The sequence below is a fragment of the Pezoporus flaviventris genome, unplaced genomic scaffold (genome assembly GCF_033815535.1).
Source record: "Pezoporus flaviventris isolate CSIRO_AGI_PZ_B2104156 unplaced genomic scaffold, CSIRO_AGI_Pfla_v1 ptg000031l, whole genome shotgun sequence".
In the NCBI taxonomy this organism is placed as follows: Eukaryota; Metazoa; Chordata; class Aves; order Psittaciformes; family Psittacidae; genus Pezoporus; species Pezoporus flaviventris.
This window is the reverse complement of record NW_026892579.1, coordinates 10,321,116-10,393,204: the sequence shown is the minus strand read 5'-3', so window position 1 is coordinate 10,393,204 and position 72,089 is coordinate 10,321,116.

Genomic DNA, 72,089 nt, shown 5'->3' with positions numbered 1-72,089 from the left:
CAGGTATTCCATACCACAGCACGTCATGCCCAGGATGTAACTGGGAGTTAGCCGGAAGGGCTGGGAGACTGCAGGGTTGGAGGAGGTATGGGTCGGTGCTTGGTCGGGCTGGGGGGTGAGTTATCGGTTGGCTGGTGGTGAGGTGTTGTATTCTCTTCCCTTGTTATTTCCTTTATCATTATTATCATTGGTGGTAGCAGTAGTGATCTGTGTTATACCTTAGTTACTAAACTGTTCTTATCTCAACCTGTGGGAGTTGCATTCTTTTTGATTCTCCTCTCCATCCCTCCGGGAGTAGAAGGAGGGAAAGAAGGGGGGGAGTGAGTGAACAAGTTACCTGACTGGGTTTAAACCACAACACCCCAAACATGCAAATGAACTCTGAGGACACTGCTCCTGTGCACAGAGTTAAAGCCATGCATATGTTTTTTTTTTCCTTTTGCAGAAAGGAGACTTGGGGCGTTTATAAACGGGCTTATTCTTGTCCGTCTGATGTAACTAATTCTCCAGCATTTTATTATCTAAATTTCCGTAATAAAATTTATTGGTTTCTGAAGCTAGATAAAGAAACTGATGTGAATGTATCCATGTACATACATGAATTTATACGAGGAGAGGAAAAGAGGCAGTGTAGGATAAGAAAAAAGGCCAACAGATTTAATTTAGAAGCATATAATTTAAAATTATTTGTGTAATTCTAACATGTTTACATAGCAGTGAATGTTATTATTCCACATAGGAAGTTACACAGAAGAAATGAAAAGAATAATCCCTTAGAGATACAGTTAACTGATGAATGATAGCTAAGTTAGAAAGAAAAAATATACATAGAACAGCAAGGTATCAGACAGTTAATAATTTTATTCTATAACATACTGGACCCTGAGAAAAGGTGGTCTACAAATCTACAGATAATTTCATCATTTGGCAGAAGAAAGACCCATCAGTTATTACTAATCAAAACACTATGGATACAACAGATTGATGGGAGTTGAAAAGGCTCTCAAAGGGAAGCTTCAGTAAATACCCTCTTTAGGAACCTTTTCGTTACACTTGTGGTACCAGCTTCTCTCTCATGGGAGACGCTAGACTCAGCAGAATTTTAGTGTAATCCAGTACAGCTATGACTTTAAACATTATTAGATGTGGAATTTCAGCAGTGTATTTCAAAGACTCCTTTAACTTTTTTTCCAGTAGCAGTGTGTGCAAAAAAGAGTATGTCACTTTCCCACATCAGCTCTTTGGGGCTGTTCTGTATGGCCTGTGGCTGTGTCTTCCAGCTCTCTCTGCAAAAAGCAGTCACTGGTGGGAACATTCTCTGATGCATCTACTGCTCATTTGAAGACATTTTAAAACACCCAGAACCCAGAACATCAGAGCTTGAGTCAAGTTTTACAAATCAGAATTTGTTTTCCATTAAAAAGTTTCCCACAAGACTTCTTCAGCAGATGGTGGAAAAGTTATACATTATTAATGCTATCCAATTCCATTAGAAATTGTGGGTTTGCTATCTAGGACAAAGAGATAATTCACAATCTCCATCTGTATAGAATGTTTGATTCTGAAGAAGTTTTACATAAGCACTGACAACAGGCAAGTCTACTCAATAGTTACTGCAGAATCAGAGTGCTATATAGCAGACATCTACTTTTAAACCCATTAAAAGTTATTTCTTCTTCTTTATTTTTAAACCCCAAAATGTAGACAGGTGATGGAAAATAACCAATCAAGCTGATTTGTTGAACTGAGTCTAAAATCATACCACTATTTACAAAATAGATTTTTCCCTAAGAAATCTGCTTGTTTTGTAATGTGTAAAATGTCACAGCTGCAAAATATTGGTCTTTTTCATCCACGATGAAAAATATTAATATTAAAACTGTCTGAGATAAGGCTCTTTCATCTATATTTCATTTCACATTTAGATTCACAGCTTCCTGTTTTACTGAACCTCTCTGCATCTCTGTCTTTTTAAAATGCTCAGTGGGCAGAATTCTCCTCTCACCTTTGCACCTTGATCAAGCTGAGTGGAACAAACATACGTTTTGGAGACCAACTACATGTACTGAGTCTATGGTAAATGCTGAGAAGGCTCCCAGCTCCTATCAACTCTATTGTTGCATCCATTTTGCTCTCTGTATTGCACCAATTTAAGAAGATGGGCTAACTGAGGCACAAAAAAATTAAGAGCTGTTAGAATTAGAGTCTGAAGGAAAAAACAACTTCATCTTCCAACACTGCATAAAGGATCTTTGTCAAACATGGATGTTAATTAATATTTTTAGAAGATAGAAAACACATTTTCCAGGATTTTGGAGCCATAAAACCAAATTAAATTTATTGAAGGCTATCTTCCCACACACTTCCCACACAAAAATCAGTAGCTCACATTTAGCCAGTCCATAGGTAATTCTGGTTCTTTCCATTTCTGGAAATCTAAAGGTAAAATATTCAGGCTACCTACCAAAATATAGATTTAAATCTCTACCTAGACACCTAAATAACTGGCTTTTAGACTGCATAAAATCTCTCTCTTGCAATAACATAACAATTCAAATGAGACTTTTCAAAGTCACTGCAGTGTCCGCTAACGATAAGACTACCACCATTAAAGAGGGACTGCATTATTGTTGGTCAGCCCCCATTGGGGTATCACAGCTTCCCACCTTCCCGACCATAACTATGTCAACACATGAGCTGATGGCTGCCCAGCACTTCCTGTGAGCAGTGGATTCCTGTATACCTCGATGGTCTTCAGAGGCAAATAGAAATGAGACTCAGCTACCTTTGAGAAACATTCACATAACAGTTCACATACAGTTTACCAAAACATGATTTTTCCACTACTATTCTGAAAGGCAATGACTGGAGCAATGTGACAGGGGTGTCTCAGGAATCTCAACTTCCATGTCTGAGGATTCTGAGTGCACAGAGCTGACTTTACACTGTCAAGTCTTTGGGGATCAAGTGTCTTTCTCTTTATGCCTGCGTACTAATTTTCCTGTCATAAATAGAGTATGTAGGCATATTAATAAAAATAATCACTAACAAAACAATAGCACTGCACTAAAATATGAAACCATAATTCTGCTCAGGATTTTTACTTTATTGTTATTGTATTGATATATTGGTGTACTGTACTCTGATACCTATGAACAAATATATTTAAATCATGCTTACTATGGCACAACTATTCTACTTATGCATCCTGGCAAATCTCTCTTTGGGCTTTTCAGCACTAGATTGATTTCAGTGAAAAACAATTCCTTTAGTCTTTCCGAAAAGGAATACTCCTTAGTGAAATAACAACTCAGTATATCAGCCTCTGCAATTTTGAAACTTATATATCCTATAGCATATGGCTTTCCCTGCTAGTATGAAGTGTATAGATGGCTCCTCATAACATGAAAACATGAGACATACAAGAGGTGACACAGGCTCTTGAGGAACAGTGAAAGGCCTGGTTATCCAAAGTTGATGTAGCAGACTAGAAACAAGGGAAGCACTTTGACTTCCCAAACCACTGTATTATGACACTCACACCTCACATCCAAATTGATTGGGTTGCTGAATCAGCGCCTGAATAGATGGAGAGCACCTCTCTAAAACAGTGCATGTTGTGTTTTCCACAGTTGTGTTTTCCACAGTATAGTTTTGATTGTAAAGAAGGGTTAGGGTAACCTTAGTCTGAGCAGAGCTCTGCTCTACAAACACTACAGCTTGGTGGAGCATCTCGTTTGTGAAGTACTACACAAGGCAAATGAAGTCAGCCAAAGCTTACCCTTATTTTCATGTACAAATAAGCCCAAGAGCATGCTTTTATCTGGCTTGAGAATACTGAGTAAATTCACAGAAAATGTTAAGGCATCACCTTCACAAAATTGTTATGCAAAATGTTCTGAGGGACTCCAGTTTCAGAACAGCTCTGAAGCAAGAGACAGTGACAAGGAAAAAAGGTGCTGTTTGCCTACTAGAGTTCCCAAGCTGTTTCACATTACCCATTCTAATTCCTTCTTTTCATATACACTTATCAAATAGAAAAAATCATGCGATGTATACAGAGAGTTAATTTTTCCACTGTTCAAAAGAAATTATTATCGAGTTGCAGTGGAAAAAAGAAGACACATGCCTCCCATGTATTCACATTATGAGCTATACTGGCCAGTCAATAAAAGTATTTGTCTGTTTAGTAGTAAGTAGTTAACAAGGGAATTGAGTTCATACTAATCTGACTTTTTTGTAGTTAACAGTGAGCTAAGACTAAGAGATGACAATGACTGTGACAACAAAAAGACCAAAAAACAAAAAATCAAATTTGGCACAGAAAGGTCACTGAAGTTGTGTCATGCCGAACAAAAGCTTTCCTTCTCCAGATGAGAATGTTTGACTCTCTAATATTCAGAAATAAAGAGAATGTAATAAAGATCATGAGATGCTTTAACTTCATACAAGATTATGTTTAATTCATCTTTCCAAGCTTCTTTGATTACTATAAGACACCTAAACTTGCAATTTTTGAAATGAATGTTGAAATTCTAGTGTAATCACTGAACTTATGGCAGTCCTTCAGGTGCAGACACTTGCTGCATTAAAACCACAAGAGCTGGCAACAAGTCTGATTCTGACAGAAGCTTTAACACTTTCTAACTTTAGCATTGCTAATTAATGATTAGTAAGTTTGTTTCACACAACAATCCAATTTTTTCTATACTTTTATTTTTTTTGTATACATACACTAGCAACACATACATCCAGAAGGAGGCAAGTATAACATGGGCACTTATGAGACCAAAAAAAAAAATAAAAATCTGTGACCCTGAACAAGTTTTTTGTTGCTTATTGTACTTTGACATGCTTTTTGTCTTTCCTGAGAAAACAGCTTGCATAAATGTTATTTCTCTGAGCATATGGTAGTTGGGTAATTTAGAGAGGAGATTTACAGAGCTTTTTATGTTAATATAAACTACCAGTTAAAAAAAAACAAACAACAGTGTATGACTGAAGCCCTAAATCAATTCATGCTAATTGATATTATTAAACCATATTTTCTGCATGTGTCAGGTGCAAATTAAAAAATTCCAATCTCTTCTGTATCTAAATTGGGTGAACCAGGAGTTAAACAAGCAGAAAAGGTTTTAAAGAAATATCTGGTCTACTTTCCAACATTTAAAAACATTTCTTGGCACAGTTCTGAGACCTAATTTAGAGACTCCTTGCTTCCCAGAGGAAGCAGAGAGTTCTGGGGAACTTTATAGAAATTTAATACAAAACTTTTCAAGGCTTCAGAAAGGTTAGGAGTGTTTCAGCTAAGCAGCCTGTACTCACAAAAGCAGTACTCCGCGCCTACCTGCAGCAGTAACTGTGTTAGGTATATTTTGGCTTCCAGCTTCACCTCATTCTGTCTTTATTTATTCAAGTTTGTGTGCTTCATCATTATCATCATCATCGTCATCATCACTTCTTTGGAGCATGTCTTAGTCCTCACTTGCCCTACTCACCAGCACATATCCTGAGCTGCCTTCTACTGCATTCAGCCCAGGTAATGTGTCTTCTTTCTTTCTGCTGCTCTGTAAACTTGCAACATGCACTGGAAAGTTGTGCATGGCAGAGGCTCCGACTGAAGGCAAAGGCAGCAAAACAGGTGGGGACAGTCAGTCACATGCATAGCAAGTGTCCCTACTTCCTCAGCTTCTCCCTTAGGTCCCTGGGGCCACAAAGAAATTACTCATACCAACAGAGCAAAGACACAGCCAGGACATCTGTTCCCGGAGAGACTATATATTCTTGGGAATATTTAAGCACAACCAAACAGCATGAGTGCCATTAGGTTGGTAAGGACAATCTGTATTTTCCAAAGAAAATAGAAGCTTTGAGCAAAGTAGGAAAAGGTATTACAAGTATTAAGGTGTGCACAGCAGCACACCTGTTTATTCTACTAATTCTCCTTAATTTCCACAAATAGACTAGCCCTAGTAATAGAAGCCCCTAATATTAGATCCATGGATCTAATGATCACTTCCAAATTTGCAGTTCTGTAGACATTTTATATGAATTATCATCATAACACAGGAAAGGATCATACACTAGGTCTTTTTACAAAATTTCTAACACAATGAGATTATCCTGGATTCCTTGGGTCATACAAGATTTGGCATATTAGATAAGCAAGGAGACTAACACAGTAATGACTAATTTTTCATAATGCATGATATTTTCTGTTGACCTTATTTGTCCTAATGGGCAGATGTACTTGACCGGCTCCCAGCTCCAACTTTCCTTCTTCAAATGTAGATGGCGCGGTGATCAGGCCATGCTGGAGGCTTGTCGTGTTGTAGCTGGGTCTTCTCCTAATCCTTAAACTCTGTTAGGGATGGCAGGTAAGCCTTCAAAAGAAAAGCCTTGCCCATGTGTTGAGCTGCTTGGTGGCTGGCTCTGGGGGGTCCTTCCTGAGCTGCTCAGTGCTAAAGTTTTCTTCTGTATCAACGCAGAGGGAGAAAGTAACATTGGAAAGAGCAGATTTTGTCTTAGATGTTCCAGATATGATGGCCATGACTTGCACAAATAATAGCTGAGTGGGTGTGCCTTTAAATAAACTTTTGGTTTTTTTCCAAAATGCAAATCCATAATTGAGTTCTGTAATTAGGCTTATGCTCATGCACTTTCTAGGCGTTGCTTTGAGGGTGGAGGTTGGAAAAAACTAATTAAAATGTCTGTTGATCTGTGCTTAAAGTTTCTCAAGTTTCTAGTACTTGAGAGCGTGGTTTTTAAATAACTTGACTATGTAATGTATCTTTTCTCTGTTACTTCTTAATACAAAAAAGGCTGTAAAACTTCAGGCGTGTGTGCAGCTGTAAAAGCTTCTTGTCTTACAAAAAAATCCTGACTTCTGAACCTTTGGATCAGGTTAACTGCCGGCAAGAAAAGGCTGTTTTATTAGAAGACGGGAAAACTCACCTGTGATTTATCTTGCTACCAGGTTTGGTGAAGTCATAATGTAGGTTAGGCTCCTCCAACTTGCACCCTTCCTTCTCAGTTCCTTGGAGTCTCTGAAGTTTCGGCAATAACACATCTCCTATGCATTTGTAACCTTGCTATCTTTGTGTATTATAGATATTTTTCCTGGGGAAAAAAAAAGTAAAAGAAGGAAAAGCAGGTATTCAGAAATCTATTTCAGTAAGAACTGAGCTAATTCGTGAGCTCTTGTGAGACCTCACTTGGAGTATTGTGTGCAGTTCTAGTGTCCTCAACATGAAAAGGACATGGAACTGTTGGAACAAATCCAGAGAAGGGCCACAAGGATGATCAGGGGGCTGGAGCACCTCCTGTATGAAGACAGGCTGAGAAAGTTGGGGCTGTTCAGCCTGGAGAAGAGAAGGCTGCGTGGAGACCTCATAGCAACCTTCCAGTATCTGAAGGGAACCTATAGGGATGCTGGAGAGGTACTCTTCATTAGGGACTGTAGTGATAGGACAAGGGGTAATGGGTTAAAACTTAAACAGGGGAAGTTTAGATTGGGTATAAGAAGGAGGCACTGGAATGGGTTGCCTAGGCAGGTTGTGAATGCTCCATCCCTGACAGTGCTCAAGATCAGGTTGGATGAGGCCTTGGGTGATATGATTTAGCGTAAGGTGTCCCTGCCCACGGCAGGGGGGTTGGAACTAGATGATCTTAAGGTCTTTTTCAACCGTAATTATTCTATGATTCTGTGATTCTATAAAATGCCACAGCACATCAACTTATCCAGAAAGGACAGCAGGTATTTTTAATGTATAAGAAAAATCGTGTATTCCTTTCAAAAAAACCCAAAAGAAAACAAAACCAAAAAAAATCCCAACCCATGTGATCTTTACTAAATGTGGGAAAAGAAGAGAAGGAATTGGAAGAAGCAGAGCATAAAATGTTGCAAATTAAATTTTATGAAAGTTACGTATGCTGCACAGTGAGGCACAGCAAAGCATTATTTAGAATTCAAACTGTTTACCCCAAGCATTAAGTTATCTGAATAATTAGAAATTTAATATAATTTAATTAAATTTAGTTTAATTTAATTTAATTTACCTAACTTTTTTGCCATGTTTGACATCAGCCAAAAAGTTCGTGATCAACAACTCAAGAACGTAATCAATAATTTCTTTTTGATACAAGTATATTTTTTAAAAAGTTCTCTTTAAGAGCCCTCTAGCAAGAGGAACATCATCCATACTGGCAGTATCTGAATGCAAGCATGAAAATCTACTTAGTAGACCCTTGCGGTTTTCTGCTTTATTTGTGTTACCGTAGAGTGCAACACACAACCGTTTGAACAGCAATGTCTCCCTCTTAAGGAATAAAGAAGAGCCCTTTGAGGTGAGTCCTCACAATTTGGGAAAAAGTCTCTAAGCTTCTCTAGGACTTGCTATTTCAAATAAATCTGAAGTTCCTGTAAATGTATATGAATTTTCCTACAAGCATCATCTTGCAAAATTTCTCAGTTGCATCACTGGTTGTTCCCAGGTTCCAAACACAAGTAAAGCCACCTTCTCTATAGAAGTACATCTGTGTTTTCATTTTTCACTGGCTTTTTAACACTGAAATTCTCATGGGCATGAATGGTACCTGCATATCATGAGGGATGGTGACTTGGAAGGGTAGGAATGTGGTTAACAGGCAAAAGCTTTTGGTGTAAGAATATCAATTAATGGGCAAACAGATATGCTTTCCTTTATACCATGAGCAAATAAGCATGAGCAAATACTGATCTGAAACAAGAAGGTTTATTTGAGTAAGGAGTAACAAGTAAGCACCATACCACATTCTGCTTCTCCCTCTCCTAACTTGTTGCTTTTTTTTTTTCTGGCTTTAAAATATAAAAAGACTCCTTCTTACCATAGGAAGGCTTTATGCACTCACAGGACAATGAAAGGAAGGGGAAATTTTATGTTTATATTCCTTCTCATATTTCTATGTGATTCCTAACACTGAAGCTTACTTACTATGCTCAGGGGAATCTGTCTCTTAATTAATACCAGGATTTTCCAATTATACATTAAAATACTACACAAAAGTATACTGATAGTTAATTTCTGTACAGCCAATTGGCAAAAAGCAATTCTTTGCTTCATCAGTTTGACAAAAAAAAAGAAGAAAAAAGAATCAGAGTGGAGCAACTGCTGTTTCAAGAGAAATGCTGCTGAAGCTTTCAGATTGTTTCCATTGACTTTAGGTAGATGTTTATGTGTGTGTCTGCATGACCAGGCAGGAAAAGTTTTTCTCTATCTCTGCCCAATAAATTAGAGTAAATTGAAGTTAAAAGGAGAGAGGAAAAAAGTCTTATGCAAAAATTTCCATTTTGTTTTCAATTTCTAGTAGGAAATTTTTCAATACCGGTTAAAAGCTTCTATTAGGAAAAACTTTTACAATGGTACACCAAAAATGGGAAGCATTACTTATAAGGTTATCATTTTCCTCTAAGGTGCATAATTCAGTTCATCATGCCATTTATTTAATAAAATATTTCTACCAACTTGTTAGTTTTACTCTGTTAAAATTATAAGAATCCCTTCAACTGAACCAGTGTTTATTTTTATAAACAGAGGAACTTATTCTTTAAGTGATAAGTATAATTTATATTATTGAAGAATTATAAAATTAAATATCTTCAAGTATTCCTCCTATTCCTCAAAACAGATTAATCTTTAGATTAAGAAAGCATCAGTAGAAGCAGTAAAAGTCACACTGTGCATATTTTAGACTAGAAGGTACACAACCACTCTATGCATAAGCAGGTAATCTGCACTATTCTGAACTCTTTACTTCCATACATGCCTTCTTTTGCAAGATGATATGAATTTAATTATCGCATCTTGAATTTACTAATTCTCAGTACTCAAATAGACATATCAAAGAAAAGTGAGTACTCGATGCTAAAAAAATCTATATTTAGTGGGGGTTTTATCAGCAAAACCCCAAAATGAAGACAGAGACCTTGAGAAAGGTCACTAATATCACTTAAGCCTTCCTGTAATCATAGAATCATAGAATAGTTAGGGTTGGAAAGGACCTTAAGAACATTAAGTTCCAACCCCCCTGCCATGGGCGGGGACACCTCACATTAAATCATATCACCCAAGGCTCGGTCCAACCTGGCCTAGAGCACTGACAGGGATGGAGCATTCACAGCTTCCTTGGGCAACCCATTCCAGTGCCTCACCACCCTTACAGTAAAGAACTTCTTCCTTATATCCAATCTAAACTTCCCCTGTTGAAGTTTTAACCCATTACCCCTTGTCCTATCACTACAGTCTCTAATGAAGAGTCCCTCCCCAGCATTCCTATAGGCCCCCTTCAGATACTGGAAGGCTGCTATGAGGTCTCCACGCAGCCTTCTCTTCTCCAGGCTGAACAGCCCCAACTTCCTCAGCCTGTCTTCATACAGGAGGTGCTCCAGCCCCCTGATCATCCTCGTGGCCCTCCTCTGGACTTGTTCCAACAGTTCCATGTCCTTTTCATGTTGAGGACACCAGAACTGTACACAATACTCCAAGAGAGGTCTCACAAGAGCAGAGTAGAGAGGCAGGATCACCTCCTACTACATGTGGCAAACAAATACTAATTCCGGGAAGCAAAGGAGTTAGTTCTATTTCTAACAAGGACAAAATCCTTACGAACAAATTCCATGTCATTCTCTTTATTATTTAGAGTCATCTGAACACAAAGAAAACTGAGCTGATAGATGGCAAATGACAAAATTAGAAAGTTTTTTGATAGCGGAAGGCCTGGCCACACATACATGAGCTCCCGAACAAAGTCCTTCAATTTCCTACATCTCTGTAATATAGAAGCCTTATCTTCAAAATAAGAGATTTTTTCAAAGGAAAACTTATTTATCTACATGTCTTTTGTACCTATATGCACCAAAAGCCCTTTGTAAACCAGCAATATACTCAAGAGCAGTTGAAGCAAGAAAATCCACAGCTTGATTTCAATTTTTCCAGGGACTGTGGACATAATGCTTGTTAGGAGAATTGTATAGGTCAGGGACAGGTTACACAGATGCAGAATTGTACAGGTTCAAGACTTCTGGATCAGATAGCAGTTTGTTCACAGGTTTCTGCTGTGAGCGGAATCTCAGAAAAGAGGCCCATATAGTGACCATGATAAGTGGAGGTTAGTAACAGGGTCCTGAACAGAGTGAGGTGGTGAAGCAGGTCCCAGGTCCACCCAGGAGCAGCAGGAGATAGGGCTGGAGATTGGCACACCTGCAGCACAGCTCAGGCAAAACTTAGGGCTAGGGCCAGGAGTGGGGAATCTATGTGAGGCTGGGCAGGGCTGTTAAAGCCTGTTAGTGCCCTCAGGACTCTGTCAGAGCTAGGTAACAAAGGGAAAGTCAATGGTCCTGCAAGTAAATGTATACAAGTATCATTATAGTTGGATATTATAAACTACAACATAAAGATATGTCTGTAGTGTTAAGACTTCATTTTGAATACTACACTTTTCCTATCTCAGTTACCTCAAAAGTTTCTGAGAAATGAGTCCTCTGAAACATAAATGAAACATTTTGGACCTGTGGAGAGGCTAAACATTAAAGGAGAGCAAATATATATGCATGAAGAAGATGAAAAGTGGGTCCACTTTGTAACAGCTAGCAGGTGCTTACTTTCTTTTAGAACATATTCATAACAGAACAATTTATTAATGTGTTTCACTAAACTTAAAATGTCATTGAATAATTTGAATACAGAATCAATTCAGTTAATTCACAGAAAGATAACGTTTGAGAATAAATCTAATCTAATCACTTGACAACTCCGATACAGTTTTATCGGAGGACTTCTGACTGAGTCAGAAGTCTCCTGTGGTATCTTATTAGGTACCATTTTCAGATGCAAAACCATTTCTTAAGTCCCAGACGACTCCTGTCAAACATAGGCTACAAGTTATACTTACTACTGGAGCTCCTTGAAGAGAAACTACATCTGAAATAACCTCTACTAGATGAATAGTGTAAATCAAAATCAGCAGTAGAATAATGTAAAGTAAACAAAAATAAAAAAGAATACAAGTAAAATGGCCTGTGATTCTCAAAGGTTTAAAATAAATGCCTTGTGAAACTGTAAGGATCAATGCAACTCTCTACATAACTACCCAAAACCATCTGTGACTGGGAGGAAAGGTTGGTCCTGAACCCTGGGGAAGATGGTTCCTCCCTGTTCCATGCAAGCATCCGGTGTCTTCAGCCACAGTGTCTCAGCCTGCACAAATGGGTAGGAAGCAGAAAGCAAAATTAGCACCATTTGACCTCCACTTACCTTTTTCTCTGAAGAGCAAGGACTGAACAGTGCAGTCTCCTGCCAGGCTCAATTCCACAGTGCATGCTACCAGTTCAGATTCAGGTGGTAGAAACTGGACAAGTAACAACCTGCCAGCCACCTTCTGCATAACAGATCCATGAAAGTTTCATTTAGAAAATTCTTGATGAGGGAATTCTCCACTGTCCCTTGATGCAGTTCATTAAGTTCTAGAAATATTGGCTGGAAAACTTCAGTCATCTTTTCAGCCCACTTGCAATAAAGCTCATGACCGTCTCAGAGATTCTATTTGAAACTGTGCCTTTGTATGAAAAGCAGTGATGTTTAAGCTTACAAAGATTTTCTTTATTCCCCTGTAAGCCCAGGAAAACCTTTGCCCAAGCTGTTGGGATTTTCCAGATGTCTTTTACAGCAATATTTCATGAAAAATATGCATTCATTTCATCTTTTCATGTATGTATATATGTATGTGCATTTAAAGATTGATTTTACAAAATTTTAAACTCACACAAGTCCATAAAGTAGTTACATTCACTGACATGTTCAATAAATGTGGGAAGAGTTCTGAAAAATAATATATCTGATGTTCCTGGCAGTCACAAAATCACAGAGTAAAGCAACCTCACTGGGCAGACCGGTCCTGTCTTTGACCGTCTTCCTAGTAAAAAACAAACACATATGTTGTTTAATATCTGATCAGGATTTCACATATTCTAACTTGTGACATTACTGCTTAGCCTGTCCTTGGGCACTTTCAATGACAGTCTGGCTTTGTCTTCCATATCCTCTGGTTATATGGCTGTAGACAGCAACAAGGTCCTATCTGAGCCTTCTGTTTTCTAGCAAAACTTACTTTCTTAGCCTTTGTCCATAATGTGCTTCAGTCCCCATCAGCACCTGCCATCCAAGAAAGGCTTTCCCATCCAGTGCCTTCTCCTAAGACGAGTCCACCAGGATGCTTCTTAATCACCATGCCCTGATATGGTGAGCATTGTCACCACATGCTCCACGCTGTCCTGGCATCCAGTGGTTATTGACCCTACAGGAGAGTGTATGGTAGTTTCCAAAAAACTCTAGGAAAAATGGTGGGTTTTTTCTTCTTCATATTAGAAATTTTAAGTAAGAAACAACTATAATATACATTACAATTAGTTTGTATTTTTCATATACAAAAAGAAAGTGTAAAATATTTTTTCTCCTTGACTTGTAGGATCATGTTTTAAGGCCAATATGAATATGATTGTTCAAAAGAGGAAAGGCATTTTTCCAGTTCTATTTTGCTTGATAGATTAAATTTGTAAGTATACATATAGACCAACAGTTAACTTAAAGATAAGTAAGTTTTTTAAAGACATTCATCAATCTGAAATGGGCAAATGTGAAATAAATTGTATTACTTCATACTGGAAATGAACATGGTACATAGTGAATATTTGCAGAACATGAATATACTTTGGATATATATTTTCAAGGAGAAGAGATTCTTCTATTACTTCTTCTTCGGGTCCCTTAGGTTTTTACAAAGCCTTGGAGCTAGATGCAAAGTGCTTTAGTCTGAAGAATAACGGAAATACTGTGTGAACAGCAGACACATGAGCCATGTGTCATCTGGTTGCTATGCGTGGACTGTAGGAATGGGACTATATGGACTAAGTCAGTCAGCCTTGACACAGCCCTCACACCACCTTCCACATATCCCTGTGTTATTCTAAAACAATGAACACAATGTGCACCCACATTATCCTTTTTCTTTATTCCTGCAGTGTACTTCATAAATTGATTCTTGTATGTCAAATTCAAGAGAATAGAAAACCAGGATGCAAGCAAGTCTTTCAATGTTTTTTCATGGTTACACCATGAAAACTCATAGTCTCAGTCTATTAATAAAAATAATTTGACAGAGAATCTCAGGAAGAGAGAAACTGGGAAAGCCTTAAAAGGATACAACCAAAACATCTTCTTATATTGATTTTTAGTCTCTTTTTTATTACTTGTGAGCTGACATGTTGTGATTACATTTTAATGGGTCATCAGACTGGCCATAGAACAAAACTGTTAAACTGCTATGGGAAAATCTTTATAACCTTCAACAGATATCTGTCCAGTTCTACAAAGTTCTCTGTAGGCAGAGAAGCTTTAATTTGTGGGTAACATAACACTGCTGCCTTTGACAAATTCTTGCACCTTTTTTTTGGCAATGTTATATTTTATTATTTTTTATTTTTAATTGTACTGTCTGTATGACAGTGGCTATATAAAAATGGAAATGCACTTAAACTGAAGACCTGGTTTAAGCAGTGGAAAAGCAAATAAGACATAATATTGAGACTAGAGAAATTTAAAATTGAAGGGTTTTTTATTTAAATCAGTTGCATTTTAATTATACCAAATTACTATTCATCTCAGGGTTTAGGGTTTTTTTTTAATTTTTCTTTTTATTTCTATGAAATCCTGTGTTAATCTACCACAATGTTATTAAAATTGAGTAACAATACAAGCACCAGCCTTGGAAGGGAATTGGAAAGTAGTGTACATAGTGATTTCTATTTTCTACCACCAGACACAGAATGTCTAAAGTATAAGAGAGACAGAGTTCAATAGGAAAAGCGGCATCTTCAGATCACCTTAGATCATTTAACCCATTACTGACAAAAACATGTAGGGTTTGAGAAGACAGTGCTCTGTGTTAATAAAAAATATTATTATTGGGTATTCTGAGTCTTCATTTCTGCTGTGTTCAGGGAAAAGGTATAGGAAAGCTATTAGAGAAACAGACATCACTTATTTGTCAAAGACAACATATTTGGTTCCCTTTTTACCTGCTCTGAGTGGTGGTCATCTCCCATAGATGACCAACAGTGAGCTCCATACCAGAGTACCCTCCTTGAGAAATATATGCTTAAGCTTACCTGTACCAGTATTACTTGTAGTTTGAAAAAGTACTGATTTTAGAAAAAGAATTATATGAACCATTATGCAGTCTCAGATGTAAATTGGCTTTTCTACAGTGTATTCCTACATAGATCAATCCACCTGTACTGTGTCATTATTCTCCCTTGTGCTGGAAAAGGGATTCTGTGGACAAATTAAATGTGTAAGGTCAGGGTGTTCTTAACACATATTTCATAAACACCTACCACAGAACAAGTTCCCTAAAAAATTGTCTTTCTTACTGGAAAAGTCATGTAACTCACTATTCCAATAGTGAGTTTAATTTCCAATTTAGCTTCACAAACTGAAATAGGGAGATTTTAAAATACTGTAATAAACGTAAAAGCTTATAACAAAGTTTTACTACCAATAACATTGACAGGCCTTAGTCTTGTTCTGTTAGATAATAACAAGACCTCTTTTTTCTATGTGTCTTTTTTCTTTTTCTCTTTTTTTTTTTTTTCTGGATTTACCAACACCTTCCCATTGAACTTTGGGCATCCTACTGAAGAGCACACATTTTAATATAAGAGCAATATATGATATTTATATTTGAAGCAAGATAACTTTATTAAAGATACCAGGATGTAAAAACATCCTGTTAGACTCTACTAAGAGTCTTTTCTGTGGCTTGGAGGAAGAACTCCAAGATTATAGCAGAAAGCACAATTTTCTTACTCCATTTTCTGGAGTTGAAAACCAAGTTCCCTGTAGATATATACATATGCCCTTCCTTTTCCTTCTGTTCCCATCCATTTGCTTCTCGATGTCCACAGAAAGAAAAGAAGCAAACTGACTACAAAGGAGATGTAACATATTCAGTATGTCCATGTTAAGCTGGCAGGCAAAAGAATAGGCAGTTGGCAAGACTCTGTCCTGAGGTGAAGCTAGCTGAGCAGGATGTGAAAAACTACTGGATATGACATGAGAAATATGCTGGACATGTCAGAGATCAACATAAGAATCTGATAAAAGTTCCAGACAGTGACAAGTGGGATATCTGGGTTTGGCAGAAGTTTCAGGGTGGATTATGTGAAAAAAGGTGGAACTTCACAGATAGTGGAGGGGAGCATTAGGATCTTTGGAGGAGCAGATTCTTGCAAGGCCAGCCATGCTTAGATGACCATATCAACAATAACATATGAGACCAAAATTATTTTGGTTTCAGTATCTGAAATGCAAAATCTATGTGTAAATGTATCATAACTGGGACCAATATGGAAAAAATGAGTAATTACAGTTGACCAGATTGTTTATTGTTATTTTCTGTTTTAGTTCAAGACCCTGAGGAACCAGTTTATACAGTAAGTTATTGACTCATATTAAGACAAAGAAGCAGGTACCCCCATCAAGAAATGTCACTTTTATCTGAGGTTGAACAGAGATTACTCCTGCTCCAAAGGGCATTGTAGAGAAGAATCAACCACAGTGGAGTCCTTCTCCGATTATCCACTTCGTCCCTTGCCAGTGGTCCATGCTTCCTTCACTTTTCTGAACACCACAGCAGGAGTGTAACACTGGAGATGGCAAAGCTACCTCTGTAACATGTCTCTTGTAAGTTCACAACATGTCCAAAGGCACAAAATTGTTGAGGTGATTGAAAAATCTAACCATCTGGCCAGATAAAGACCACTGTGTTTTGATGATGTCATCTGGCTTGCAACAACCTCATGAGACAATGTTGAATTGGAGATTTCTGCCTAAATGATGTACTGATTCATGAAAGCACCATAACAGTAAATGAGATCAGTGATCTTGCCTAAGTATTTACAGTTCTTCAGTTTCAATTTTTCTTTTAACTTTTTCTATAATTGATATGCAGTGCTTTCATGTGGATAGTAAAGATTTGCTGAACTTCATGAGAAATGTCAGACTTTTGAGTCTCTTCAAACCCTTTAAACTAAGGATCAGTATGAAAGGGCAGAAAACTATCAGTCAAAACAGTGGCTTGACAATGCAGCTGAGGCAGTAAGTTATCTCAGGATGAACAATGCCTCACCCAATTAACCTGGTATCAGAGTGGAAGTCCATCTGAACAAAAAAAAAAAAAAAAAAAAAGGAAAAAAAAATACTCTAGAGGTGTCTTTTGCTACAGTGCAACCAGTGCAGAAGATCAGTACAGCAACCTGTGGCAGAGCTCACTTTTGATAAGGTCAAAGTAAAACCATTTCCCTTCCTTTCAAAATATAAAGGTCTGGTAAGAGAAACTTGTTAGCCAGAATGACACAGTCTAATTATGAAGACTGTAACATCTTTTGCTAGAAACTTTTGAGAATTCTAGACTGCTATTTTGTTGCAGTCCTAAAAATACCAGGAACATTTGCTAAAGTTCTGCAAAAGTTTGGTAGAATAATTCTTCATATGAATATAGCACCTCAATGAATAGAGTCTTGGTGTGCCTGAAAACTTAGCACTGCATGTCATCCACTTTCTGTGCATCCACAAAAGCAAAAATCAGGCAGTAGTTCCTATTAAATAAAATATTTATCTGCTAATATTGGCAACCTGAAGGCAAAAAACTGAGAAACATGACATAATTGAAAATAAATGACAGGTCCTACTGGTCACAGTGAGACTATCATAAGCCTAACCCTCTTCAGGTGAAACAAAGTAGCATACACCATCCACTATATTTACAGACCCTGGGATCCAACTATACCTCAAGCAGCAGATCCTTTCTAGAAAGTATTTTGATCTGAAATTTACCTTGTGCAATGTCAGGCTGCAAAAAGTTTTATACCTTCTGAATTAGCATCAACAGACTGCCAATAATATTCTCAGTATTTAAACTGCACTTCAGCTGAATTTATCTGGGGATTCAAGCACTGCTCTTGCTACTACATGCTGTCCCATGACTGCAGTAGGGCTTCTCTGAATCAGTTGCAATTTGCAGGGAATAAATGTCCTTTTATAATGTGAAAGCCACTAATACTACAAGGATTTTTCATACAGCAGCACAAGGGAGGCAGAGGGAGAGAGACTAAAAGCACCCTATTCCAATTCCCATACTTCTGAATGGGAATGAATGCAAGATTTTTACCATTGAATCACAGAACACACAAGTGACTGGAAGGGAGCTGAAGACATGAATCAGCTACATCAAGTGAAGCCAGATCAAAGGAAGACTGAGACAGGTGCTTGCTTGCAATTCCTAAAGTCAGTGAGAAGATTTTCTTTGGATGGATAGACTATCCATCCATATTTGCTCTACTAATAGCAAAGGTTTCCTAGTATTCAATTTAAATACTCCTTGATACAAATTGAGTTAATTCCATATTGACATTGCTCAGCACAGAGAACAATTGTTTGCTGTCTTTTTATATCAGCCTTTAAACACAAGATCATGTCATGACTCAACCTTCTCTTCCCAAGACTGAACAAATACCCTTATTTCAAGCTTTTCTCACAGATCATATCTTTTAAATCCCTGTACTGTTCTTGGGTTCTCTCCTGGACTCTGATGCATTTTATTCACACCTTATTTTAAGACCATTAACCAAGCAGTGGAAAAAGTTTTCTTTCTAAGGCCCCACCAACTTTCACCAAGTTACTCATGGTCTGTTACACAATATTCCTAGCTATATATATATATATATATATAAAAATTACCAGTTTATATATTTTTCAATATCAACTTGAAGTTAACTGTAACAGCTCCAAGGTGATGCCCATTCTCATTTTTAGGATGTTTTTCTATAGGATCTGACTAACATCTTACAAATGACCATTTCCTATTCACTTGGCTGCTTGGATTACCAGCCTTTCAGTCTAAAGGAGTTGTATTCTGCAGGTTCCTAAGGACTCCTGAAACTACAAAGGGCTAGTGATATTCTGAGAGTACTTAGCAAACCTTGATTATGTCTTCTACACCCTGTGGCATGAGAACCTGAATTTATTAGCATCAGTGTACTCCTATATGGAGCAATGATTAGGAATACTGCTGAATACTTGGATACAATTGTCAGTACCATTACACCCACATGCCAGCTCCCTGGCATGGTCCCAGAAAGAATTTTGTGCCATACTACTTGCCATTCTACCATGCAGTTCCAGGGCATGGTTTGGCACAGGTCACATACCCTGCCTTAGCTTAATTGGAGCTACCCTGCTCTGGAAAAATGAAGTTTGGATGAACAAGTGTAGACTTCAGTGACTAAGAAAGATCTAGGGTACATTGGATGCACTGCAGTAGATACAGCCTATATTCACTAATATTTATCCTGAAGTCATTTTCAGTGCCAAGAAAAAAAATTGCAGGCAAAGTAGAAGTTCATTCAAATGAAAAGCACAGTTATGGCATGATGACAGACATAGAAAAGCACAAGCACAACATCTCACCTTATTACCCCTCTGATGAATTGCCTTGACTTCAGCATTATCTCCCATGTTTCTATCAGCTAAATGCTTAAATCCTGCAGTCTGTGTATAGAACAAGCTTCAGCTGATACCAGTGGAAGTTCACCCTATGCAAAGACTGGTAATTTTTGCACATACAAACTGCTTTAGATTTTAGATGCAGAAACTATACCCAGAGAAGTCAGAGAATATAGGTTTTTTTCAGGTTGAATGTTATGGGAATTGTAAAGTAAATAATTAATTAATTAATTAATTAATTAATTAACTCTGAAGGCTTTGTGCTGAAGTCTTGAAAACCTTACTAAGTAGCTACCTTTAAATATTTGGCTTTTGTACTCTGTCACTTATAACTACATGAAATAATTTTATCTATAATTATTTATTAGAATGGATTTCAAGTTAAATGTATATATGTACACTAACAAAAAGAATAAGGTCTCAAAAAGAAATGATAGTAACAGTTGTAGTAGCTGTGGTAACGATAATAATGCAGATGAATGTTTTACCATTGAAGAATTAAAATTACTAAGGAATAAATGTTGAAATAGGTAATGGAAAAAATCTGGGGCTTAATTCTCTTGTGATATATATTTATTAAATAAAAATGGACCTAGAGCAGCAGAGAATGCACCCAAATTTTATTCACAAATGTTTGATTTCCAATCCTAAAAATTCTTATGCATGGGATGATTATTGTTCTTGTGTCTAATTATTTAGCATTATACCTAATCTTTAAAGCCATAGCAGAGTTGGCATAGGAAATTTTCAATGAAGCTATTGTTACTGATAAATAAATATAGCAAGGCTTTTAGTTCAGAATTCCTTTTTCCTCATACAGGCACTGTGACTTTTGGTTTGCAACTAAGCATTGCTAAGAGCACTAAAAATTCTGCTGTGACAGGACCAAGTGTACTCAAAATTGGGGCTTGGGTTTTCTAGCACATATCAAAATCAAAATTTTAATAAGAAAACAAAAACAAGGAACACTTTCTCCAGTGCACGCCCCACTCAAAAACTCCAAATATATGTGTAATGTTACTAGTACAGACTATTTTTGTGTTTAAAATTATCCATAACTATAGAAATCTTCTGAAGAATTAAGAGGTTATTTTTTCACACTATTTCACATGTCTTGCAGCAAAGAATCATGTAAGCTTCCCATATACAAACAGGTGTTGGTGACACATTCATTCATACCTCAAATTTTAATTTCTTTTTTTTTTAAATAAAAGATGCCTTTAGTCCTTAGAATGAAATTAAGTTTAGAGATTGTTAAGTTTAAAGATTGATGCTTTTCTTTACTCTGTTCAGCTGTGATATGGCTTCTTGCTGGACCACCTGTTATGTGGACAGCAGAGTTCCATTCCATTTTGTGTCTTAATTAAGGTTTTAAAAATACAGGGTGGTGCTTAATAATCAATACTGAATATCCTCTATGGCTTTTTTCTTGCTTTTTTGTTAGTCAGCTAGATCTCCTAAGGTTTTCTGCAAATACTTCATAACATTAAACCTTTATTTGAAGTGTTATGGAAAAAACAGGGTTAAGACTGTGCTTTTCAAATTCAAAACTTGGAGAATGAACTGGTGTGAAGCAATACCTCTAAAATTCAGGATGATAGTAGCAGTATGTCGCATGTTATCTTTTTTTCTCTAATTAGAAACATGCTATGAATATCCATAAGGACATTTCTAACAACTCCAATTTTCAAGAAACAATTTTGGTTTAGTGATCACAGTTATATCTCCTCAATTAATTATAAAACAGTTGAAGAAACCTAGGACTGCTTAAGCAATTAGCATACTATTTTGGGCAGGAAAGTGAAGAAACCAGCAATGGTATAGCGATCTAATCAAAGAGAAGTAACTTGTTATAACACTGCGCTGCACCAGCTACCAAGAAGGGGAAAAATGACTGCTACTGCTGAACCCATGACAGAGTTGTTCTCTAAATACATTTTAACAAGGAAAGAAGTAGTGTTTTTAACTTGCAAGTACAGCAACTATTGTAATGAATAACTCTGCATTCAATAAACTCGCGTTTTTAATAGTGTTTAAAACATCCCACATTTCTAAAGAAAGCATCTGTTTACAACCTACTGAATGAAAATTGCATTCCTCCCCCTGCAATAACAGGCCTTCAATTTTTTTCATAGATACTAAGGCCAGAATTTTCAAAGAAGCTGCTTCCCATTATCCCTTAATTTCTAAGACTAGATGGCCTACTAATCTGTTTTGGAAAGCCTAGCCAAAAAAAGATGTCACAGTAGTTTACAGATTGCTCCCCTCTTCTCCACCAAGACCTCCTACTTTCCTAATTGACTTCACTCAATTACCTTTTGTGCTCTGCAAAATGTTACAATCCATCACATTTATAGGGTGATCCTCTTAAGCAGATGATTCAGCCCTGATGTTCTTCAGCCTGCAAATATTGCAAATATAAACCACAATAAGCAGAAACTATTGTTTGCATGATAGCTCTGGAAAATGACTCAGAGGTGAATTTGTGTGAAAATGACTCAGAGGAATTTGTGTGCTTTACTTCTATAAGCAGAGGTCAAATAATAAGAAAAGATGGGATTACACTATTTCAATTGGCACGGTATGCTGTGTCTTACCTACAAGTAATGTTTCGAAATATGTGTCAGACTTCCAAAGAAGTTTCCCCTTTTCTATGTTTTATCCTGGTTTAGTTTATTTTGCTCTCTTTTTGCAAAATGTTAGACTTCATGAAGGCAACCAACTGAGTTAAAATTGGAAAGTTAATTATTTGTTGTTCCTTTCACTTGAGAAAAAAAGTTCTGTAAGTGGTTTTCTGGATCAGTAAATATTTCCCTGTAGTGAAGCATTATCTTTTCCTTTCTTAGCCATCACTGTTTAACTAATTCTAGTTTGTTAAATATGCTCTAATATTTGATCAGTGATTTTTCTTTTTCTTTCGTTTTTGTTTTCCTTACTTTTCCTGTGTAAATTGTCTACACTGGCTAAGAAAAGCAAGATTCTTGAATTCCTATCCATATTGAAGGAAAGAACAAACTCATGTTTTCCGTTCATTAACAGATTTCTCCTTTTGCAAATGAAAGCCCTTCTTCATGCAGTATATCTTCCACATGCTTCCAGTGAGTTTAGTAAAGTGGGTAAGTGCTCACACACTAAATAAGAGTCTACAGATTCTTACTATGGATGTGGATATTCACTACCCATAGAAACTGATTTACCTTTCTGGAATAAAATAACCAGTTTCTACAACAAGACCACATCCAGGAAAAACTACTCATCTGACTGACCACAATAAATAAGAGTCATTTCTCACTACATTTTCTATTAACCTACAGTAGTGAAGAGTTAAGACCTGAAATAGAGCATAGGGTTAATAAGACAAGTCTGTGACTAAATACCACCATTCTACACTGACATTTTATTTTTGCCAGCTGTGGATAGGTGCGTAGACAGATTGAGATTACCTTCATTTCAGAGCCACAGGTAAAATTATTACTATTTCAACTGTATTATTCTTTCTATGAGATGGAATAATCTTTAAAATTTAGAAAGCTATTTCTTTTTACATACTCAGGTTGTGGCAGCAGTACCAGCCAGCTCCTAGCGATATTACAGGTCTTATGTCTTATAGATGTACTGCTTAGAATCTGACCATATAATCTTGAAAAGTTTTCTCAGTTGGCTGGAAAGCAGCTTGGCAGAGAAGGACCTGAGGAATGAAGATGATGAAGAGACTATCGATAATCAAGGGACTGGAGCATCTCTCCTATGAGGAAAGGCTGGGAGAGCTTGGACTGTTTAGCCTAGATAAGGCTGTATATACGGTATATGAATACCTGAATGGATGGTGCAAAGAAGGAGCCAGGCTCTTTCCAGTGGTGCCCAGTGACAGGACCAGAGGCAATGGGCACAAACAGAAACACAGGAGGGTCCATCCGGCCATAAGGAACTACTTCCTTATTGTGAGGGTGAGCAAGCATTGGCACAGGTTTCCCCAGGAGGTTATGGAGCTTCTATTCTTGGAGATATTCAGAACTTGTCTGAACATGGTCCTAGGCAAGTGGTTCTAGCTGGCCCTGCTTCAGCAGAGATTTTGGACCAGATGATTTCAGACACCTCTTCCAACCTCAGCCATTCTGTGAAGAGATACTAAAAAGAATAGGCAGGGATACATCCTCTAACACCCCTCATCCAACATTCGTGGATGGAAGGACAGTAAAATGGGAAGATCCAGAGTGTGGCCAGGCTCACCTGCCACCCTAAACATCATCTCAATGCTGCCACTGCACTAGGGTTGATCCGATAGGATATTGCTAAGCTCCATTTTGAAAAGTATTCTCAGTCAGGGGAATTCTTCAGTGACTGGAGAAGAAAGACATGAAACTGTTATAGCAGGTCGAGGGTGTCCATAAGAGTGTTCAAACACTGGTAAACCTCTCCGTTTTGAAAGGTTGAGAGAATTGGGGTTGTTCAGCCTGGAGAAAAGAAAGCTCTGGGGACATCTTATTGAGGCCTTTCAATATATAAAGGGGTCTTTTAAGAAAGACAGAGGAAGAGTTTTCTACCAAGGTTTCTAGTAACAGGACAAGGAGCAATGTGTTTAAATTGAAAGTTTTAGATTGGAAATTGAAAAGTAGTTTTTTATAATCAGAGTAGTGAGACATGGGAACAGGTTGCCCAGAGAAGTTCTGGATGCCCCATCAGTGGAAGTGTTCAATGTCAGACTGAATGAGGCTTTGAGCAACATGATTTAGTAAAAAAAGTCCCTACCCATGTCATGAAGGTTGCAGTAGAAGATCTTTAAAAGTCCCTTCTAATGAATCTATGGTAACTTACGTTTTGGAGCAGTTCTGTATAATTTAAAAAAAAAATAAAATTAATTACAAATTAGCTCCAGTTCATTATCTCTGTTCTAGGTCATTTATAACTGAAGTTTATCAGAATGAATGAATATGAATATCTCATATATATATATGTACTCATTTCATACACATATATATAGGTATGTACTCATTTATGTACACAATAATGTGTAATTATTCCTGTTTGTTTTTCAAAGAATATTTTTTCTAGCAGAGAGTTAATGATTTAATTTTTTGTTTGTTTGTTTGTTTGAATATTTTGGTTTTAATGTTTTAAAGCTTTTATTTTTTTAATTTAATTACTGATTTTCCCATCATCAAAATTCATGAATATTGCAATGTGTAACCTTTATCATGTAGGAAAATCATCATAGAATTAGTGCTCTTACTATAGAACTGATTGTCTCAACCACACTCCCAAAAGTCTGCCCTATTTCAGTAGAAAGGAACTCTCCATTCCCCACAGCTGTTTCTATTAACCCTTTCAAAAACCCCTTTTCTTATACAGAGAATTCACTGGTGTGTTTCTTTTGGGGGATATGGCACCCTTTTTTTAGCTATCTTTTGCCATAGAAATCATTATCAAGAATGAGAAGCCAATAAAATTTACTTAAATACTTAGGGTTTTTCCCAGACTTTGTCACTTCATATTGCCTCAACAGATTTTTCACAGTGTGTGCAATAATGACATCTCTAAATCAGACTTTCAATTGAGAACGGTTTATTAAATCGACTACAGCTATTGGAAGAGTATTATGATTATCATTTATAGTGTAAAAGCTCCTCAGAGCCATAAGCACGTCATTGCAATAGATACAGTATTAGCAGAGAACAAGAAGATAGTTCTTACCCTAAACAGACTTTCAATCTATCGTTGAGGAACAATAGATTGTGGATGAAGCACTCTATAGACAGATAGGAATAGCCTCATGATCGCAGGTGCTTGTCCTTATGGTGAACTGTCCTGGGTTCAGCAGTAGCAGTCATTTTTCTCCTTCTTGGTAGCTGGTGCAGTGCTGTGGTTTTGACTTTCAGCCTGGGAACAGTGCTGATAACACTGATGTTTTTGGTTGCTGCTCTGTAATGTTTACTCTGACCAAGGACTTTGAGAGTCTCATGCTCTGCCAGGGAGGAGGGGAAGTCGGGAGGAAGCAGAGACAGGACACATGACCCAAACTAGCCAAAGGGGTATTCCATACCACAGCACGTCATGCCCAGTATATAAACTGGGGGCAGTTACCCAGAAGGGCAATATCACTGCTCGAGTTAGGCTGGGTATCAGTCGGCGGGTGGTGAGCAGTTGTATTCTCTTCCCTTGTTATTTCCTTTATCATTATTATTATTGGTGGCAGTAGCAGTGGTTTTGTGTTATACCTTAGTTACTGGACTGCTCTTAGCTGAATCTGTGGGAGTTATATTCTTTCAGTTCTCCTCCCCATCCCTCTGGGAGCAGAGGGAGGAAGGTGGGAGGAGTGAGGGAGCCACTGTGTCGTTCTGAGTTACCGGCTCGGCTTAAACCACAACAGGGACTTCAACCATCCTGATATCTGTTGGAGGGATGGTACGGCTCAGCACAAGCAATCCAGGAGTTTCCTCAATTGTCTGGAAGACAACTTCCTTCTGCAAACAATAGAGCAGTCGAAAAGGAGAGGTGCCATGCTTGACCTCGTGCTCACAAACAGGGAAGGGCTCGTTGGAAATGTGATGCTGCAGAGCAGCCTTAGTTGCAGCGATCATGAGATGGTCAAGGTCAAGATCCTCATGTCAGTGAGAAGAGCATGCAGAAAGCTCACAGCCTTGGGCTTCAAGAGAGCAGAATTTGGCCTCTTCAGGAACCTGCTTAGTAAGTTTGCATGAGATATAGCCCTAGAGGGCACAGGGGCCCAAGACTGTTGGTTGAAATTCAAGGATCACCTGCTACAAGCTCAGGAGTGTTGCTTCCCGACTAGAAGGAAGTGCAGCAGGAGGGCCAGGAGACCTCCTTGGATGGATAAGGAGCTGCTGAGGAAACTTGGAGGGAAAAAAGAGGCTTATAAAAGGTGGAAGCAAGGACAGGTGGCCTGGGAAGAATACAGGGATGATGTCCAGGAAGCTAGGGACCAGGTTAGGAAAGCTAAAGCCCACTTAGAATTAAACGTAGCTAGGGATTTGAAAGATAACAGGAGGGGATTCTATAGGTACATTGCGAGTAAAAGACAGACTAGAGACAACATGAGCCCTCTCTGGAAGCTATCAAGAGAACTGGCAACCCCAGATTTGGAGAAGGCTGAGGTTCTCAATGACTTCTTTGCCTCAGTCTTCAATGCAAATGATCTGACCACACCACCCAAGTCCTGGAAGGCAGATTCAGGGACTGTGAGAATGAAGACCCTAGGCCCACTGTAGGAGGCGATCAGGTTTGAGACCATCTTAAGAACCTGAATGTGCACAAGTCCATGGGACCTGATGAAATTCATCTGCAGGTCCCAAAGGAGCTGGCAAATGAACTTGCTAAGTCTCTGTCCATCATATTTGAAAAATCATGGCAGTCAGGTGAAGTTCCTGACAACTGGAAAAAGGGAAATATAAGCGCCATTTTCAAGAAGGGGAAAATGGATGACCCAAGGAACTACAGACCAGTCAATCTCATCTCTGTGCCTTGCAAAATTTTGGAGCAGGATCTCCTGGAAGGCATGCTAAGGCACATGAAAACCAAAAATGTGCTTGGTGACAGCCAGCATGGCTTCACTAAGGGGAAATCCTGCCTGACCAATTTGGTGGCATTCTATGATGGTGCTACGGAACGGATGGACAGGGATAGAGCGTTTGATCTCATCTACCTGGGCCTGTGCAAAGCGTTCAATACTGTCCAACATGACATCCTTGTCTCTAAATTGGAGTGACATCAATTTGGAAGGAATGCCATCCAGAGGGACCTTGACACACTTGTGAGGTGGGCTGATGCCAACCTCATGAAGTTTAACCATGCCAAGTGCAAGGTCCTACACTGGGGTCAGAGCAATCCCAGGCACAGCTACAGGTTGGGCAGAGAAGAGATTCAGAGCAGCCCTGCGGAGAAGGACTTGGGGGTGTTGGTTGATGAGAAAATGAACATGAGCTGGCTTCAGTGTGCGCTCGCAGCCCAGAAAGCCAACCGTGTCCTGGACTGCATCAAAAGGAGTGTGACCAGCAGGTCGAAGGAGGTGATCCTGCCCCTCTACTCTGCTCTTGTGAGACCTCACTTGGAGTATTGTGTGCAGTTCTGGTGTCCTCAACATAAAAAGGACATGGAACTGTTGGAAGAGGTCCAGGGGAGGGCCACGAGGATGACCAGGGGACTGGAGCACCTCCCATATAAAGACAGGCTGAGAAAGTTGGGACTGTTCAGCCTGGAGAAGACAAGGCTGTGTGGAGATCTCATAGCAGCTTCCAGTATCTGAATTGGGCCTATAAGGATGCTGGGGAGGGACTCTTCATTAGAGACTGTAGTGATAGGACAAGGGGTAATGGGTTAAAACTTAAACAGGTGAAGTTTAGATTGGATATAAGAAAGAAATTCTTTCCTGTGAGGGTGGTGAGGCACTGGAATGGATTGCTCAAGGAAGCTGTGAATGCTCCATCCCTGTCGGTGTTCAAGACCAGGTTGGACAGAGCTTTGGGTGATATTATTTGATGAGAGGTGTCCCTGCCCATGGCAGGGGGGTTGAAACTAGATGATCTTAAGGTCCTTTCCAACCCTAACTATTCCATGATTCTATAATTCTATTATATGATTCTAGAAAGATGATTAATTCTTGTGTCAGTCATTTTGAATTATTGCCCCATGTTTCGCAATACAGTCTGTAGCCACTACAGTATTCAAGGTGTTCATTAAATGCTCTATTACTAAACTATTTACTGTTTATTATGAGCAACAAGTCATTCAGGCGAAAAGTGAATGCTTGCTGAATCCTCCTTATTTGAGAAGATTTAAATTTATCTTTAAAGAAATAGAAGAAAATTAGAAATATACTTATTTACAAATGACTACATTTGTTTAGATTGGAAGAGTTTTTGATATGCTAAAAAGTTGTTATGGCCCTAACAGTTGTACAGAGTATAATGTAGTTGCTCAAATATTTCTGGACTGGAAATAAATAGGCATATCAACAAAGTAAACACATATGAAAAAGCACGGCAAGCAATTTATTGTGTGGCTGTACCTTGTAAACCTCCAAGAGCCTAATGGTCAAAATAGTCACATTTTCCATCCTGGATTTTGCCTATTTCAAACTCTTTCTCAAATAAAATACCTTAAGCAATGTAATAATATCCACAGCCCCAGGAAAGTGTTGGAATTGCAATGGCATTCTGTTGGCACTCTGCACAAAGTGTCATTGAATTTCCTTCTTTAGACTGGCTGTTCTGAGCTCTGTTTTATAACTTGGAAATTACTTTTGTTAGTGTCAAGAACTCCTTAAAAAAATTAGACGCAGGTATACTCTGTATAAAGAATAAATTTATTTTTTATAGATTTGTGATTCCTTGAAATCACAATAAAATATCAGGATAAATCCATACTAGACCAACATGTGCAGTTATATCATGAAAAGCCTAATGCAAGGGTAGATATGCTATAAGTAGAGGAGGGAGACTTTACAAGTTCGGATTTTCTAGGTTTGGCTGATGCAGCAGGGCTCTCATGTCACTGTTTGATGTGGTAAATCCAAAAGATCTACAAAAGAAATGTAAAAATAATTCAAAAGGCAAGAAATTCTAAAAACTAATCAGGTATTCTTTCTTTTTACTGTCACCAATAGGAGGCCAACAGTTGGGCTGGAATTTACAGGCTAACTTTAAATTTGCCAGCTTTTGTCAGTAAACATCAGTGTCTGCTCTGCTGAGGCAGCAATCCCTTTACATAGTGCTGGGTATCTCCATATATCTGAAGAGCTTTTGAGAAATCCAGGAGGCTAATTTGCTGTCATACTATGGTGGAGAAAGGCTTTAATTCTCATCTGAAGTTAAACACAGGATAGGTTGCAGTCTGGATGCAGACTAAAGGCAGCAAAGTTGGAGGTTAGACGAATAAACACAGGAACCTAGTGCCACTTCAGAAGCCCAGTGATATCATTTTCTGGCTGGTATACCAGAGACCCACAGTCCTGTGGCATATCTGCAAGCCTTATGAGAGTGAATCACTCTCCATCAGTAGTTTTAGAATTTAAATTCTTAATGCTGGATCTTGTAATGTCTTAAAGATCAACAAAGAACTGTTCCTAGGATTAGGATTAGGAAATTAGGGGCTGAAGAACCTTGCTTCTCGCTTGCTCATGCAACATCCCTGAGATAGATAAGTGCTAAATACCAGAAAGAAAGAATGGTTTTTATTTTGTTCTAATTCCAGGAAGGATCACTATATCTCTCCGTTAAACTGCAAGTTTTCATTAGCATAAGATTTTATAGACAAAGTCTATAATTTGGGTTCTTGCAAGACCTTTTAACAGAAGAGTGGCTGTGGTACTGTAATGAGAAATAGTTCACCATGTATTCCAGTATGGGAGTTTTTTAGGGTTCTGCTTACTATTTAGAAGACTTACAACTCTTTCTTTAGAAGATCACTTCTATCTGGGCAGTTTTAACTGTGGAATAAAAGAAGGGGACTTGCAAAGCAGGATTATACAAAACGAAGGAGTACAAGACAGTTCTCTTCTACACATGGAAAATAACTAGAGCTAACAGTACTGGTCACTGTCCTGCTGCAGGCACTCCATGGCACTCTGCTGACCAGCAGTCATTAGCCAGCTGGGAAGTATCAGGCTTACTGCCTAAAGCAGAATGATCCTTGATCTTGCTAAATTGCCATTCCCCTACTCTCTATTTTCTCTCAGAATTTTATATCGTTCCCTCAGGCCAGTATTTTCCTCCTGATCTACTGCTATTATTAACTCAAGTGATTTCATTTCTGACTTGGCTTTTGATTTTCTTATCTTGCAGAACTGACACAATCTCTCAAAGTTGGGCTGGTTTGGGGAATTTTTCTTTTTCCCCAATAAAATTGAGACAAGGTCATACCACTGCTTTTCTCAAAATTGGGACTTGAGTCACACATAGATGAGTTTTGCAAAACTTTTATTAGCTCTTATTACTAACTACTGAAGTTAGTGCTGTGGTTAAACACATTATGGAAAGTAGATTCTGCACAGTTAGCCTCAGTACTATATTGCATAACTACATTGACACGAGCTAGAAAAATGCTGAAAGATAATAACTTTTCTGTTTTGCTTTTCTGACTAGATTGTTGTAAATTGGGAGTGCAGAAGAAGATCAGGCAGAGGAACAGCAGAAACCAGAGAGCCCCTTGCAGAAATCCATCAGCCTGTACAAGGACCATTTTCAGAAGGAGAAAACTATAATTTATGCTGAAAAGGGACTCCTATGCATGGAGATGAGGATGAGGGTCCTACTTGAGGCTGGTCAGGACATGTGGTGAGGTCAGGGCTCTGAATGCAGGATTGCATAGTTGTGTACTGTTCCACATCAAAGAATTTGCTATGGTAAAAAATGGCTTAGTGCCAGGATAATGAATTTTCTGACTACAGTCTGAATGACTTCTCCACTGTAATCTGAAAACTAGACTAAAATGTCTGCTGTTATTAAGCCTACACTTGAGCCAGAGCTATACTATAATTGTTAGAAAAAAGAGATATTCCTCTCTTCTGTGGCCTTTGCTTTGCAGAAAGTTGAGTATGAAAGAAGGAAATAATTTTGTCCCTGCCTGGAGATGGTTCTCTGTCTCCTAAAACTGTGAAGTTGTGGAGTACAACAGCCAAAAGCCTCTCCTCTGATAAAGCTGCTTATTCTGGTGTAGACTGAATTCTCATGGCAGAAGAGTCACTTCACTAATGTTAATCCTTATATTAGTGCATTAATGTTAATCCTTATATTAAGATTCATAGCACAGATTTTAGAAACCAGTGCTGTAGCTACCAGATGATGGAGACATGAGTTTATTTTTATTGCTGTACCCTGCAAGAACTGTTATACAATGCTGTTTTTATAAACAAAGAATAATTTTTATGTTTTGACACCTGACTAGGAATCTTTCATTAAGTCTAAATTAAGAGGAGGTGTTGAGAAGTACTGAATCCCACAGAGTTAATCAGTCATTCTTGAGTGATGATTCTGGAAGGGAAAATTGTTTCTATGGTTAAAAGCAGGCTGAGGACTGGGTTGGAATTAGAGAAAGATACGGATTTATTACTGAATCCTTCAAAACTTCCTTACATCAAATATTAGAACAGTTAATTCCAGAAATTACAATTGTAGAGCAAGTTTTGGAGCCTTAGGGTTTTGCTTAAGCAGAACAACATGTCAGGAGCTACAATTACTGCTGACTAAAGCCCTCAATCAAGGCAGAGAATGGTAGTTTACTTTGAGGTCTCTTTTACTGTCAAACCCTGGTTTAAGGGCTCAGGGTCAGAGAAAGCAGAAACCTGCTGATTTTGCAAGACTTCCTCAGAGGTGATAAAGAATGATTCAGAAAGAAGCTAGTGACTTTTGGGATTTCCACCCCACCCACCCCCACCCACCCCCCCCAGTCTTGGCAGTGATGTAAAATTATAACAGATGCCAGAGCAAGAAAGTAGCTCCTGTTTCATTCTTTTCTTTGTACAGGGTCTCTGTACAACTGGTAAACCTAAACCAGTAAAGGATGAGTCATGGTGAGTGATTTTCCCAAGATAGCTAAATTTACAGCTGGGTTAGGTTTAGAAAGGAGAAGGAATGAAGTGTCTACTTTATTACTGGACCTTTAAAGGCTCAGGAAAATAAAATATGATCTAGTGCTACATTGAAAGAGTAATTTCTGTTTAATTCATCACCCAAGAGTGAAGTATTTCCATTCTGAAGTGCAGCGTAACAGGTTAAGCTTACAATTGCAGATGGAATATTGGGAAAAGGAATATGGCTGTTGATACATGAATAATGTTAGGATTATAGAGAAGCACTACTTCTCCATAGCATCCTGAAAACCTGCATCCCTGAGTCAAGGGGAAAGAATACATCATATTTTTACTGAAGTTCATTTTGGAGCCTCTAGTTTTTTGCTTAGTTTAGGTTTGGGTCTGAAGTTTGATTTACGCTTACCAAGGCCTGTGTGACAAGATTCTTTTCCTGTTCTTCCCTCTGTAATTGTGACTGACAGAAACCTCTGGAATAAGGTTAAACTGAGTAGTGTCCGTATCATGAATTAGCATCACCTTACAATAGTGTCTGATAAATTTGCTTTATCATGGTTCCTGCCTGAACTAAAAGCAGAGGCAGTTTAATTTATATTTTGCCTTAGAATGGCTTGGAGACTATACGGTATGCTTTTAAACACAGGAAAGCTGTGGAAGAGATGAACTGTGGGTTCCTGGCAGAATTCCTGATAGCCATTCCAGAGAATGGCTGATATTTTCTTTTAGTGTAACAAGAAACTCCCTATGTGTTGGCAGACATAGAGTTATGGTTCTGGTTAGGATGACAGTCATGGTAACCAAGAACACAAATTTCCCTAGTGTCCTGTTATTCTCAGATGCAGTCTATTGCTGTAAGTGCACAGTTTACAAGGCTTCTGTGGCCTAGGATGTGACACTATGCCAGACATAAAGAATTGCTCAATTTTTTGTAGCTCAGGTATTGGGAATATTTTTAAACTCTAGTACTGGTAGGGTAGAGTGAACGGGTCTTCACTGACCTATGATAAAAATCAGTGCCAGAAAATTGCCCTCTACTCCCATAAATTTGTATACTTCCTAACTGTCCTTAAGATTGTTTCATCTTAAGATGAAGACCCAGTCTTTCTAGTTGATCCTGAAAGGCTCAGCCGTCTATTTTGAGAAATTATTTCTATTTGCTTTTGATGGAATAGGTAGAGATGAACCACACTGTGCTCTATTATTTGAGTTCTGTTTAAGTTTCTGCTAGCAAAGAATGGAGAGGGGATTTTACTAAGGTGTCTTCCAATACCTGAAACATAAATCAAAAAAAGGCATATGTTTTGCTTTTCTTCATATGTGGGCTGGCTGTAGTGAAGCACAAACTGTGTGCTGCTGTCTCTGCTGAGGTTTACAGAACACCAAATGGCAGTAAGTTTCAGGGAGATGATACAGAAGAAAACTTGGATTTACATATTGGAAAAATTTTTGTTGGTATTTTGTTCTGTTCTTGTAAACACATCAAAGCTATTAGCATATAGGTAGGGCTGTGCTTCATGTTAACTGTCCTGGGAGCAGGACCTGAAGCCATGAATATATAAAATCATGTTTATCTCTCAGAACTCACTGAGATATTTTGTTCCACTGTTTATTTTGTTTATTTGATTGTTTGTTTCCCCTGTACATCTCTCTGTTCTATTTGAGAACCTAGGAATGGAGTCGTAGTTATGGCTAAGTTCAAGGAATGGACAAAGGAGTTAAATTCATTTGAGATCCTGTAAAGCTTCTGACCCTGTGGATGGATGTTTATTCCTTCATGAGTTGGGAATTCTTGATGCAAACAACAGATCTTGAAGAGCTAGTTTCAGTATTTGCTCCTGCAAATGATACCAGTATAGAATGAAGGTTTTGGTGAGAAAAAAAAAGGCCTTTTCAGTTTTCTTCTGCTGGATATGATTATAGCTTACGTAACATCGGGCTGTGGGAAGTTGAAATAGAAACATCAGGTTTATGCATTCAAAAGGGCTCTAGGTGAGGAAGAAACCTAGTCCATAGAGGGGCTTCTATTTAAATTTGTAATAAGGATTTTGGAGTACAGGGAATTTAACAAATTTGTTATGAGGCCTTCTCCTATCATGCCTACCATCAGAAGGAGGAAGGCTAGTTCCAAAAGAAGAAAACTTTCATTTTCTCTTATTCAGGGAACTTGGTTCCCTAGACCAATATTTATGGATAGTTAAGTCTTGAGTAATAGTTTGGTCCGAGAAAGCGGAAACTGCAGAACTACACAGTCTGCTGGATGACAAAAGCCCTGTAAATTTAAGTTGAGAGATTGTGCTGAAGAGAAAAGCAAATCTGTGGGTTCTGTTTATCAGTTTTGTGACGCGCAAAGAAACCTCTGGGCTAGGTTTGGTATTGCAAGTACAGTTTGGAAAGGCAGCAGCTGAAGATTACATTAGCACTGGATGATAATGTAAAATGAGGGGACAGTTTCATTCTGTTTTGTTATGGCTAGATCTTGGGAGGGGTGTTGCTTCAGAGTACAGATTTCTTGCAGAAGGAAATAAAACTAGAGCTGCAAGTGAGAGGGCCTAAAGACACACATTTACTCACAGAGTCTAAAAAAATCTACCTATTTAGGATGACAGATGGTGGTAACAATAGAAGTGGCTTATACTTTTGTGGTGCAAATGGTCTCTGGCTTGGTTTTCTCTTAAGCTACTCGTACTTAAGATTAGGTCTGCACATAGCACAACCAAAGTTTAGGATCTCATTTTTCACCTTGCAAAACTCCAGAGGACCATGGATTTTGAGACCAGAAAATAAGGATTAAAACTTGCCTAACCATCTTTTTGAACATTATGTACTTATAAAATCCAAGTCATTTTTTTGTTTTGGTGGTTTTCAGTATTTTCCAGTTTCCAAGATAAAAATAATATAAGTTCATTAACTTCAAGCCCTTGAGAAGATGATCAATCCAAGATGAATTAGCATCACTGAAATATCAAATGAGATGAACAGGTTAGAAGATTCTAGTAATCAAATGTTATTTGTTTAAAAAAAAAAAAAAAGGTAAAAACCCCAAAATAAAGCAACAAAAAAAATAAAACCACTATAAGTAAACAAACAAACCACTATTATTTTATAGAAAAAAAGAAAAAAATATTTGACAGGTAACATCTAGGTAATTATCCATAAAAAAAATTTATTTGATTTCTTTCTTTTTTATGTTTTCATCAGCTATATACTACAAGACATTTGTTCCTTAAAACAGGCAACATTTTCATATACAAGAAGAATCCAAACTGAAGGAGCCAATTTAAAACCAATTTTAACTGCAAACAATCCATATTTATCACTGGTGTGGTTTCATCCAACCCAAATTGGCTCTTTAACACTATTCTTCCACATAAAAACTAAGTTTGCTAAGCACTTCAGATAATAATGCATCAACATTTGTGACTTTTTAATCTTGGAAAATTAAGTCTAATTCTCAAGAGCAATGCTATGAAGAAGTACATTTTTAAACTACAGTGCTATTTTAAGCCTGCTTGAAAAGTGTACTGCTACAGTATGTGAATCTTTAAAGTGCATTCAACAGAAAAGGCTTTCCAACACCAACATCATGATCCTAAGAATTTTTAATAAATAAAACTCTGGCATTTGCTCAGACTTCTTATAACATCATTCAGGGATTGATCAAGTTAATCAGCAGTTCTACATGTACTAATCTTACAAACATTCTGTCTGCTGGAGTACTGTCATTTATAATTTGCCTTTTCTTGTTGTGGGTTATGGAGGTAGAAAGAATGAGTCCCTGACTACATTTCATACCACATGCTAAGTACATTCAGACAAGGCTTTGTTTTGCCTTTTTTTGGTGTCACCTCTTACCTGTTGTAAGAAAGAGATTCAGAGATATAAAAAGCAAATAAGTGTTGAAAAAGCCACAGGAAGCCTGAGATTCAAAACTCTGCTCATGTGGCTGTCATCATGTAAATCACCTTAAATGCCTATGGAATGAAACACATATGTGAAATGGTAAAAGCAAATGCTACTGTTAAACAGGTACAGATTCAGGCTGATATGTAAAATTATAGAAAGGTTTCAAAATGAATTAGCCACCTCTTCTTTATGATTCTCCTCTCACAGACATCTGCATAGATTCATTGCTACAGTAAGACATCATCCTAGGTCTCACAGTACTGAAATAACAGTATCTTTCAGCATAAGGGGAACATAAATCTTGCAAAGAAGGAAGCATAAATCCTATTAACTAGAAAAGCCCACAAGATTGCAAAATATTCAGGTAATACCTATTTGCTCACAACTTAAGAGAACCAGCAGTTTTTAACTCTTCACTTTGTAGAAGTCCAAAAGGCAGAGTAGCTGTATGTGAAGTTCACTCTCTTGTTTAGGTAGACTGTCTGAAAGTAACAAGCCCACATAAAGGCTCCTCTGTTGCTCATCCTACAGGTTTCCAGTATCATATTAATTCTAAAGGTGAATAAAACATAACCCTTGCTGTCATACTTCAACTGTAGCATAACTAGCATAAATAAATATTTCCCAGTGTCAATAAAAGCACTCCCAGCAATGATGACAGTATGCTTTATGTTTAGCTCTTTAGTGTTGGGAAATCAAGCAGTAATCCAACAGTCCAATCAAGCAGACTGCAGCCATCTATCAGAGCACTACAGTGTCTTTGAAGCAGAAATGAGCTTAAATCAGAATGCAAGATCAAAGTTCTCAGCATGAGCCCTGCCATTACTGGACAAATCTTAGCTTGCATTTTGAAAACACAAGTCCTCCCAGTTGCTGGCAAGTGGCTGTTTATTTGGTAAGGTTTCAGAGGCACTATTTTCAAGTGATTTGTGAAATTCAGTTCAGCTGGGATTCCTTTAATTTTCTTTGTTAAGTTATTCACTAAAGCGACAATCCAAAAGGAATCTACATATTGTCTTCTGTCTTCTTACCTGACCTGAGTTTTATGTCTAAATTTGACAAAATTCTAAATTACTCCTAACTTCTGTCTCTCCATCAAGGAAACAAGGCCTTGGAGGTCCTATCCAGGATCCTGCTCCAAAAAATAAAAAAAACAAAACAAAAAGACTTTCCTTGTATCTGATTGCATCAATAGCACATTTTTTATTCATGTACTCCACTACATTTCCACCATTTCTTACACTGTTTTCTTCTGACACTCCTTTTTTCCACTTTTGTTTAAACTCATAGCTTATGCCAACACATAAAAATACAGATTCAGCTAGTGTGAGGATAGCCATACACACACATTTTTGTCCTTACCTCTCTCTCTTTCAAATACATCTAGCATAGTAGTCAGAAGGGATTTACCTTGGCCTACTGACCCAATACAAGAGGAATACTCACTGTTCCTCTTGGGCATTCATAGACTTCAACTTCAGCCTGATGACCAATTAATTATCATTTCACTGCCATTAAGCTCATAGTCTGTCACAGATAAAAAGCCCCAGCTGAATCAGTATCTGCTTCACTTTTTCATGTTGTGGGCACACTTCCATTTCCTTGTCCCTTTCTGAGAAAGGCTTCTAACTTGTGTTTGTTGCAGCACTGGCTGAGACTTCAGAGGACACTTGAACTTCCTTCAGACTGGTCTTCTCACCTTTTATAAGTAACCAAAATTTTGTTTATTTGATGGACAACTACCCATTTTCACCCTTTTTAATAAATCTGAAATGATTTACAAACAGAAAAAAACATTGTCAGATAATAGTGCCAAGAAAAATGGTCATGGTATATTTAACGTTAAGTATTACTCAAGACCGACATGAAGTTTGATTGGCTTGCTTTTTAAAATATTTTTTTTTTCCCTCCTGGTTTTAACTAGATACACTATAAGCAGCTCTGGGAGCATAACCTACTGTTAAAGCTGCTCAGTATTTCCCAGTATACAACCCTGTTTTGACATGTTCAGAGCTTTGACAAAACTGCTCTGCTCTGACTGACATTCCTGTTCAGGCTAGCTCTGACTAACCCAGTCCCAGGATGACTTTTCTCTTAAAGAAACTCAAAAATCAAAAACCAAAACAAAAAAAAAACCAAAACAAACAAACAAACAAAAAAAGCAAAACAACAAACCCACAAACAAACAAACAGAAACTAACAAAAAAAAAACAACACAAAAAAACACCCCAAATTCATCATTCGGTTTTTGTTCAGTCAAAAAGTACAGAAAGTGGAAAATGAGGAGAGATAATGGAATTACATTAGTTAGTGGTGTAAGAGTTTAATTTTAAGACGAGTCTTTCTGGGAAAAAAGTTATTTGACCTGGTGACTAAAGAAAGTATAATTATGTGTATGAACAAAGCAGTTAAATTTAAGCTGAATATGCAATTGGACTCCTAAAATTCTGCATTTTGAAGATTCATTTTCAGGCTATGATTAATCTGTATTTTAAAATACAGAAAACTATTCACATTCCATTTTACCTTGTGTAGTTTCAGCTTCACAACACTTCCATAAGAACTTTTCTGCCTTTTAGCTGTAATCACCTATTCTCTGTTTTCATCTATTGTACATCTCTTTTGGCGTTCATGGAGATTATTGGACTTCTGTTCTGGCTCTGCATATGAATCATTTAGAAGTAAGCTGTAATGCAACAGTTCTGACAGATACACAATGACACTATGAGCTAGAATGCCTTCCTCCCAGTACAGACACAATGAGTTGGGACCTGTATATATCATCTGAAGTAGAAAGAATAGGATGCTAGGTATCCACAGTAGGATGTTTGCCACCCACTTTTCAGGTGCTGTCAGCTCTAAAGACAAGAATGCTCAATGGGAATATCAAGCAACTTCAAAGGTAAGCCATGAGTTAAATGCCGCAATTTCTATCTGTTTATCATTATCCACTTCTGTGAGGGAAAAGCTAATTTTACTAGAATAATTCTGTCAGGAGAAAAGAAGGTATCTATTTCAAAGTAATACACTGGACAATCAGAATGGCCAGTGACATGACGTATTTGTCTCTGGAGAAATATATTTATACATCTGTCAAAATCTTTCCACATCTCTCAATTGTGTATTCTTGTGTGGGTAAAAACATGTAAGTCTGAGCAGTTTGCATTTATACACACACACAGAGAAGTGTCTACCTAGATTCCCAGGCATACTGTTTTGGTGAACATAATATGTCCATTATGGCAGTAACTACTGAAATACAGTACTGAGCACAGCAGGCAGTTAGTAATACTGTTTCTGCCACAGAATTACAGAAAGCAGTAGGAGGCACACTGCAGCAATGATACACATTTACAGATGTCATTGCAGCAAGAGTCATGCTGAACTGCTGGAGGTCTAGATGCTTGCAGTGAAATTAGTTGTTTTTTAAACAGTTTCTTCTAAAACATAATTGCTTCATTCTGGATAAGAAATAGAGAAGAGGGGAAGCATGTATTCATTTTCATTTTGGAACTGTGTGAGCCAGAAGAGTTACAGCCAAAATTCTGAGTCAAGATAAATAACAAAGTCTTTGTGCTTTTAACTGAACACCGAACAGATTTTCTGCTAGTTTTTAGACAAGATTCATTTACTACAATAATCCCATTTACACCTAAATACTGCAATGGACACCATCTAAAAGCTTTATAAATGATCCTTCAGTTTGCAGTATAAGACAATTACCTAGGAGCAAATCAAAGCCCAACAAGACTCCAAGATATACAGCAGGTTACTCTTTTCTTTTAAAATCCACATTTGCAGCACATTCATATAAATTGAGCATCCACCAAAAGAAATTGCAAATGTAGATATGCATTTCCCCCCTACTACAAAACTATCAAGCATTTCAGCTTAAGTGTTCAGTTCCATCTTTTGCACATGAAATTTTTGCACCAAATTTAAATGTTATCCTACCTATCAATAAGCTATATGAAGCATGTTCCCAGTCTGTGTAAATCGAAGTCTGTTCTTTAAATATATAATAGATATGAGTAAGCTAGTGCAAATCTCCATGCCAAATTCATATATAATAATATTTGTGCCAGTAACCTCCTCAAAGGTAAATACAATCAGGTTATGAATGTATTTATATATAAAGAGCTTTGAGGTTTGAAGTATAATGAAATGAGTCAAGCAGAATCCTCAGTGTAACTAACAACATAAGCAACCAACACTTAAAAAAAAAAAAAAAAAAGACAGAGAAAGATATAGTTAGAAACAAAAGACCAAAGAGAAATTTGAATGATAGACAAAGTTTGCAAGGGAGAAAAGGTGATGAAATAGAGAAGAGAGAGCCTGAGATTCATGAGAAGAGTCAAATCTATTCAACTAGGGACTAATGATGAAGGGGAATTAATAAATCTTCACCAGTGCAGATTGAGAAACTAGAATAGCAAACTAACCACCAGTGTAAGGTTGTAAAATGTGGTTCTGAAGTTGATAGATGGTAGGAAAAAATCTATAATTATCCTTTCTCCATAATTAGCTTTAATTATCTTAATTAATCTTGATTGCCTTCCAAGATGAAATGACTGGTTCTGCAGACCAATAGAAAGCAGTGCGTGTCATTTACCTTGACTTTAGCAAGGCACTGGACACAGTCTCCCACAGCATTCTTGTAAGGACACTGAAGGAGTTCAGACGGATGGTCACATTTCAAGGAGAGGGAAAAATGGACTGGATCATTGCACTTAAAGTTCGACAGTTCAGAGTTTAACAGGCATCCGGTTACAAGTGGATCTCCTCAGAGCTCAGTATAAATACTGATACAACTAAACACTTTGGGATAGGATCATCTATTTCATGACCACCCCCAAACAGATGGGAGCTTTTGATACACCGGAGGGGGATCAGGGACGTTGACAAATGGAAAAACAGCTGACCCATAAAGGTAGAATGAAGGTGAAAGAAAGTAAAGACAAAGGCAGAATCCTGCACCTGGGATGACATTAACCCCAGGTAACAGCAAGGCTGGAGGTAACTGGTTAAAATCAGATCTGAGATAAGGGCACAGTGGACAGCAAGTTGAATACGAGACAGTAGTGCACCCTTATGGCAGTGAACTAAACAACATACTGGACATCAAAAGTGTAGCCAGTAAGCATGAGTGGTTATTTCCTTTTGGTTTGCCCTTTTGAAGCTTCATCCCAAACAGCTTTGAATGCTTCCAGTAGCAATTGATGACTAGGATAGTTAGAAGACTGCAGCACGTGACATACAGAGACCAAAAGAATTATTTTCTTTTGGTATTGAAAAAAGAAGGCTAAGGGGAGAACAGATTGCTGCCTTCAACTACCTAAAAATGAGCTATAGAGAAGACAGAGCCTGACTCATTTCAGCACCGACAAGCAAAAGCATAAGAGAGAATTGTCGCAAGGTGTAGCAAAGGAAATTTCCCTGGACCAAAGGAAAACTAAGTTAATGGCGAGCATGATTAAGCACTGGAACAAACACCCAGAGAAACTTCAGGATCTCCATCCTTGGAGATTTTCACACTTAGTTCAACATGATCCTGATCAGGCCATGAAACTGAGCTTGCTTTGAGCAGGATTAATGAACTCCAGAAATCCCTTCCAAAGAAAATTATTCAATGATACTAAGTTTGAGGTGGATATGGAAAGAAGTAAGCTCTGAATTAACTTTTAAGCAAATCTTTACCTTCTAGCAAAGGGCAGGATTAAGCAGAAAGAGTAAGGAGGATTATGACTTGTGTTATAAAGAAAAATTGGGCACTTGATGATGATGATGACTTGCTTGTTGATTCAAACCCACCTGGGGGAAAGAAGCATTTTTCCAATGATTTGTATATTGGTGGCTAATTATGAACGGGGATAGTCACTGTAACACCTAGATAATCAGTGCCTTTAAAAATTATACACAAAAAGCATCAGTCTTTCTGAAAATAAATTAGCCCGGTTAAGCTTTTTCTAGCAGTTTATTCAGACAAGGATTTTAGTCACGTGAGAGTCCACTGGAATTTTTCAGATATGAATCTGCACTCCGAAGGTCTGAATCTGAAGAGAAACTTGGAGAGAATTGATGGCACATAAGGTAATATGTATTCCCAAACAAGGCCTCTCTTCAGTGAAAGTGATAATGTTAGAGAAAGATTTTGTGTAATAAATCCTTCTGTGTGCAAGTCCATCTAACCATCTTGATGTCTTGTTTGGTCAAAGAAGGAAAGACACCTTTTGGACATGATCTAACATACAGATTTTCTTTTATGTATGTACTTCTTTCCCTAAACGTAGTAACTGAGCTGTTACTATTTGGATTTTATAAATGTTTATTCTATCTTAACATATCTTGGCTGCAGGGGGAACTGTGGGGAACTGGCAAGCAAGACATTTTGTACATCTGATGATTATTAAAACCAAATTACTGCCTATTCCACGAAGATATGCTAAAGATGCTTAACAGGTAGGAAAGAGCTTTCAGAAACATTCGCAGACCAACTTAGGAGCTGGCAAAACAATGACCAGCCTTGCCAGAGGATTTTGGGCATACAGCATGAATAAATAGGTCCTTGAAGAGTCTGAGCTCTAGAGGTCCACCACTGACGTTGCCACAGAAAAGGGGTCTCTGCCCCTTCTCATCAGACTGACTTCTGCTAAATCCTTGAAGTACTAAGATGCTATAATCAATGTAAATGGGTTTTACGAGACAACATGAAATAAAGAATGCTGTGGGGAGAGAATTCACACCTGTTTTCAGTACACAGAGAAAAGGAAAGCCAAGTAAATGGGACTGCAACTACGGTTAAGAAAGAATGGAAGGTAGGAAAATAAATTAAAAAAATCCACACACACACACACACACACTTTTTTTTTCAAAAAAAGAGAAATGTGATATGAAAATAAATGAGAGTCGAAGTCAATAAAGCTAATGAAATTTACTGCACTTAATTCACATAAGAAGTTGGATGACTTCTGAGAAAAACAATTTAAAAGTTCCTAGATTAATGCAAAAAAGCCTGGACAACAAAGCAGAGAAAATGGTGCTACTAGTACATGACATTAAAATGCTATAACAGACAAAAAATTAAAGAGGAATAGCAATCCTGATGAGAAGTATGTAGTGACTTTCTTCAGAAAACCATAAATAAAGGCAGTGTAGTTGCACTGTATAGTAGCAGTGTGACAGAAACTAAAAAAAAAAAAAAGGAAAAAAGAAGTAATAACACACATAAAGCAGATGTGGTTTATATTGAAACTATTTTAAGGAAAGACTGGTATCAGGGCAGATTTTTCTAAAACCCCTGAATCATATTTGCATTCTGATGGAGGCTTAATTTTATTACTATACAGAATAAAAGATATCTGGAATTATGTCAAGAAACAGAAAGGCCCAGATGTTTCTGCGTATTGTAATTGACAAGCTTCTTCAGCAACAAGCTTTGGAGCCAAAAATGTTAGGTCATCTTTGGGTTGTCAGCGACAAGCTAATCATACAACATATTATTGAAGGAAGTTGTTACAGTTGCTTTAAATGAAGTTAAAAGTACACACGAAAAAGACCTTTGTAACTGAAAGTTTCCCATTTCAAAAGCTTGAACAGGAAGAATTTCTAGGAGCTAGTAGACTAAGTCTGGTTGTCTGAAAGGTTTAAGGAACTTTCCTCTGTGTCAATATCCTCTGAAGCCAGTAGCATAAAACTAACTTTAACTGGTATCCCAAGCACTGTGAAAATCTTGTGTGGAAAGTTCCTGTTCCAATGGAATAAATTGGTGTCTCAGAAAGGTTATTAGAAGCCAGTGAAGGGATAACAAGCAAAGGGAAAGACTGTTCACCAAAGAATGATGTAAAGACCTTGCTATCCTTCAGAACAATCAGGACTTTCATTTCTATAACTGAGTAAAAAAAAAATCAATCAAGGAAGGTGAAGTGGTTATTGCACTCTGTTCTGCCTTGATATTCTCAGTCCCAGGATAGGTGTCTTGTATCCAGAAGAAACTTACACTAAAGACAGACAAGAGCATTTGCTCCTGGTTAGTGAAGTCTGATGAGACAAGTGAGACCATTTGGCACATTTCTATGAGGTGGGGACTGTGGAAGAGCATGCCAGGGGGAGGGATGTATTTTGCCTGCTTCCCAGGTGGAAGTCATTCCTGCAAGTACATCACATAGTTCTGACTGAGTTCCCAGCCTTCCAAGAATGCGAAAAGAATTCTTTGTCCTGTACACAGGAAAGATGCAGTAAGGACTGATGCCACTTAGGTCTTCCTTACAGGTATTCGCCTTACACACAGGATAGTATCTAGAGTATCAAAAGACATCCTGAAAAATCAAAGATTTTTGGTCCCAGATTTTGTATATTCATCTGCATTGGTATTTACTCATGCTGGTTTTGGCTGGGCTAGAGTTAATTTTCTTTATAGTAGCTGGTATGGGGCTATGTTTCAAATTTGTGATGAAAACAGTGTTGATAATGCAGGGGTGTTTATGTTATTACTGAACAGTGCTTACACAGAGTTGAGGCCTTTTGTGCCTCTTACCCCACCGCACCAGCAAGTAGGCTGGGTGTGCATAAGGACTTGGAGGGGACATAGGCAGGACGGGTGACCCCAACTGACCAGAGGGATATCCCAGACCTTATGGTGTCATAATCAGCTTATAAAGCTGGGGGAAGGGGAAGGAAGAGGTGACATTTTGAGTGATGGTGTCTGTCTTCCCAAGTAATTGTTACACGTGACTGAGCCCTGCTTTCCTGGAGATGGCTGAGCGCCTGCTTGCTAATGGGAAGTGGTGAATGAATTCCCTGTTTTGCTTTGTTTGCATGCATGTCTTTTATTTTATCTACAAAACTGTCTTTATCTCAACCCACGAGTTTTCTGATTTTTGCTCTTCTGGTTCTTTCTCTCATCTTGCTGGATGTGGGGAGGAGTGAGTGTAGCAGTGTGAGTTTAGTTGGCTGGGGTGAAACCATAACAATTTGTTTGCTATAACTTCTGTGCCTTAGGTTATGCCTCAGAAAACCTTCATTCCTATTATGGAAAAATGCCAAGAAACTAAAGTGGTAAAACTGTCCTTTTTTATCCTTTCATCAGTTTGGTTTATACTTTAAGTACCTGTAGCCAATACTTTTACAATGGGCATCAGTAGGAGCTTTTCCCTGCCTCCCATGTTTCTTCTCCCTTTTTGCAGCAGGTTCTTATTTATCTTTCTCCCCTTTGGTGATCATTTTATGTGTGAGTGGAAAAAGTGGCAAGTCAGGTGCTGAGCAAGTAAACTGCCCTGAGAATCATGGTCCTTACACAACAATTGTCAGACTTGAGTGTCCTTTAATGTTCAAGCTCTCTGTCTCTTGGTCCAGTTTGAAACAAGTCACTTTCTCTGGTGGACATTAAGAACATGAACCAACAGCAAAAGTCACCTAAACTTTTGATTTATGGCATTTGCAACTGTTCCACAAGAGTTTGCATAAAAGTGACCTACAACAATCTCAAAACAGTCTGGGAAAGATTGCTGTAAAAACTGCATTTTCAAATAGAGAAGCAAGAGTTGTCTTTTCTGACAATTGTCTTGTTTTACAATCTGCACATCACTAATTAAAAAGGAACACAGTGACATGCAACTTGCAGACAGTTCTCTTACTAATTATGTATTTAGAACATTAAGCGGTTTTGCATAATGTAAAATAACAAGCAGGAATACACACTTTTATAACACCCACTTTAAAACCATGCTATTTGTGACAAAACAACCCTGACAGTTCTTTGTGCCATCAAAATCAACAACTGGGTTACATAACCTTATTCTCTGTGATATGCAAATTCCTTGGCTTGGGGAACAAACACTGCAAAAGAAGTTGTGCTGGTATTAGCCTGGTCTGAATAGAAGGCAGGATAATAGCACAGAGATCAGCTCTGTTCTCTATATTCAAGTTTGGGGATCAGAGAAAATGGATGCAAATCATTAATCACATCATTGTGGGGTTCTTTCATTGTTTCATGAAGAAACATCAAGCTGCGTGGCTGGCAGACTTGCCCTTTCTGTCAGTTAGAAAATGATAGAAGTGTTTCTGAAAATAGTCTAATACTGTGACTTTCATCCACAATATAAAAGTGCCAGGTCCCTACCATACTTCAAAGAATATGATTAGCGATGAATGCATTCTTTTTCTTTTGCTCTCATTTTGCAGAGACACTTGAAAATGGTAAATCTACTCGATGCTAGAAGTACTTGGTTTGGGTTTTTTTTTTTTCTCTCTTTGTGATCTGTTAGAGTGTTTAATCATCTAGTTAAAGGCAGCAATCATTTGCCTAAACCAGGAAATAATTCAAGTAATGAGATATGCAAAACAGACACATACGCACACAAAAAAAGCTTCATTCCCGTAAGACTCACTTTCTGAATTGGCAAAAACTAATGAATCTTTATGTCTGCAGTGATAAAGGAGGACTACTCTCTCTCAGTATCTCCATCTTCAGCTAGATTGCTTGCAGATCCACTGAAATTGGATGTCAGTGTAAATTATGGTGTAGGCTAAGTAACTAGCCAAGGCTATGAAGGGTAGACACGTAAAAACAAGGTGCTATTGAAGGTAATTGCTTCTGATCTTAAAGTTCTTAAGTGACAAAATTGGTGCTGATGTGGCATTTGCATCAGAGGCTCCCTTTTAATTGACACTGACTAGATGGAGGGCTTGCTTTTTTTCCTAGAGGTTTTATTTTATTTTTGCTTAATTCTTAAAATTCACCCTGTAAAACAGTGGCAGACTGCAGAATGCAATCCAGCTAGCAGGAAAAGGATATTTGCTTTTTTCACAAGCTTTAGGGAAAAAGCATGTGTGTGTTTGCACACACACATATCACTTGTACACGTCTGTATTCACATGAGTGTGTATACGTATTTTACACAGAGAGAGAAAAAGAGCAATTTGAAAATCATAAACAAACCAATTGTGTTTGAAAGGATAAATCTGAAAAAAAAAAAAAAGATGGCTAGACATATCATTGAAGTGCCTACCTCTCAGACAAGCCATTTTCTAGTGTAGTGCTCCACTGTATTTAGTTCTTCAGCCTCCCCAGGTCATCTGTAAATAAAAACTCTAACAATACATTGAAACCTTCAAGTCAAAGAAGGCACTACCTGAGCTAGCAAGGAGGAAATTATAGGAAAAGAGCAGAAGTTAAGCTTCATATATTTAATGCTTTTAAGCATGTTAAGCCAGAGAGATGGAGTTTTCTGAACTCCAGAGAGAGTTCAGTTTTGCAGCTAAATCTCTCTCAGAAGGGTTCTGCAAATGGAGTGATGCTTTCAAAATGTTCTGAATGTCCCTCTGGAGAAGTCCATCTCAAGTCTAGTTAGGAGATAGCCTAAATTCACCCAGGGCTCTCCAGAAAGTGGCTCAGCCAGTGGCTGGTAATTAAAAACTAGACCCATGAGCCTGGCTCACAGCTGCTACCACAGCCAAGCTCTCCTGGGAACCACACCATCTCCTCAGGCACTTTAACAGGCACTTTAGTATCTTCAGTCTTTTCACATTCAAGTCAGCACAAAGGAGCATCCTGCTTTCCAAGAGGCAACCATAATCTTAGCTCCTACTCTTGCATTCCCACCCCATAGTCAACAGATACTCAGCACAGTTCAGTATTAGGCACCTGAGATAACTCTGATGTTACATGTTATGTACACCCAGCTATCCCTGTACAGCTACATGTTACATGAATACTCTTGATATTGTCACAGACAGGGGTCTGACAACAAAATGAGCATGCCAGTAAGGAATAGGTAGTGCTGTCTGGGCAAAAAAGAAAATTACAGCAAAGTTTAGGGAACTTTCTGAACCATAATAAACTTGAGTAACCTGCAAAGCATCGAAAAACTGATCCAGTGAGTACAGTTCCTCATGGCCCAGTCAGGACTTACACTGATTCTGCATACATATCTTGGATAAATACTGTTAAATCTCAAAACTACCTTTTTCTGACATTGGTTTGGCAAACATTCTTTTCCACAACTTCTTTTTGTCTCCAAAGAGTCAAATAATAATACTTCCAAAACATCACACTTAGTAGTTTAAACTGGGAAACTGCCAACACCTGCACAGTTTCTCTTAAGGCTTTGCTGAGACAAAAATGTGCAGCTGTCTTTATTCCTATTTTCGCGTCTTCTGTAGTCATTCATTCTCATTGATATGCTCACATAATAATTGACTAGCAGAAAATTCACAGGACTCTAGTACCCGTGTGTATTATAGAGAATTTATATAGAATATATAAACTCTATCCTGGGAAGGGATGTTATGCTTGTGTAATTCAAGAAGAGAAAGAGAAAATTGAGACATTTGCATTTCAGTCAAAGAAACTAATTCAACTCCTGTTTACTATGCATCCAAATTACCATGCTCACTATTTAAAAACACTTACACAAGGAAAAAAAAAACACAAAAATACAAGAGAATTTACTCACAAACTGCCTGCATGCATTGTTTTCTCAGATCTGCAGCAGTTGTATGGTAAAAGTATCAACCACAAAAGTGCTTCCATTTTCCTTTAGACTCTTTTAAGAATAAAGTAGTGAAATTTCCCCTAATGTACTTGGGTACAGGTATTAGGTATAGAGTCATAGAATAGTTAGGGTTGGAAAGGACCTTAAGATCATTTAGTTCCAACCCCCCTGCCATGGGCTGGGACACCTCACACTAAACCATCTCACCCAAGGCCTTGAACACCGCCAGGTATGGAGCATTCACAGCTTCTCTGGGCAACCCATTCCAGTGCCTCACCACCCTTACAGTAAAGACCTTCTTCCTTATATCCAATCTAAACTTCACCTGTTTAAGTTTTAACTCATTACCCCTTGTCCTATTGCTACAGTCCATGATGAAGAGTCCTTCTCTGGCATCCTCATAGGCCCCCTTCAGATACTGGAAGGCTGCTATGAGGTCTCCACGCAGCCTTCTCTTCTCCAGGCTGAACAGCCCCAACTTTCTCAGCCTATCTGCATACGGGAAGCGACTGCAATGACTTGTACACTAGCCTTTAAAATGCAGAATCTACAAGTATTTTATAAAACTGAGTATTAAGGGGCTTTTCCTTCCCCTCAGACCAAACTCACCTAGTCTCAAGTCTTATCCTTAGAGATCCTGTATGATTTCCATCTTTCAGCTTTCCTTCCCCTACTTCCCCCCTAGCAGTTTATTGGAGAGGTGTAACAAACACATTCGCATTTCAAAAACTGAAAGCTAAGTGATATAGAAGGCACAGTGAAAAGCTATTTCTACAGATTATACAAAGCCCTTGACAATAGCTAATCAGTTAGTGTTCAGACACTGCAACTTAGCACATCCAGTATATTGGCTTTCTTGATAGCTTCCCCTCCACCCCTTCCCCACAATTGTTCTCTTTTACTGTTGTGCCTTGTCATATGTCAAGATAGTAAGCTCTTTACAGCAGAGATGGTTTTATTATGCACATGGATGGTGCCTAGAAATAATAGGGTCTTGAACCCTATTTGGGATCCTTAGATGTTACTGCAATAAAGAACAATTATTATTATAATAAAATGAATTGGGTTGAGAATGGTTGGCATAGTGTAAATGCATGGAGGCAGTTAGAATCTAAGACCTTTTTCCACTATCAGAAGCAGAAGGTTTGTTCAGCCATTTTTTTCAACTCGTGCCTTGTTTTTTTCCCCTTCAGAGTACACAGATATAAGCTACTTATTTGTTTGTATTCTGAAAACAAAGCTGCTGTTAGTTAAATGTGGAAGAAATACATATGGACCTGGCTAGCAGATAAGCCAGGAGGTTTTCCATATTAATTTCTTTTTTATATCTTCTGAGTTGTTCTATTATGTCTCTGAATGACAAAGAAAAATACACTGTACTCTTACATTTTCTCTCTTTCCTTTTCACATTTAAATAATATATTTCCTTTAAGTGCCTTAGCTGTAATAGAAGCATGCCCTGATAAAACTATTAGCAATGAAAATACAAAAAAGCTGCAAAGTAACCTTCAAAGCCACCATAAAAATCACAACAAAGGAATTAGAATTTAAAACATCAAAGTATCCAAACTACTTTAATCACTGAAATGGAGGATACAGGGGAAGGAGAGAGGGGTTGAATTTCCTATGTTATATTTTTATAACATAGAGGTCCATGTACACCAGCAATAACCTAAGAATAAAGGAAATGTATTTTAAAATACACAAACAAATGCAAATAGGACACTTCCTTTTTATTTCTGTCTATCTTTCAGCCATTCTTTCCCTTAGCATGACATTCCGTGTTCATCTGAAGTCAGAAGAACCTATGCAAGCCTCCATTTTTCCTCAGCTATTGTGATTTGCCTCTATTTTCTTGTTTAAAGAAGAGCATGCAATTTGCTACAAAAGGTGATGCAAATGCAGTGTGGAAGGCTGAACACTCAGGGACCTTACCTCAGTGCCCTTACCTCAGTGCCCTGTCACTGTAACAAATAATGCAGTTCCTTCTAATTGTCACAAGAAGGCAATCACATTAAAACCTTAATCTTGCTCAAAAATTCTCTCCGGATAAAAGCATATAATTTGTACACTCCAATGTATCTGGCTGTCAGACATGGATTTATTAATTTCACCTAGGACCACTTTCCTATTCTCCTGTTTCTGTATCTTGCTTTAATGATCAGAATTATTTTCATCATCTGATTCTATTTTCAGCTCAAAACTCCTGTTTCTCATTGATCTAAAAAGCAGAATTCTAGCAAGACAATATAGATGGAGCCAGAACTCAGTTTCCTTTGGGAACTCCACCTCCAAAACAGGTTTTTTTTTCTCCTGCCTACAGCATTTCAATTATATTAAACTCTTTAAAGCTTTGCTGTTATGACTGTAAAAGTATTTTCCTGGTAAAAAGGGGTAAATAAACATACACAGAAAATAACTTCCTTGTTTTTCTGGCAGTGGAAAGCCTTAAAAATCTCAGCCTCTAGCAAAATTTAATTTGTGTTCTTACTGGAATGCAAGCTTCATGACCATATGTGATGCTCACCAGTGAGAAGTTCTCTACCCCATATTTTGGACCTCTTTAGTTTTCTCAATACAAAGTATTCACAAACCACAGGCCTGGCTTAAAAATCTCAGTCTCTCAGTTTGGACTTATTTCTTTTTGATTGGCCACAATTTGAAATTTATCTTCACAATCGTAGTCATTAGAGACTTGTTAAGTGAGAGGTACAGTCCTTGTTTCTAGAATGTGGTACTACAAGCAAAGTGTAAAGTGTTAACAGCCATGCAATAAGATCTACAGTTGCAGACAAATTCAGGGGGTCATTTTGTTTATCCTGTGCCATGGAGGGATTGGCTTCTGTGATGTCCTATCTCATAGATTTTTTGTCATCAGTTCTTAAAGATTTCCATTTCTGCAGATCCACATTGTCCCCTGAAAATCTACTGTAGTGCTTCACCATTTCTACCATTAGAAAGGTTTTTCTAAAATCCAGCCTGAATTTTCCTTGATACAAGCTCATTTCTTTTCTCTCATCCATCAAGATTATTCTTTTTTTTGCAGCAACCTTGAACTTACTTCAGTGTGGCAGATCTGCCTTTCTTTTATGGACTACCTATCAATCACTGCACACAAGATTAAGCCTCACAGATTGAGGCTACTTTTGTGATGCCAAAGTGTAGCATTTTCTGATGGTTACCTTGCCTTCCAATGACCCACTAAATCCTAGATTTCCACAATAATGCATCTTTGCTAGCAAGGCTTTGTACTAACATTAAAACAGGAGCTGCATAAAAAGAGTTCACTTCCCTCTTGCTTCATAAGTTACTGTTCGAGGTGGAAGGGGGATTTCTGCAGAAGGAATCCAAGGAAATAAATCTACCAGTAACATCCCATCTGTAGCCTAAAAGACACTGGTGGCTTTCAAGGACTGTTAAATTCAGAGGCAAATAATGCCACAAATTGTGTTATGAAAAATATGCTCCCTAATCAATCCACAATTAATTTTGAGATAAAGCATCGAACCGAGACTGTAAGAATGGAAAACTACCTTCCTGCACCTGAGGGGGCTCTATGCCTTGTCACTACCTCACCAAAAAGTGAGCAGAACCCCACAAAATATGCCAGTACACAGCAGGGCTGTGGGAGAGCAGAAGAGGAGTGTTAACCTGCATGTCACACTGGGACAGAGGAGCTAGAACAGATAGTTTTCCTCACCAACAGACCTTCTATTTCCTGGAGCAGATCAAAGATTCTTCCAACTTGCTTTAACTGGAATTCAGAATATATTACCTGGGGAAAGGGACAGAGATAATAAGCACTGTTCTGTTCTCAGCAGTGTTTCTTGGGATGAGAAACTGCCGTTCAGGTTCAAGCTGAGCTTCAGTTGCAAGACCCTTATCTGACAGGTCAGGACACAGAGATGGCTATTGCCACAACCTTCTTATCTTAAAAACCATAAGGCTCACTGCCAGCCCAAGTCTCCCTCTGCCCAAGCTGTATTATGCATAGACCATGCTTAAAACTGCATTTGGGTTTAGCTATAAGGTCACCAGGACTTTCTTATTTTCTTTTTTTCAGAGCCAACTCAACAACCTTCAGCAGAATAAGCATAGCTGGATTATACTCTTAAGACTAGGGACAAAGGAAACAATTTTGTTTCTTTTCACAGTGTGTGGAGAAAGGAGGGCAGAAAACTTTGATTTTGCAATGGGGATGGAGTTAGTGCTGTGGTGGGAGACAGGGGAGAGGTGGCTGAGCAAAAGCTCTAGGACTGGGAGGTAGGGATTAGGAAGGACCAAGGACTCAGAGAGGCAATAGGTTTTAGGTAGCATGGATGTGGGCAGTTGTCTTTCTCTTCCCCATTGCTAATTTTATCTCACTAACCAAGCTTACTCGAGTTTCTGGGATGCTCTTTCTCAGCTTGCAAGTCTCTTAGGAGCCCCATCATCACAGGGTCTGGGAGCTCTACTCCCTTCTCCAGGATCCAGGGTCCAGGGTCCAGGGTCCACCAGCCCACAGTAGCCATCCTCCATTGGTTCCACACAGTGTTGCTCTTCAGCATTTAATATAGAGGTTATGAAGGACTTAGGTAGACCAGTTCTTGTGCTGACCTACTCTCCCAGCAAACACACATCCCATAACACTGCTAAGACTGGCACTTTTTTCACAGGTGTGCCAATAAATCACCTGCTGTGGATTTGCTGCTAGTTAATGAATGCAACATGCATGCTCACTTCCATGGGGTGAAGATGCAGCTGCCTTCATGTATTTGGCTCACTTTGATCTGAAAACTAATCAACCAAAAACCCCCACAAGTACAAACACAATTAAAAAATGTGCTTTGGGACTGCATGAGGCACCACATGGAACCATGGGAGACCTAAGACTGACTGCTGGGTAAGGTGTACATAACTAGTATATGGCATCTGGCTTAAAGGCTGTCTTTTTCTTGCAGTATGAATGTTGTTTTGACTCCGCTGGGGGGAATAGTCAGCTGAATGAGCAGAAAGGAGCATGACAAGTTTAAACAATGTAAGCCTGAACTTCAGCCTTGTCTTTGCCTCCCATAACTCAGGCACACACCATAAGGCTTCTCATTAATTCCAGTCATTTTCAATCAGGCCACAGCAATCTTGAGTTACACGATATAACTTTTAACTGCTTTAAGACACGTTTTGTAGTGTTGGCAATACCCAGCAGTATTAGTTGCCACATTTTCCGAGGATTTAATGTCTTTTTCTTCTTTTTTTTTTTCTTTTTGTCTAGGATTAGGTTGTTTAATTTTCTTTAACTGTCTATTGTTTGCAATAACAGAGAAAGCATTTAAACTTGTGAGGAAATGTTCAACTTTTCTACAACTCCTCTCAAATGAGTGGAAACTGAAAGACTGATAAGCCTGAGGATTCTCAAGTCAGGAAAAGCTTTTACTGCCTTACTTTAAATGGCACCAGAGAAGCTAACCTATGCTGGCAAAATGTCTTTGAAGTTGACAGAAGGTTTAAGCCATACTCTTCAGATAAGAAGAAAAAGCAGATTCTGGACTTGTTGGTTCACCTATGAAAAAGCTAAGTCTTATGACTCACTGGCCTTGGGTCAAAATAGGGCCTGGTCCACCTAAGTCTAGCTTAACCTCTAGTTTACCTGCTTAAGAGGAAATAACATGGCACACAGTCCTCACTTTGGCACTTGCAGAAAACCACATCTCTAGGTTGGTTTATATTAGTTTTGTCTCACAGCCTCACTAATTGGAACCTTTTAATGGAAATCTGATTGCCCTCTTACCTCTGTTTTTTGTTTGTTTAGTTTGGCTTCAAGGTCATTAACTTACTGCAATTTCTTAAGTCTTGAATGCAAACTTCATACTGCACACGAAGTGGTTAATGATATCTGCTTAAGCAGTTATCATCCATCAATACCATTTAGCAAAGTCTTCCTTTTCTTCACAGAAAAAAAATCCATTTGTAACAATCTGTTGGTGCTCCTTCAGTAGCAATAAAATTGGTACTCTGCAATTCTACATTGGTTAGGAAAAAATGAGTAAAGACAGTAAGTGAATGATACAACTAAGAAGTTCAGGAGTAACAGGACCATTAATCTACTTTCTTTTTTTTATTATTTTATTACATTAATAACCCTACATAAATCTCCCAGGACAAGATACAATAAATTGTTTTTCTGAAAGCAGTTTCCTCTCAAGGCTAAAGGCATTAGAGCTTACTATTCCTTACTTACCAGTGATAAGGATTATAAACAATACTGATGCTGCCTGTACCCTTCCACACTTCTTCATATATGCAGAAATAGTTATCTATAAGTATTCTCTCCTCTTAGAACTGAGGAAAAGATTACTCACTGAAAAGGGTACAAAACCTCAAGAGCTATGTGAAGGATTTTAATTCAAATTAAAGATTTAGTTTAAACTTAATCACCAGCTGGACTGCCACAGTTCCTCACAGTGATGCATTACACTTGAAAGTAAAACAACTGATACAAAAAATATGGAGAATTTAAGCAGGAAATTAGGCTAAATTCCAGTTATAATTTTGTTTCTGATAGATGATACACTATTCTGAATGTACTTAAAGGTTTTTTTTTAAAACATTTTATGCTGCAGTTAAAGGAAGTTAAAGCTTAGGTTTAATGCCTTATTCTATTCTTCCTATCAATGGAAAATCTATTGCAAGGTCTAGCTGCATCAGGTTGATATAAAAGCAGAAATACGCAGCGTTCAGTCTCAAGAAACATATCCTGATGATATTTTGGCTTTGGGCTGATCCAGAAACAGATCTAAGCAGCATATGCAATCTGAAAGGGCTCCTCCAGTCTCTAAATAGTCCGTGTTCAGGAATAACAAAGAAATTCAGACTTTCCATTAGAGGAACCTCATTGGCAATTTTCTTTAAAATTCTTTATCAGGAAACATTTTGGGGTTCAATACTATTATTTTCTTTGTACAGAAAAGGACACTGAGGCTCATAGTGTTTGTTCATAGTGAATGAACCCAAGATCAGGAGTTTCTATGTCAGGGAGACACTTCTGCCCACCCAAAGTTTCACTATTGCATTAACTATCATACCAAGCAGATGTATATATTCTGAAGGGCATAATCTGGCACAGAGCAGGATATTTCCATTTTTTTCCTTCTGACACCCTTCCCACACATAAACACCTGAGTATGTGGTCTCATGGACTGTTATCTTTGGAAACTAATAAAATTCAGCCACTGAGAAAATGCACTAACATCCATCAAAAGCAGAGCTGTTCAAGATCTGTGAAGCTCACCATGAGCTGCAGTACACACTGAAGAAAAACTCATCTGGCAGAACTCATGTACCATATAATCTAGCATGTGAAAGCTGTAAGTGGCAGATTTTTAGCAAAATGGCATTTCACACAGCAAGTATGAGTTTGAACACTTCTTAAACGAAAAAAGTCACAGAAATTAATAGCATCAGTCAGGCTAGAAATCTGGGAAGGACAAACATGCCATGCAGTGAATAATCAGACTTCCGTTGTCTATGCAGTGACATTTAGAGGCAACACAGTTTGCAGGTCTAGACCATCTTGGACACAAAAAATCTCAGTGAAACAGTAACACCATGAAACAACACACCCATGATGACTGACTGGCACTAGTAATTTATCACATTTGATTACTGGATATTACCTTTGCACTATGTCTTAGGCATCAGTTAATGTCATATTTCCAACCTGTAGATTTCCTTGTTGATGTGGTTTAAGACCAGCCAGTAACTTAGAACCAAGCAGCCACTCGCTCACTCCCCCTCTTCTTCCTTGCCCCGCCCCAGGGGGGTGGGGAGGAGAATCAAAAGAGTGTAACTCCCACAGATTCAGCTAAGAGCAGTCCAGTAACTAAGGTATAACACAAACCACTGCTGCTACCCCCAAAAATAGTAATGATAAGGGAAATAACAAGGGAAGAGAATACAATAGCTCACCACCTGCCGACCAATACCCAGCCCGACCAAGAAGCAATCTAGCCCTTCCAGGTAGCTCCCCCCAGTTTACATCCTGGGCATGACGTGCTGTGGTATGGAATACCCCTTTGGCTAGTCTGGGTCAGGTGTCCTGTCTCTGTTTCCTCCCAGCTTCCTCTCCTCCCTGGCAGAGCATGAGACTCACAAAGTCCTTGGTCGAAGTAAACATGACTTAGCAACAACTAAAAACATCGGTGTTATTAGCGCTGTTCCCAGGCTGAAAGTCAAAACCACAGCACTGCACGAGCTACTAAGAAGGAGAAAAATGACTGCTACTGCTGAACCCAGGACAGTATCCACTTTTTATTCCATACCATTCATGTCATGCTCAGATCCCACATTAAAAAATATACTATCACTCTTGTCTCATATATATATATATATATATATATATATACACATCCACACACACACAGATATCATTCCTTACTGCATGGACCAATCCCTATAAAGCTGCTGAGTTCATCTGGTCCATGATGTCAGGTTTCATCTCTTATAACAATCTTTCAGAGCAGGAGAGACTGTGTGCATGTTGGACTGTTGCCTGCTGATGACACCACTGAACTTGTCTGGTCACTACTGAGCTCGTACAGTTTATTATATGGTGGGGCCTCTTCAGCACACACCACCTCCTCCTCTGGTGACATTCCAAAATCTTTGCCCTCTGGACAGTTGTCCTGGGTTCAGCAGTAGCAGTCATTTCTCTCCTTCTTAGTAGCTGGTGCAGTGCTGTGGTTTTGACTTTCAGCCTGGGAACAGAATGCTGGTCAGAATGTTTACTCTGACCAAGGACTTTGTGAGCCTCATGCTCTGCCAGGGAGGAGGGGAAGCTGGGAGGAAGCAGAGACAGGACACCTGACCCAAACTAGCCAAAGAGGTATTCCATACCACAGCACGTCATGCCCACCATCTAAACTGGGGGCAGTTATGCGGGAGGGCTAGATCACTGTTTGGGTCTGTCTGGGTATCAATTGGCAGGTGGTGAGCAGTTGTATTCTCTTCCCTTGTTATTTCCCTTATCGTTACCATTACTGGTGATAGCAGTAGTGGTTTGTGTTATGCCTTAGTTACTGGACTGTTCTTATCTCAACCCGTGGGAGTTATATTCTTTAGATTCTCCTCCCCATCCCTCCAGGAGTGGTGGGAGGAAGGGGGGGAGTGAGAGAGCAAGTACGTGATTCTGAGTTACTGACTGGACTTAAAATACGACACCAGTCCATGATGACTTCTAGATTTCCTGGACAACTGGGATTTCCTATTCAAGCTCATTGTGTAATTAGAGCAGCCCACTTACTCCATGCAGCATCGGATGCATGATGTGTAGAGGAGACCCTCCCTTTGAACATCCAGCCCAGCATGGGCAATAGGGGTGCCAGCAGAAGCTGTGTTTGAGTGCCAATCTCTTCCGAAGCAGCACGAACCCTTCATAGGCTGCCAGTATCTCTTTCTAAGTTGGGGTATAGCTGGCCTCAGATCCTCTGTATCCCCAACTCCAAAAGCTGAGAGATTGACCTCAAGTTTCCCCTGGAGCTTTCTGCCAGAGGCTCCAGGTAGGACCGTTCTCCCCTGCTGTGCTCTGAGTACGTTTTTCACATCTGGCCTGCTCTGGACTCGTCCAAGGGATACTGCACAAACTGTCTCTCATTTAATTTGCTCAAAGGCTTGTTGTTGCTCAGGGCCTCATTTAAAATCATTCTTCTTCTGGGTCACATGATAGAGAGGGCTTACAATCGAACTGTAAATCGGGGTGTGCGTTCTCCAGAACCCCACTGCACCCAAGAAAGCTTGCGTTTCTTTCTTATTTGTTGGTGGAGACATTGCTGTTATCTTGTTGATCACATCTATGGGGATCTGTCTACGTCCATCTTGCCATTTTATTCCCCAAAATTGAATCTCCTGTGCAGGTCCCTTGACCTTACTCCGTTTTATGGCAAAACCGGCTTTCAGCAGGATTTGGATTATATCCTTCCCTTTCTCAAAGACTTCTTCCACTGTATCACCCCACACAATAATGTCATCAATGTATTGCAGGTGTTCTGGAGCTTGCCCCTGTTCCAGTGCAGTCTGGATCAGTCCATGGCAAATGGTAGGGCTGTGTTTCCACCCCTGGGGCAGTCGGTTCCAAGTGAACTGAACACCCCTCCAAGTAAAAGCGAACTGTGGCCTTCACTCTGCTGCCAAAGGAATTGAGAAAAATGCATTGGCGATATCAATCGTGGCATACCACTTGGCTGCCTTTGACTCTAGTTCATACTGAAGTTCTAGCATGTCCGGTACGGCAGCACTCAATGGTGGTGTGACTTCATTCAGGCCACGATAGTCTACTGTTAGTCTCCATTCTCCATTAGACTTTTGCACTGGCCATATGGGGCTATTAAAGGGCGAGTGGGTCCTGCTGATCACCCCCTGACTCTCCAGTCTACGGATCAGCTGATGGATGGGAATCAGGCAGTCTCAGTTGGTACGATTTTGCCGCCGGAGCCTTCTACTTCTGTGGGACTGATGTGCCAGGCCATTTGATCCACACAGTCCAGTAAATCTGATTGTCCCCTACCTCCACCAGGCTGGAGGCAAGGCATCCCTAATAGTGATCACAATATTGGCCACTTACGTCTTGTAGAAAGGTCTTAGTCTTCTTTATCACAGGAGCTGGAGTAAAATCAGCTCTTCCACTCCATCTGGGATCCTGGTCACCACAGACTGAAGCTGCAGCTTTCATGTGATTATCAGCCTTGACCTTTGTTCTCCTCTTCAATTTAAGCATCTGTTCCTCCAGAGCTGAAGTAGGTTTTCCATCCCACTTCTTCATGTCTTCTCCATGATCCCACAGGTAAAACCATAGGGTAGGCGGTGGCATATACCTCCTATATCTTCTCTCTCAAGCAGTAGGACGCCTTCTGTTAATAGCTGAGACGTGTGCTGGTACATGTGGGGAGCTGGATAAATCACATAGATCGTCCCTCAATTGTTTGAGATCCTGGGACAGTTTTTCTACAGCTGAAATGATGGAAGGGGTGAGATTGTCTTCGAACTCTCGGAGCTGATGAATCATTTCATCTACTGTTGGTGGTACTATGTCAGGCCAGGTTATTGATGCCAATGAGTGGGCATATGATGATGGTGTACTCCGTGTAAATTTCCACCACATGGGTCATGTACATTCGACTTCATCTGGATCTACGGATGCATTCCCAGCATCAAGCCTGCAATAGATCATCTCTGCAATGGCTGATTCCCTCAGAGACTGGATGCCTTTCTTTATCGTGGTCCAGTTCACAGAAAAACTCATAACATCGTCCTTGTACAGAAATCTTTCTTTCACAGCTGCCAAGAGCCGCCTCCAAAGGCTGAGAGACCATTTCTCTTTTGTGATTGCTTTGTCAATTCTACCTTCCCTAGCAACTGATCCCAGCTGCTTGGCTTCTCTACCTTCTAGTTCATGACTGTTGGCCCCATTGTCTGAGCATCAGAGCAGCCAGGTGATGCTGTGCTCCCCTGGTTGACAGGTAAAATCTTTTCGCATATTCCATAGCTGTTGAAGTCTGGCGTCGAGAAGTCACCTCTTCTTCTTCTTCTTCTTCCTCTGATCCACGTAATAATAACTTGTGTTCAGATGCTGTCCTGTGTAGTAAGTTCATTTGTTCTTCATCATTCTTCACTGTACAGGTTGCTTTTTGTGCCTCTTGTTTTCTTTTTCCATTGTGTACAGGGGCAACGATATTGGCACAAATTGGTCTTTTGATTTAGCTGCAGCGATTATCACTGTGGTTGGAGTGGCTGCAGTATCTGTTGTCAGGGTTGGCACAGTTGCTGTGCTTGGGGGTTGAGTAGCACCAGCAGCTGCATTGTCTGTTGCTGTTGGAGTTTGGGTAGCTGCCGTACTTGTCACTGGGGTTGGCGTAGTTGCTGTTCTTGGAATTGGATTAGCTGCATCATCTGCTGTAGTCAGAGTTTGGGTAGCTGCTGTACTTGTCGCTAGGGTTGGTGTAGTTGCTGTACTTGGAGTTAGAGTAGCTGCATTATCTGTTGCAGTCAGAGTTTGAGTAGCTGCTGTACTTGTCTCTAGGGTTGGTGTAGCTGCTGTGTTTGGAGTTGGAGTAGTTGCATTGTCTCTTGCTTTGCCATCAAATCCAGAGACATCTTTTTCCCTTTGAAGGTGCTGGATAGTATTGAACAGGGCTCTGTAAGCGTAGGCCAAGCCCCAGCACATTGCCATGGTTTGTGCCTCTCTGGTATGACCAGGATGACAACACACCTCATTTAAGCGTTTTATTAATTTTTCTGGATTTTGCACTTGTTCACTGGTGAAGTTCCAAAGCACTGGAGGGGCCCACTGGCCTAGATACTTGCCCATACTATCCCACACACCCTACCACTCATGACTGTCCAGCCTTGGGGAAAAACTCTTGGTCTTCCTATATCATCATCTAACCCTAGACAAGGCCGAAACCCAACTCTGCTTAACTTTCAAGATCAGATGAACTGGTCATGGGTAAAACACACTCTGTATGTGTGCCAAAAGGGTGATCCCCAACACAATCAACAGGCAGGTCTCAAGGGTACACAAAGGCCATTCAAAACCTTCTAGAACTGTCAAATGATGTTGTAAATAGTCTGGTGGGGGGCCTGGGGGTTTAAGGGAATGTCTCCTGCATAAGTTGACCACCTGAGGAGGGAAAAAAATATACGTAATAGCTAAACACTTCCATTACATACCTCCCAAAGTATAGAGGTGATGACCACACTGGGAATGCAAGTCAGATCAGTTTCATGATCAATGAGTCTATTGTATTAGAAGTCATCACCACAAAGGACAATGAAACAAGAACCTTAGCCCAAGGCCCCCAGACGTTAAACACTAAAACAGCAAATATTAGCTGTAAGAATGGTATGATATGCTGAAACTCAGAGATCAAGAGCAAAAACTTTGAGAGCCAATAAATCAGCATTGTGACGAGTGACTTTTAATCCAAAATAATCAATGTTTATCACAAATAAGATTAGACACACTCTGGTCAGATCTGTCATTATCTCAAACCTTCATGCCCCATGTTGAGCACCACTAAGAACTGTCGTGGTTTAAGCCCAGCTGATAACTCAGAACCAAGCAGCTGCTCTCTCACTTCCCCCCTTCTTCTTCTTCCCACTCCTGGAGGAATGGGGAGGAGAATCGAAAGAATGTAACTCCCATGGGTTGAGATAAGAACAGTTCTAACACAAAACCACTGCTGCTACCACCAATAATAATATTGATAAGGGAAATAACAAGGGAAGAGAATACAACAGCTCACCACCTGCTGACCGATACCCAGACAGACCCAAGTAGCGATCTAGCCCTTCTGAGTAACTCCCCCCAGTTTATATACTGGGCATGACGTGCTGTGGTATGGAATACCCCTTTGGCTAGTTTGGGGCAAGTGTCCTCTTTCTCTGCTTTCTCTCAGCTTCCCCTTCTCCCTGGCAGAGCATGAGACTCACAAAGTCCTTGGTCAGAGTAAACATGACTTAGCAACAATTAAAAACATCGGTGTTATCAGTGCTGTTCCCAGGCTGAAAGTCAAAACCACAGCACTGCACCAGCTACTAAGAAGGAGAAAAATGACTGCTACTGCTCAACCCAGGACACTTGTGCAGCCAAAAGCTGGAAATTATAGAAAACAAGGACCAATATTAAGTGATTCCATGACAGACTGAAAGAGCTTATCTGTAAGTATCCAGGAAAAGAGCAGAAAAGCCAAGTTTCCCGCATATTAACTTCCAGAATTGATAAGAAATTATTCCTTTGGACATCAGTGATAAGGCACAGCTGCTCTACAACAGTCTTCAGAAACCAAACAGATGGGTATGTCCCTCTTGATTCCTGGCCCCCTATAGAGTACTGCAGGATCATTTAACCCCTGTTGGTACCAACCTTACAGGAACTCTCATGTGTTTAGTTCACCCTTTTTTACAATCCTTTTTACAATAGTAAAGTTTCATGAAGATCTTGAACAGCATTTACTTTTGATTAGATTTCCAGTCAGGAAACTGATGGTGTCAGCAAGAGACAAGTAGTTGCTGATGCTCCTAAATTCTATCATCTACAGTAATGCAAATTCCTGGGCGATTTACTCTGATGGTGTGTTTTGTATAGTTACTTTTAACACTCTAAGCTAGATTGGTAAACCAAATCAAGTCATAAGGTCTTTTCCAACCTAGTTGATCCTATGATTCTTTGACATTTGACTTGTATATGCCAAAAGGTATAAGTGACTGACATGCTCTTGAGTGCAATTATGCAGTTATGCTCATTTTCATTAGCTGTTAACAGCCACAGAGAGCATCCCAGCAAATTCTGCAGAACCTGAAATCTGCAAAAATGCGCCTTCACAATTCTTTCCTTACAACTACCTAGGGAACCAAATATGCTTCACAAGGTATATTTTCCTTTTTGACTCCCTTCTGTACTGTGGTCTTCTGCACTCATAGAATGTGATAAAGTGCTTCATACTATGTAATTTCATCAGCATTGATAAAACCACAGTTCCATTTACAAAATGTAAGTCACAGTAGCCTTAACAGAAGAGCTTTCTGTTTTAGACATTCTTTGCAGGAGAGAAAGGAAGTTGTCAGGACCACCACAGCCAACAAATAGTTTGATCTCCTGGATGAGCAAGTAAAAGGAAATTCCAGTTGTGCCATAAAATGTTGTCTAGCAAAAGTAGACAGGAACACTTTCATATCTTGCACATAGAGAGCTCATATACTTTGAAACTAGACAGGGAAGTTAACATTTCACAGTGTCTCATAGACTCAACAAAAAACAAACCTAAATTGCCTTCCGTTCTTTTTGCATTAAAGCTGGAATCCAAGCATATGAGAACTGCACAAGCAAATGGTCTTCAAACTCTCCCTGCCTCCAAAGATGAGGTCTCCTCAGCTGCTTGTGTGCTGAGTAACTACAATGAACATATGGTGAGCAGAGGAGGGCTGTAAATGTAACCATTCCATGCTTTGTAGCCACTTAGCACTCTCTGGGCCACATTCTTTCAACTGTCTACATGGTTCCCATCACCATCTACACAGCCTGAGGAAAGTCCATCGTTACATCCACCACATGTTACAGATGCTAAGCACAGACAACAAAGAGAAGAGTAAGTAAAAGGACAGTACTAAAAAAGCTTTTTGTATGTCTCCTATTGTCTCTGGGTGACAAGGCAGCCAAATTTTGTTAAATGAATAAACCCCTATGAAAGAGCAAGGAATACTCTTGGGGGTGAATAGTTGCAACATTAGTAATAGAGCAGTTTCTTCAAATTTATTGATTTATAAACCCAAGAAATTATCCTTACAAATGTTGACCTAAAACTCTTTAAATAAAGTATGCCCTCCTACTGAAGAGGAAATGAAGCAGAAGCAAAGACAAAAAATTAGTAGGGAAGCTGAGAATGAAGCATAAAACCTGAAGGACAGTGAAAGCACATACACATCCATCCATTGTTGAAGAGGTCAGGAAGAGCATGAGACTCCATTAACATCAAAGTCATTAGAGTACGAGATAATAGTTTGTTACATTATAGTGAACAGCAGACAAGGGATTATTGTATTCCATGTACCTCATTCTGTACTTTTCTGATAAATTCAAATTAAATATACTCTAAATGCATTGCTGAGCAGAAATTAGCCTATTTAAAATTTAAAATTATAGACACTGCTATTTAATTTGATATGTGATTTTCTTATGCTTTTTACTCCGAGAAACTATGTTAGAATGGCTTCTGCCAACTGAGATACTCTCTCTGAGAAGGCATTTTGAGATATGTGACTAACTCACTTTCTGTCCTCTGATGGTTGTGTCTTCTCTTTTTAATTTGTGACTATCATACAGGCTGCTGCAAAAATATTGCTGAAGTGGTGTTTTAGTTTAAAAAAATGAGAAAGCATTACGATAGCTTAGTGAATATTCTCATATGGGGTTGAAGAGATGCAAACTAGAGATTCTGATAACGCTCTTTAGCATTCTGGACTCCTAACTTCATCCTCTAGCACAAATGTATGTTTTTCTCTTACATTAATGAATTTTCATAGCAGCAGTATTGTAACTCCAGGTGGTGTGGTTATCATGAGATAATCACCCCCCTAGAGAATGCCTTTTAACACTCCAGAGGTGATGATAACCAGGCCCCCTCTCATGGCTTATTTCTTATATATATGCTGATGGCAGCAGCTAGAAAGATTTGTTAAATATGAAGAGCATGCAGAATTAGTCTGCACTGTCCATTTGTTAATTATAATGGCAATGAACACTGCCAGTGAGCACCATTTACACTTTTACATTGTCATCATAATTAAAAAGTTTTAGTATGTGGTTTTGCGTTGCAACAACATCAATCAAAGTCCATTTCATGACATGTGCAGCAGAAGCAATATGTTCCGCATAGGTTATTTCTGGAATTGTATTACTTACTGTAATAAAACCCTGTCATGCTACCTCTATTGCACCAAATATATCTGCCATGGCTGCAGCAACTTATTCTGTTTCCTGGCTCGGACTATCTGAAGCATGCACCAAAAGGAATTGTTGCAAAAAAAAAAAAGAAAAGAAGAATAGAATTTATATAATATTATGCAGAGGATTTTTTTTCAGTTTTATGAACTGCAAGACTGATTTTTGTCTCTACATATCCTTTAATATGCTGCTATGAATAGGGAAACATTTCCTACAGAAGTGAGCCAGAGAAGGGCCAGTGACAAGGATTCGACACTAGTGGAAACTGCTTAAAGTAATACTCCAGATGCAAAGCTAAAGAGCAGAAGTAGTGGTTGATGACTTGGGGCACTCATGCTAGTAGTGCAAAGCATATGTCACAGGGTAAGGCCACAGTAAAATAGTATACAGAACTTGTAGTTATAGCTCAGTCAAGCCTCAGCCACAGGGAACTCCAAGGCACTATTAAGATATGAACAGCCACATTATTTCTTCACCATAAACCACAATATTCTTTCTCAAGAAAGATAGCTCAGAAGCTTTTCCACTAAAGCAGAAAGAAATTACAGAAACTCAGACTTCCAAATAGCGAACTATTTGTAAAACAAATATCAGGCATGCAGGGAGGGGAAATGAAAAAACCCCAACCCTACAATAATAAGGAATGCATGTGGTGGGAGGGAAAGAGTAGGAAGTTTAATACCCATTTTACATCAATGTCCCACTTGTTTGCTTTTCATCAAAATGCAGATGAGTTGTCTGTTCTTCATTATTTTACTGTCTAGAAAATGATGCATTTTGGCACCTTGTTGTTTGCAGAAGTAAACAAGAGAAAAGTTGAAAAACAGCAGTGTTTTGAAAATAACACCTTTCTTGCTTTTGATTTTCTATTCAGGTTCCATAAGTGTCATAAAGTAAGAAACAGATAACAGGTCATCTTTGAGGTCAGCGAAAAGACAGTCTACGCAGGGAACTCGACAGAAAGATGATAGTGTCCCTAAATGACACTATTGCTGGTGGAGCACTGATTTTTGGTGTTTGTGGGAGAAAATCCCCCATAACATTTGCAGAATTTGATTTCCTTCCCAGAATTTAACTGCACAGAATTAACACACTGCCCTGCTGCATTGCAGAACTAATTTGCAGTCAAGTGCACAATGTTCTATTACAAAAGCACTTAAATCATGATAATTTCAAAATACATAGCAGAATTTCTTTCTGACCTGATTTGTGTCACAGGATACCTGTCAGAAATTAATATCCTCTCTTCTCTAAGTATGACTTTACATGTTCTGTCTTTCAGTTGTACAGTTATACAATAGTGGGGACTAAAATATATATCCAGAATACAGAAAAGCTTATGTATTAACTGATCTACTGGTTGCCATTGGACAAAGATGCAGTTATGCTCAGTAAAGGATATTACAAATGTGCAATGTAGGATGAAGACTTCATTACAGTGAGGAGGAATGGAGGGGAAGTACTCATTTGAGCTCTTGACAGCCAAGCCATGCATTTCAGAAACACATGGGAACTGGATATTACATCACTTGGAAAATTTGCTCCTGAGGAACACTGGTGTTTGGTTTTATTTTTTTTTTAAATATGTTATTTTCAATAATGTAGGTGAAACAGATAACTACATACTCCCAGTGAATGAGAAATACACTGATTTTGTACACTTGTGGACATGAAATAGGATCAGAATACCAGAGATGCGGTTTGTCAGGAAAGCGGGATAATGAACATGACCAAAACAAAAGGTAAGCCAATGTCAGGATTACTGAAATTTCAGGCTAGGTCAGCTAGGTATGTTATGGCTTTTTCCCAAAACCTGAGCCCAGCTAACACCGTCACTGCTATACGTAGAAAAGACTTTTCAAAACGGTAACCGTTCTTTTTTGTAAAGCCTACTTTCAAAACTGTGCCCTAGGAACAGTGCTAGATGGCCTGGGCCAACTAAGCTATACAAAAGACTACATTCTATGTAAAAGTTTGAATTATGCCTGTCCCTGGTCTCAGCATCAACTAATTTCCTGGTATGGAGTTTGCTATGGTGTCTAGCTAGAGCTTTTTGCTCCCTGGTAGACCATATCACCTCCTGAGATCCCAGGTATTCAGTCCTCAAAACAGGAACAAAGAAAGTGAAGGGAAGGGAAGGGAAGGGAAGGGAAGGGAAGGGAAGGGAAGGGAAGGGAAGGGAAGGGAAGGGAAGGGAAGGGAAGGGAAGGGAAGGAAATGTGAAAAAACTGAAGTTTCTTGAAGATAGTAGACAGGTGTTGCAGAATGACTCTAAGAGCAGGACCATAGAGCCCTGGAGGACTGTGCAAGCAAGGCAGGGGGTGGCCCCCACAGGTAACCGGAGACCGGACATGGGAGGAGAATGTGGAGGAAGCTGTGTGGGGCTAAGCAATACTGTTGTGCCAAGAAGGAGTGGCTGAATACCACTCCTATATATGTGTGAACTGCGTCACAAATAAAGTAGAAGTTGCTTATCACCCATATTGGGTTGGCCTGTCTGCTTCTCCTCGCCGCTTACAGACAGGCAACCTGGAAACATTACAATATTTCAGTGGTAATGAAAAGTACCTGTAGGGAATGGATTGCTTAAAGGGACAATAAAATACCACAGAGTTTCTCTTTGTACACTCAAGTGATGCTGGAGCAGTTACTGGCCGTAATTCAGTCTGTCAACTCTTCAGAGGCATGTATGAAATTTGCCTTTGTAGCTTAGGGTGTCCATCCTCATAGGAGCTAACATTCCTCTCATCAGTGAGATCTGTACAGAGAAGTAGTAAATTGGTGTTACACAGCTCTTTCCCCTCCTTGTTAGTTACAGGAGCTGCTGCTGGGGAGCAGAGCTGTTAATTTTGCCTTCTAAGTACAAGCTATAATCAACTGGGGGTTGAGGGAGAGAGAAAGAGAAACAAAGAAATTCATTATCTTCCCTACATGAGGCTTTAAGCCCCTCAGCTGGATCAGAGCTGTACAAACATTTGATTTTACTTCTGGGACAACAGAGGGACATGAATGAATGGCTGCCTCTAGTGCAGATCTCCTGTTAAAGGCAAAAATGTCTATTCTGTTGGTGTCAGTTGTGCTTTAGGAAGATACTTCCCCACCTCCTGCTGCATTTTCTCTCCTTTTCTTCATTTTCCGTTCCCCTTCCGCATCCCAACAGAGGGTCTGGCCCTTCAAAGTGTTTAGAAGACTGAACTGGTTCTTCATCTCTCTGAACTCTGCTGATGCTAAAGAAATTAATCAGCTATCACTCTTTAAAATTATAAATATACAGATTATATATAAAAATTACATATAATATAAATGAAAAATAGATAAACTGGTCAACTTTTACTAGTCCCAACAGGAACATACACTGATGTTTAGCACAGATACCAGTCCTCAACCTCCTTTTTCAAATTTTCTTGTAAACTCCCCTTATTCTCACAGTATGAAGGATTTTGTTCAGTTGTGTCTAATTACCTCTCCTTGGAATCTCATCACCCTGACAAATTATCCAAAAGAAAGTAAAAAAGCCCATTATTCACATGTTTTGTGAACTGTTTTGCCCTAGGAAAAGCCTATCTCTTGGTGTTAGAAAGGACTTCAGAAGTATCTTCTCCAAGCTAGATAGCTTGAACAGGGTTCAGTTGCACAAGCATAGGTGCCAAGAATCATTTCAGGCATTACAGGGGAACCTGCCTAGGCTCCAGCCAGGGCAATGTGCACTTGTCTTAATTGCATGTTGTAGACAGCAGTCTCATGGGGATATCTCCCTATAGTGAAATTCACTCAGCACTTATATCTATAGAATTGAATGACATGGGGACTTTGCTGTGATATCAACATAACTGAAATAAGGTCTGGAAAATCAGTGCAGCAGGTTGACCCAGGAAAGGGTCCTCAAAGTGACAAAAATAGGTACCAGTGAGAAAGACGGTGTTAGATGAGGCCTTGGAAACACTGCAATGTTTCAGAGAAAGAGAATCAAACAGCATGTGTGTGCAAAGGTGTAAGTGTCATGAACAGACTGACAAGCACACAGTAATTTGTATGCTGATGTATACATGCTGGGGGAACCTACTCATTACCTGCATGCAGGTGCATGTATGCATAAATATGCTTGATTTCAATGCCAAATCTTGAGTCATCTTGGGTTATGTCTAAACAGAAAATGCTGATGTTCTTGTTCTCTTGTAGAACTGTGGCTGAATATTCCGTCTTTCCTCTGGATCACGTATTCAGGTTTTCCTTCTGTGAAAAAAGCTAATATGTGTTATTAGTCTGTCCTTACATGACTTTGAAAGGTGTCCTGGGTTCAGCAGTAGCAGTCATTTTTCTCCTTCTTGGTAGCTGGTGCAGTGCAGTGTTTTGACTTTTGCCCTGGGAACAGAGCTGATAACAATGATGTTTTGGTTTGGCCAAGGACTTTGTGAGTCTCGTGCTCTGCCAGGGAGGAGGGGAAGCCGAGAGGAAGCAGAGACAGGACACCTGACCCAAGCTAGCCAAAGAGGTATTCCATACCACAGAACGTCATGCCCAGGATGTAACTGGGAGTTAGCCGGAAGGGCTGGGAGACTGCAGGGTTGGAGGAGGTATGGGTCGGTGCTTGATCAGGCTTGGGGGGCGAGTTATCGGTCGGCTGGTGGTGAGGTGTTGTATTCTATTCCCTTGTTATTTCCTTTATCATTGTTATTATTGGTGGTAGCAGTAGTGATCTGTGTTATACCTTAGTTACTAAACTGTTCTTATCTCAACCCGTGGGAGTTGCATTCTTTTCGATTCTCCTCTCCACCCCTCCGGGAGTAGGGGTAGGGAAAGAAGGGGGGGGTATAGTGAGTGAACGAGCTGTCTGACTGGGTTTAAACCACGACAAAAGGTAAACTTAGAACAGATGGAATTGTAACACCAACTTTCAGTCTGGTACATACCCCAATTCTGTATTTTGCACAACCAGCACAGGTTACATTTGTCCAGTTACCACACTGGAAAACTTATTGTTAGGGCCAGAGCTCCACCTATTTTGCCGCCATTCAGCCAAAAAATGCTCCACTGTTTTGTAGCTGCCTAGAACATTGTCGTAGTTATGTTCCTTAGCTCTTAGAGGAAAAAAATGGTTCCCACCCTATAGAGTTACACTCTATAAATTAAAAGGACACTCATTATAGAAGTAAAAGAAGTATTGATAGTTTAAGCAACTCTAGAATTGTATGTAGAAAAGTATGGCTTCTAAACTTTTTACATTAAACATGATATCTCTGGCTCAGTGTCACATGGGTCACCTCTGGGTCATCACATCAAAACCAGGTAGACTCAACTAGACTCATCTCATGTTCCTTCATCTTCCAGGCTATAACATTCAGCACAGCCCTGGTTCTGCTAGGTCATGCTGGCTTCTGCTCAGAGCTTGGGTACCCTCTTCTGTGGTCTTCTGTGCTCTGCAGTGCACAGGTTACTTGCTTGAGCTCTGTATAGAATGAAATTATGTCGAGTTTGGTGTTCTTCCTAAAGCAATAACTCTCACAGATTATGGAACATAATTCAAAAGCATTTTCTGCATTGCCTTTCCCATGATTACAGAACCATGTGGCCGTAGCATTTGACTGGCTCTAGTCCACAGGTCTTATGAGATCTCACTCTGTGCCTTGCTGTAGTGCTTAACAGTACTGAACTTGGTCTCACTCTGAAAACATGCCACTTCTTTTGCATTAATCCAGTTTGCCATCCCAGACCTATATTGACATTTTGGTTTTTTATTCTTATCGTGTCTCTCCATCTTCAAGTTTCCCACTTTTCCTATACTTACTTCACTTCCCCTTCCCCTATGCCAGCTCCTTTACCTCCCCACTTTTCTACTATATTATCCCTAATATGTCTTAGAATCAAAGAGACAGCCAGGCACTCTTTTTCTGTCTGTGGATACCTGAATAGCTGTCACTGTGCCAGAAACAGTAAGCCATTAGGTCAGGCATTTGGCTTGTGTTTCCCAAAAAAAAACAACAGGGGGGTGGGTGGGCCATTTGCGTTATTTGCAGTGTTACCCATTCCTTTTCCCTCTCCTTCCTTTTCCTTACCCTCCCTTTAATCTGACAAGAAAGCCACCCCATGGTACTGGTCTGGCTGCTGAAAAAGTAACTGATGAAAACCATAGCCCTGTAAGAGTAATTAAGTCAGCATTTAGGTTGTTGTGTCAGCTCCATTACCAAGCAACCATCTGTTGACCCTTTTCTTGCTAGGCATTTCTGCCCTTTCTAGTATCCTAGTAGTGTTCTTGATATTCCAGGTCGTAAGGAGTTTGCACTGCCTTGAAATTCAGTAAGACTAATTCTATCCTTGCTTTGAGTAGTTATGCCTTATCATAAAAATATCAACTACAGCTGGATTATTTTTCATTAAAAAAGCACTGAAAGTAGCCTCAAGACTCTAGAAAGAGCAAGCTACAGAATTTCAGAACCTCAAAGGATTTTTTAAATGCAAAACATAAGGTTGTAATCTGTTGGTTTTTCAACAGATTCCAAATTGATCTCTCTAGGGAGGTGCACTTGGTGAAAAAAAAAAAAAAAAGGCACATACCATTGCTTAAATTGCTTATTTTGATCATGAGAATTTTTGGCAATAATGCAGTAGGTATTAAAGATAACATTACACGAACTTTGCATTCCATTGTGTTGTAAGAGACCCACAAACAGATTAATTCCCTCTAGCTGAACATCTGTAATTGAGATGGTCTGGGGATTGGATACGCAAGTAAATGGTTCAAAAGAACTGCAGTTTTACAGCTTAGAATCATGTACAGTGTTGCTTTTCTTCATAAAGCTGATCTTAGTATCAAATATTTTCAATTTTCAAGGATTTCTAACTTCCAAACCTTAACAGAACCCAGAAAATCTTGATATCAGCATCAATTTTTCTGAAAGTGTCTCTTGCAATTACGTTGCTGCACAGAACCTACCCAAAAGTCTAAAACAGTTCAGGATTTCCACATTAATGTGTAGAATTTCCAACCGTAGGCCAGCAGATCAAACAAGAAAAGGTCATTGCAATTTAAACTTGTGTTGCTACCACTTGTTTGGGTGCTGGCACTTTGTTCAGCTACATTATAGTGAGCA